General features: G+C 32.6%; 4 protein-coding genes across 8 annotated transcripts; 2 read left to right on the plus strand and 2 right to left on the minus strand.

Annotated features, from left to right (window-relative positions):
- The first annotated feature begins 6,576 nt into the window (after positions 1 to 6,576).
- On the plus strand, positions 6,577 to 7,365 carry LOC147386706 (uncharacterized). Its single transcript, XM_086424603.1, has one exon. The coding sequence runs from the start codon at positions 6,577 to 6,579 to the stop codon at positions 7,363 to 7,365; it is 789 nt and encodes a 262-aa protein (XP_086280729.1).
- Positions 7,366 to 12,044: 4,679 nt separating this feature from the next.
- On the plus strand, positions 12,045 to 16,321 carry LOC147386707 (uncharacterized). Of its 2 annotated transcripts, XM_086424132.1 has the most exons (3): positions 12,045 to 13,428; positions 14,157 to 14,346; positions 14,543 to 16,321. In XM_086424132.1, the coding sequence occupies exon 1, from the start codon at positions 12,518 to 12,520 to the stop codon at positions 13,376 to 13,378; it is 861 nt and encodes a 286-aa protein (XP_086280258.1). In that variant the 5' UTR covers positions 12,045 to 12,517; the 3' UTR covers positions 13,379 to 13,428; positions 14,157 to 14,346; positions 14,543 to 16,321. The 2 variants fall into 2 exon arrangements, with proteins under 2 accessions (XP_086280258.1, XP_086280259.1); XM_086424133.1 differs by lacking the exon at positions 14,157 to 14,346.
- Positions 16,322 to 18,800: 2,479 nt separating this feature from the next.
- LOC147386708 (Plastid-lipid associated protein PAP / fibrillin family protein) lies at positions 18,801 to 30,900 on the minus strand. The gene is made up of 11 exons (XM_086424131.1): positions 30,472 to 30,900; positions 30,214 to 30,267; positions 29,490 to 29,564; positions 27,583 to 27,702; positions 25,126 to 25,317; positions 24,773 to 24,856; positions 24,564 to 24,656; positions 23,071 to 23,124; positions 22,843 to 22,922; positions 19,195 to 19,302; positions 18,801 to 19,101 (listed from the first exon to the last, which is right to left on the minus strand). Exons 1-11 carry the CDS (start codon positions 30,742 to 30,744, stop codon positions 19,032 to 19,034), a joined length of 1,203 nt encoding a protein of 400 aa, XP_086280257.1. The 5' UTR covers positions 30,745 to 30,900; the 3' UTR covers positions 18,801 to 19,031.
- Positions 30,901 to 42,547: 11,647 nt separating this feature from the next.
- On the minus strand, positions 42,548 to 50,752 carry QPT (quinolinate phoshoribosyltransferase). Of its 4 annotated transcripts, none has more exons than XR_015172032.1 (11): positions 50,382 to 50,584; positions 50,142 to 50,287; positions 48,798 to 48,931; positions 48,641 to 48,704; positions 48,469 to 48,551; positions 47,255 to 47,338; positions 46,985 to 47,137; positions 45,636 to 45,812; positions 44,491 to 44,558; positions 43,050 to 43,237; positions 42,548 to 42,565 (listed from the first exon to the last, which is right to left on the minus strand). XR_015172032.1 is itself a non-coding variant. In XM_086423564.1 (11 exons), exons 3-11 carry the CDS (start codon positions 50,272 to 50,274, stop codon positions 43,141 to 43,143), a joined length of 993 nt encoding a protein of 330 aa, XP_086279690.1. In that variant the 5' UTR covers positions 50,275 to 50,287; positions 50,441 to 50,512; positions 50,599 to 50,752; the 3' UTR covers positions 42,824 to 43,140. The 4 variants fall into 4 exon arrangements, 3 of the variants coding, with proteins under 3 accessions (XP_086279690.1, XP_086279689.1, XP_086279691.1); XM_086423564.1 differs by lacking the exon at positions 42,548 to 42,565 and adding an exon at positions 50,599 to 50,752 and having other exon boundaries at positions 42,824 to 43,237; positions 50,441 to 50,512; XM_086423563.1 differs by lacking the exon at positions 42,548 to 42,565 and adding an exon at positions 50,599 to 50,752 and having other exon boundaries at positions 42,824 to 43,237; positions 50,382 to 50,512.
- Positions 50,753 to 72,089: the final 21,337 nt, after the last annotated feature.

Below are 72,089 nucleotides of genomic sequence, written 5' to 3' on the forward strand. Positions count from 1 at the left end.
TCCCAAATAAGTTGGGGTACGTAGGTAACTTGAGAAATCATCTAAAATCCGACCACAACAAAAATAAAATTTTCTTTTCCCTTTTTTCGTTTTTTTTTCAAAAAATTTACGAGTTGATTTGGTGGTCTTTTTTCAATTTATTTTGATTTTGACTTTGACTTTGATTTTGATCGTAGTCCTTCAGTTGACCTTAGATTTTATCTAGGTAGCCTTATTTTTTGCCTTTAGCCCCCCCAATTTGACTTTAGATAGCTTTGATTGTTAGTTTGAATTTAGTCTCCTCCCATTAATCGTAGGATAGTCTTTGACCGTAGTAGAAATCGATCTTTGGATCGGGTGGGTTCGGTGCCTAACACCTTTCGGAACCCGTAATCTGACCTCTTACCTATTATCTCTATCGTAGACCGATCTGAATTCTATTCGGAATCATTTTATGATTCTTAGACGTAAACTAGGTGGCGATTCTAAAATATCAAGATCCGCTTCGCATCACGAAATTTTCTCCCAAGGTCACTTTCACTTACTAGAACTAGAAATAAAAATCCTACTAAAATTATAAAATAGATATCCTATTGGAACTAAAAAGTTATTAAAACTCTAACAAGAATTGTAAATGTCTTACATTATTTGGCTTGTATGAATGTTCTACATCAGTCCCCTCTACTTGAAAAGAACTTGCCCTCGAGTTAACTAATGGTAATCAATGAGAATTTAATACATAATACTCAAACAAATCTTATACATTGAAAATCCTCAAGATAACCATGTCATTAGGAAGATTAATGATAAAGCATTGTTATTAATTTTTTATAAGATCTTAAATGGTCTAATTTTCTTATGATTTAGTTTGTTATACATGCCTACTGGAAATCACTCATTGCAAAGATAAACCATAACCATATCACCCTTTTTGAAAACCTTTAGTTGACGCTATTTGTTAGCAGTAGTTTTATACTTGCTAATTGATTCCTCTAACTGCTTCTTAACATTAGCATAAATTGAAGTCATCTTTTCAACCATGTGATCTGTAATAATAATAATACCAGGAAACTTTGGTGGTGGAATTAAATCCAATGCGTGTGTAGGAAATCGACCATATACAATTTTAAATGACAATTTTCTAATAGAACGATTAACCATGTTATTGTATGCAAATTCAGCTTAGGCAAGAGCAATGTCCCACTATTTAGGCTTCTTACTAGACAAATTTTGCAAAATATTTTCCAAGGGTCGGTTTACCACCTTTGTTTGACCATTTGTCTATGGATTACACATACTATTGTACTGCAATGATGTATGCAATCATTTTTTTACTTTTTACTGGTAAGGCATACATCTCTCTCGTCCCCTTGAACTCTTGTAAAATGTTATTAATGATTAGAAATGATTGTCCCTCCACTTCAGTAGTTTTGAGACGATTTTCTCCTTTCACAGGGGTAAAGATAATTTTAATATCATCCTTATAGAATATGTAAGTATTGTCCTTGCCTCTATGGGTAGAATTTATATCATACTGCCAAGGTCTACCGAGTAACATATGGTAGGCATCCATATCAATTGCATCAAAAGTAATTGTATCATTGTAAAAATTTTCAATTGAAAATGCAATTTAACATCTTTCAGTTATATTTGTTTCTCCTACCTTCTTGATCCAAACGATTATGTATGGGGAGGGATACTTCTCAATCCTCAAGTGTAGTTTATAAACGATGGCCTTAGACACAATGTTTTCACTATTGACACCATTTATGATCAAATCGCAAATCTTTTGGTTGACTGTACACCTAGTCATGAAGTTGTTATGTAGTTGTGGATCGATTTCTTGCCTTGGTGCATACATCAATCTACGAACAATGAGAAAAGCTCCTTTGTCTTCATGAGTTCAAGTATATTATTCCACTTTTCCATTTCCTCTTAAGGATCCGATTCAACATCATTTACTATTTCAGCATGAGTTGTTAGATTGGACGTTGTGGGCACTCATTAGAATGGTGTCCTGGTTGATTGCAATGATAAAATTTATTCAATTATGGATGGACATAAGGATTTGAGGGTGAACCTCGATTAATATTGGCTTTTGCAAGTAACTTAGCTTGACTACTCCCCGAATTTCGATTTGTAACATATGGTTGGATATTTTCTTGAAATGGTGATTTACCTTGTTCAGATCTGATTCCAATATTGTCGTGGTAGTCACAATCTTCCTAGATGATTGATTTCGCCAACCTAATCTTGTTGCTAACTGAACTGCATCATTTAGAACATAGAACTGTTGTAACGAAACCCTTTTCTTGGATGGCATGCGCAATCCACCCAAAAACCAAGCTACTTGTTGTGATTCAATCTCAGCTAAATCATTACGGACTAACAAGCAAGCATGCCCTCAAAATGTTTCGAGTCTCGCTCTTACTCTATTTTGTTTTTTTAGAAGCTACCCTAATATCTTCAATTGCAACAAACACGGTAACGACATTCCTTCCTTTATGTAGCAGGTTTTCTCCATAGTTTTCTACATCATTAAAATAAGAGGTCATGACCAAGAAAGAGATCTTTTCAGATATCGAAGGATGTGTTTGCCTGCAACAAGATGAGTTGATCGGGGAGCGCTAAAAAATTGTGCTATGTGATTTAAAGCAAATGATATATCAGGCATAATGAGTGTAAGATACTGTAAAACTCCAATTACCTGTCAGAACTTAGTATGATTAGAAAATAGTTACTCTATTATCTTCCAAGTTCTAATTGGGATTTTGACTTGTCATGTTCGTGACTTCTACTATCAGCAAGCCTAAGATCCTCTTTTAAGTTTGTAAGGTACAAGCTTAACTTTCTTTTCTTTTGCAACATTCATGTAATATAAAAAGTTCCACATTCAAAAGTCAGACAAAGAAATCCTTTATATGAAGTTGACAGTTGAAAGAAGAAAGATTAACCTTAATACAAAAGTCTCGATTTTGCATTTCACCCCTTCGTTCACAATGTTGAAGTACTATATCATTGATTTCTTCATCACTAGACTTACTTTCATGAAGGGGCGGATTTACAGTGGGGGCTTTGGGGGCAATTGCCCCCGCAAGAATTTTCTAACACAATAATGAGGTACTAATAATTTTTAAAATTTGTTTACATTTGTATTGTTTTCCCCCACAGAATTCTAAAAGTTTTTTAAATAAGAATTTGCCCCCACACACATCTACTGTCAAGCTTCTTCTCTAATACAGCAACTCAACAAAATTGAAAAACTCCTTAGTTCTTAGTCTCAACTCTCACGAAGTCACGATCTACAATCTTCCGTCTTCACCACCACCAACCATGACAGCGTCACTGATTTCTCTTCTCCAATACTCAACTCCTCTCACGATCTACAAGCCCTAGATGGCTAGACGACTCCTTCTCCATCGCCACTAGTTGACAAGGCGAGAAGAACCCCACTATTTTGAACCTCGAAGTCGAAGAGCTCTTAATATGTGACATCTCCTTCGTACTCCATTGGTTTTAGGTATGTAATTTCTCTCTCTCTCTCTCTCTCTATTGTGAACATTGTGATTTGATTTCGTGAGAGGTTTGTGTATGTGTGAAGGGGGTTTTCGAACCCTGGATGAAAATTGAAGATTTTATACAAATTTTCATTGGAATTGGATTTTGGAAAGGGTGAGAATCAATGGATTAAGATTTGAGGTTTCATTTTGGAGTTTGATTTGGTTTTAGATTTAATTTTTGGATGGGGTTCATGTTAGGTTTAAAACAATGGACCAAAGATATGTTGAATGGATTAAATAAAATTTTGAATGGAGGTTGAAGAACTTGAATATGACATTTTGGGAAGAAAAATCAAATAATTTTTTTTAGGAAAATAGAAAAATATTGGAATTAAAAAATATATATCTAGGATTTTCTACATAGGGTTAAGATTAGGGTGAAATGATGAATTAAAGATATATGAGATTAAATAGATTAAAAGTTCATTTATGGAGGAATTTTTAAAACTTAGGGTTTCTACTTGGATTTGATTTTTGGATGGGGTTCAGATTATGTTTAAAACAATGGACCAAAGATATGCTAAGTGGATTAAATAAAATTTTGAATGGAGGTTGAAGAACTTGAATATGACATTTTGGGAAGAAAAATCGAATAAGAATTTTTAGGAAATAGAAAAATATTGGAATTAAAAAAAAATCTAGGATTCTCTACTTAGGGTTAAGATTAGGTTGAAAATGATGGATTAAAGATATATGAGATTGAATAGATTAAAAGTTCATTAATAGAGAAAATTTTAAAATCTAGGGTTTCAACTCAGATTTTTGAAATCAAGTTAACATGTTTGAATGAAATACAGTAGTCCTTTTTATTTTTATTTTATTATTTGATTTTTTTTTTTTTAATTTAAAATTTTGTATATTAGTATAAGTTTGGATAGTCTAGGATATATTTTTTTTTTTCTGATTTTAGTAGTTCTCTCTCTCTCTCTCTCTCTCTTTAATTCAAAGCCTTATGAGTAAAATTGCAATTGTTAGTGGTATTAGAGTTTGATTTTTGTATTGCATCAAATGTGTTTGATGATTTGTGTAAGAGAATAACATTTTTATTTTTTTTTAAATGCTGATTAACTTCAAAGATGAACGGACTTTAATGTTGGAAATTTTTATCTTGAGGTCGGTGTGTTTATAAAATCTAAATTTGAGATAAACTTTGGTAAATTGTCAATGAATATTCCCTTCAAATATATTTATATGTTACTAGTAAAAGTTGGTGTGTATATTTTGATAATTTTTCTTAATTACTTGTTATATTTTTTACTCACCCAAGTATAATTTTGCAGGAATCTTTTAATTTATCACCTAACCTAAGCCTTGATCAGTTAACGATCAAAGCTCTTCAAATTCTGTTATTTAAGCATCGAATAAACGTCAAACTTTAAAGGTATTCTCTTTAAATTCATGTCATTATTTTTTTTATAAATGTATAACGGGTAGAGCCCAATTGTTAATTTAATAATGAAAATTTTATATTTCTTTTATGAATATATAGGGGGCAGAACCCTATTATTTAATTATTGATGAAATAGTATTATTCTTTTTATGAATAAACAGAGGGATGGAACCCTATTAGTTACTTCTTGATGAAATAATATTATTCTTTTTATGAATATATAGGGGGACGAAGCCCTATTGTTAATTTATTGATTAAATATTGAATATACAAGGGGGCGGAGCCCTCTTGTTAATTTATAATGAAATATTGAATATACAGGGGGACGAAGCCCTATTGTTAATTTATTGATTAAATATTGAATATACAGGGGGGCGGAGCCCTCTTGTTAATTTATTAATGAAATATTGAATATACAGGGGGGCGAAGCCCTATTGTTAACTTATTGAAGATATATTATTATTCCTTTTATGAATATATAGGGGCAGAGCCCCATTTGTTGATTATTGATTATGCTTATAAAATTGTAATGTTATTAATTTTAATTTTTATTGTTCATTGAAATTATTGATTACGAGATTTATATTAGATTAGTTCTTATTACCTTTCTTTTACATGTAAAACCATTTTTCAATGTTGGATTACATAACTTTCTAGGATAGAATAATATGTATCTTTAATATATAGAAACATGTTAAAAATCTTGATATCTAACTAAATAAATTAAATTTGTGAATCAGATATGGATAAATTTCTTATAAGAAAGTCCAATTTGGAGCAACCATCCATTACTCGAGCAAGGAATGATCCTAGTGATGATGACATACGGTGATGTTCAAAGCATAGTCGTGTTGAAATCAATCTGGAAGATCTTCCTTCGGATCATGGGTTGCGAATCAAAATTTTAGATTATAATTCTAATGATCGAGATGAAATTCGAAGAGCGTACTTACAAAAAGGTCCATGTCAACCTCGTGAACATAATTTCCCTCAAAGAAAGTTTGGGAAGGTGTCACGTCGTTTCAATTCAACTTGGTTTGATAATTTTAGAAATTGGTTAGAGTATAGTATTACGAAAGACGCTGCATTTTGCTTGTGTTGCTATCTGATGAGAGTTGATTTTGAGGAGCAACTCGGTTGCGATTCTTTTATTACCGTGGGATTCACAAATTGAAAAAAAATGAAAGATTTCAAATCCATGTTGGAGGTCCAAATAGCGCTCATAACAAAGCTTAGAGGAAATGTCAGGATTTAATGAATCAAAGTCGACACATTGAAGTTGCTTTTTCTCGACAATTTGATCAGGCTAGAAATGAGTATCGAATTCATTTGACTGCAACAATCGATTGTATTCGATTTCTTTTATGTCAAGGGTTAGCCTTTCGAGGTCACGATGAATCCGAATCTTCTAGAAATCGTGGAAATTTTATTGAACTTCTACAATTTCTTTCAAATCATAATGAAATGCTCAAAAATGTCGTATTAAATAATGCTCCCAAGAATCTGAAGATTGTATCTCATGATACACAAAAGGATATCGTGCGTTGTATGGCAAGTGAAACTATCAATACAATAATTAATGATATTGGAGATGATCTATTTTCTATTTTGGCTGACGAATCTCGTGACGTATCAATCAAAGAACAAATGGCAGTTTTGATTCGTTATGTAGATAAAAAGGGATGTGTTATTGAGCGATTTCTTAGCATTGTCTATGTTAATGACACAACTACTTTATCATTGAAAGCAACGATTGAAGCATTATTCTCAAGACATGGATTAAGTATGTCAAGATTACGTGGACAGGATTACGACGGGACTAGTAATATGAGAGGAGAATTTAATGGTTTCAAAAGTTTCATCATAAAAGAAAATCAATCTACTTTTTATGTTCACTGTTTTGCTCATCAACTTCAACTGGTACTTGTAGCTGTTGCAAAAAATCACAGTCAAGTTACTAATCTTTTCAATATTCTTACTAATTTGTTGAATGTTGTGGGAGCTTCGTGCAAACATCGAGATATTCTAAGAGAAAAATATGCTAGCAATATTATTCAAGCATTGGAAAATGGTGAAATTTCAAGTGGACATGGTTTGAATCAAGAAACTAGTCTCCAACGAGCTGGTGTTACACGTTGGGGTTCACATTATGGTACTTTGATGAGTTTGATTTCTATGTTTTCTTCTGTTGTTGATGTGCTTGTGACTGTTGAAGAGGATGGCACAAATTCTGAGCAAAGAGGTGAAACAAGTGCTTTATTAGATTCGATTCAATCTTTTGACTTTATATTCATCATGCACTTAATGAAAATTGTTTTGGGAATTTCAAATGAATTGTCACAAGCACTGCAGAGGAAAGATCAAGATATTGTAAATGTTTTGGCCTTGGTTAAAGTATCTAAGCAACGGTTACAAACGATGATAGATATTGGATGAGAATCTTTGCTCAATGAAGTTTCTTCTTTTTGTGAAAGACATGAAATTATTATACCGAATATGGATGACATGTATGTAGTTCGAGGGTGGCCAAGACGTAATGTTGAACAAGTCACCAATCTACATAATTATCGTGTTAAATTATTTTGTACGGTGTTAGATTTGCAGCTTCAAGAGCTTAATGATCGTTTTACAGAAGGAAACACCGAGCTACTTCTTTGTGTGGCATGCTTGAATCCATATGATTCATTCTCTACTTTTATTAAGGATAAGTTGATTCATCTTGCTCAATTTTACCCATCATAATTTTCTAACGTGGAACTTATGGCACTTGATAATCAACTTGAGACTTATATACTTGATGTGCGCTCTGACAATAAATTTTTGCAACTTAAAGGATTCAGTGGCCTTGCAGAGAAGTTAATTGAGACAAAAAAGAATGTTGTATATCAATTTGTGTATTTGATAGTGAAACTAGCCTTGATATTACCAGTGGCAACTACAACCGTTGAAAGAGCTTTTTCAGCAATGAACATAGTAAAGAATCGATTGCGTAACCGAATGGGAGATCAATGAATAAATGATTGATTGGTTACGTATATCGAGAAAGATGTGTTTGATATCATTGATAATGAGATGATCATTCAACACTTTCAGAATATGAAAACTCGACGGGAACGATTGTGAAGATTTATTTATATATATCAGTGATTGGATCTTTTTGGAAACGATGTGAAAATTTTGTGTATATATTACTAGTTTATACCTTTTGTAAGTGTCAAATTATTGAAAATACATGTAGTAAAAGTTACTTTTTGTATATTTTAAAAGTCAAAATTTAATATTATTAATGAATTCATAGTTGCCCCCACGAAAACAAAATCTTGGCTCCGCCCCTGCTTTCATGGGCTCATTTACAAATGTTCAAAACCCTATGTCCTTGAATTGACCTCTATCATTAGGTATGATTCATTCATTACCTTGGATATAATTTTTATGCAAAGTCTAAGTCAACTGCTCAATTGCGATATGCATAGTTTGCAATAATCGTTGAATTTCCTATTGGAAGATTTGAAGGTTGCTATGGTTACAACTTGATGATCTGAAATATCATTTAGGAGATTTGTTGAACTTGATTCATCTTTAGTTGCTATAAGAATGGGGAACTCTCGCACTGATACCAATTGACGTAACGGAGTGTAAAATAGATCATAATTAGAACAAGGAAGAAGATCACCATCTTCAACTAGTAGGATTATTAGAAATCATAAAAGAAAAATGTTTGAAACCTTTAAAAAAATCAAAATTTATTTATTGATCATCAATTTTTGGATTTGGAGCTCCTTGTATGGATAACTCCATCATAACAACTTAGAATCCTACTAATATACTAAAAATTAACATTCTTAATTTATCTATAACATAATAGCAACTTTTTAATCCTATTGTAACTCAATTTGAATACTTCCAAACACTTCTAATTATAGTTTAAATAATAAAAGCAAATTAAAAACTAATAAGGAATTCTACTCCTAACATAACTATGAAATAAAAATCTTACTAAAACAAGAAATAGAAATCCTACTAGAACTAGAAATAAAAATAAAAATCCTACTAGAATTAAAAAATTACTAAGACTAATTAAAATTATAGATGTCCTATATCATTTGGCTTGCATGAATACTTTATACCAAACAACCTTATGATCCTTTTGAAGAACTACAAGTTCTCATACATGATTTTTTTCCATGGATTGCAATTCGTCTCTCATAACCTCATGTCAGTGTAGAGATTCATTGCTTTCCATGGTTTTTACAAATGTTGAAAGATCATTTACATCCAGATTTTTCAATTCATCTTCTTGTATTTATATTTCATAATTAGCTATAATTGCAGACTTGTACTCTCTAGAAGATCAATGCAAATGGTCAATATGAGTCACATTGACACATACAAGATGGCTCTTTAAAAATTTCGGATGAGATCGATTGAGTCTAGGGTTTTGTGATTTTTGATATAAAATAATTATTTTTTCAATAATGTTTATATTTGTTATCTATTCAAAAAATGAGGTTTTGTGATTTAACCATCTACTAATCTACTTATAATTAGAAACAATTATAATGATTAAAATACAAACATACATTAATAGATAACTAGTGGAATGCCCATGCGACGCAAGTGAGTAAAATTAAAAAAAAAAGGATTAGGTGATTATGAACTAAATTTATGATTTATCAAGGACAATCAAATCTCAATTAAACAATTTTAAATGAAAAAACATTAAAGATCCTAATGAATGATCCCTAAACCATAAGATATATTTAAAATCAGATTTTCTTAACTATTAAACACAAATATAAGAGGACCTTAAACCAATAACAAAATAATAAAATTAAAATTTTATTATTTTTGTAATTTGAGAATACTAATTTGACTAAAGGAGTTGTCTAATTTAAAGTTTTTTTTAATTATTATTTATAATTTAATATATTAAAATGGCACAATAGAAGGTAAGGGGTATCATGGCTACAAAACTCTAAATTTAGAATTAAACGTGAATCTAAGAGTACCCTAAACAAAGAAAAAATAATAAAATCATATTTTTTTTTCTTTTAACCATTTCAACACAAATAATGAGTAAATAAATAAAAAAATTTAGATTGTTTATCATTTAAAATATATGTAAAAACATACCTTAGTTCTAATTTCTTTTAAAGTCAATTGAGAGACCATAGTAAAATCCTAAAAAATTAAAACTATTATTCTAAAATAAGACTAGTGGAGAAATATATTAAAGTCCTCCTTAAATCCATACTTTATTTTATCAATGTCTATTGAGAGACCACAGTCGATCCCTTTCAACTTCTCACGAATCCTAAAAAATTGTAAATATTATTTTAAGATATTTTTAAATAAAAACAACAGAGAAATATATTAATGTCTTCCTTAAATCCAAAGCTTAATTTGATTATTTCAAAGAACACAATGCCTGCAAAATTCACCTAAAAATAGTTAGAAATTAAATTTATCAGAGGATGAAAAATGAAAAACATAAATTAATCATTATTTTTTAGGGTCTCTAATTTATACAAGTGAGAGCAATGGAGAAATTAAAATTTATTAGCAAGAAGAAGAAGATGTAAATTGAAGCTTAGAAGTTTTAACCTCGTTAGAGAAGAAGAAGAAGAAGATGTTAGAAAATAAAATTGGATTCCCTTAGGATTTCAAAAAACAAGAAGAGTTGGGTAGTTGAAAGGATTTTTATTTGAATCGTGATAATTTGACTACCCCACGTGGCACACTCAATCAACTCTCCTTATGTGACAAGTTCAAGAATCATAGATATGTACGCATAAAGATACAAAATTGTACTTCCTCATAAAAATGTATATCCCAAGGCGTACAGATCTACATTCCTGAACTTGTCACATCAACATAGTCGATTGAGTGTGCCACATGGGATAGTCAGATTATCACGATTCTTTTTATTTATTTATTTATTTATTCATGAAAGCTAGATATTAATAATATTTTAAGATTGCCTATAAGAAAAATCAATGTGATTTGGGAGACGTGTGAAGTGTGTTACGATTTGTTTTGTAATAATTGTTATTCAAGTCAGTGTTGATTGTATGCATGACACCTTTTGTTTGGAGTTAAAATGCATGAGGCTTCATGCACGGTTTGTTTAGGAGTCCTATGTGTTTTAAACACTAATGAAATCTTACCATGTAGACATGTTTGTATTCTACAGATATCCGACACGCTTTAGATCTTATCAATCTCATAAAATGTGCAACGTGATTTAAGGGATTTTTCAATCAACATTATTTATTTTTATTAAAATGACCTTAAATATATAAACAACTTTGTATGTTAAAGAGGGGGTATTTTTGGAATCTAAATTTTAAAATTATTCACTTTTCAACTCAGCCTTTATTCAACCAAATAAGATGACTCAAGCGAGTCAAATCAGTTCAGACCGTTTTGGATACCTTTTATTGGAGTTAATTAGAAGCAAATATCTTGGAATCGAATCAATTCAGAATCAAAATCATTTAAAGAGAATTTTTTATTTTATTTTAAATTTCATGTTGTATTGTGGTGCTATTTATTTGGGAATAGAAATCAGGGCCGATAGAAATTGGAACAAAGAAAAATTAACGGTTCTGATTTTGGTTCATATAGGAACAATTGACCGTAATTTTGTGATTGGTTGAACAGTATCGCAGTACAACAGCAAAAACTTACTCCAGTGATATTGTGGGTAAGAGCCACGTGGATTCATTGAACTCAGATCTTCTCTGCCACGTGTAAGTAGATTAGGTTTCTTTAAGTAAAAATTGCTGATCCACTTCTTTCGGTCCACGATCTCAAAAACGGTTGAATCAGAACTTAAAGGACCCACCTACCAAAAGCAATCTTAGTTAGTGATTGATTCGTACAAATATCTGATCAAAGGTTTCTGGTTCCAGTAAGGGTTTTGTCCGTAATTAAATGCAAAACAAAGGGTATTTATTCTCCCACAATCTTAGAAACGAATCCGAACCTCGAACAAAGTAGTACTCGGACGTCAACTAAAAGTATGAACTTTCAATCTCGTCCGTTAAATCCTCAAACGAAAATCAACCGTCCGTTTCATTCTTATCGTCTATTTAATACTCCATCGGTTCATTCCAAATCCCCAAAACTGTTTTCGTCTCTCTCTATCTCTCTCTCTGTCTCTTGAGATTTGTTTCTTCTGGTTTTACCCAGAGTTTTCTAGGGTTTGTGAGTTTGATAATCTGTCTTCGCCGTTGGAAGAATTGGAGATTTGTTGATCTTAAACGCTTGGAATCTAAAGCAGATACTCGGATAATCAGGATCAGACCGAAATCTGAGAATAAGAATCACTAATTGGGGCTTTTAGGGTTTCATTTGGTTCAGATCTCCCTCTTTTTTTTAGGGTTTTTTCTATTCGGAATCTCTCTTTGCCGTTGGAAGAATTAGAGATTTATTGATTTTAAACGCTTGGATTTAGGTACTTGGATAATTGCGATCAGGAAGAATCTGTGACTGAGAGTCGCTATTGGGGCTTTTAGGGTTTAATTGGTTCAAATCTCTCACTTTTAGGTTGGAATTTAAATTTCTTTGATTTAAATCTGTTGATATGATGAACGATCAGTCTCAAGTGATGAATCGAAAATATGGAGTTTGGCCTCCAGTGCCTCTCCCTCCTCCGCCTGAAAATCCTTTGAAATTTCATAATTCGCTGCCGCCACGTGTAGGTTTTTCGGCTAAAAATGTAGGGCGGAGCAATTGGAAGGGAAAGAAGGGAAAGAATGGTGGATTTGGGGGTAATGGAGGTTACAAACCTCCAACTTTACATGAATTACAGTCTCAGAATCGATTAAAGGCTCGAAGATTCTATCCAAAGAAGAAATTCAATCGATTTGCCCCTTTTGCACCAAGAAACACCACATCTTTTATAATCCGAGCGAAGAAATCTGGAGGAATAGCTTCGCTCGTGTCACCTTGCCCTGTGACACCCGCCATCCTCCCCACTCCAATTTTCTCACCTTCTAGGGAGGTTTTGGTTGATATGGCGAAGGAAGAATGGGGACTTGATGGATACGGATCGATGAATGGTTTTATCCGTCTTCGATCGCCGGGGCATGAGGTTCATGATGATGATGAGGAAGAAGATAATGGGTCGAGTGAGAGTGATGTGGAAGAGCATGTTGAGGTGGAAAGGAGATTAGATCAAGATTTGAGTCGGTTTGAGATGATTTATCCTAATTGTTTGGATGAACATGGGAATGTATTAGAGAATCGAGTAGACGATCAGGACACCCACATTGCACAGCTGGAGGAGGAGAATCTTACATTGAAGGAGAAACTCTTTTTGATGGAACGAGAGTTGGGGGATATGAGGACAAGGTTGCAATGTTTGGAGACTGAGATTCAGACAAAAGACGAGAGCAATGACGAGGCATCAGGGAACGAAGGTGGTGGGGATGTTGTCTGCTGAGAGAAGAAACGTCGGCGATGGTGACTAGTGCGATCCTGTCCATCGTCGATGTAAGTCTCTTCTCTTTTACAAATCTTTTCCTTGAGATTTGTGTCTATCTCCTGATGTTGACTATGCAAATTTATGTATATATATCATTTCTAGATTAGTAGGATTTGTTCTATTTTGCTTTCCCTTAGGGGCTTTCGTAGCTTGAAGCTTTGAACTCCAAAACAGAAGTAAAAAAAAAGGACACCATTTCTAGACATAATTTGCCTCTTTTTGTTTACAGATTCGTTTGGGCAAGTCGGGTTTTAACTCACTTCAAATTCTGGGCTCAGCAAGAGCAGAAGTTTAGTTAAAAATTAAGAATTTAATGAAATGTGATGTTTAGTGCTCATTTACTCAATCATCTCGTGCACCACTGTCTAGTATATATGACCTGTTTTTATGAATAAATAAATTACTTATTTGCTTAATAATACCATGGACTTTCTAGTATATCTGGCATTTGTGTTTTTTGTTACCAGCCAAAGAGAAATAGGTGGATTTGAAAGGTCTTTTGGGAGAGATGTTATTGAATAGTTCTCTATCGTGTCACATTCCGAGAGTGTGATGGCCAATTTTCTAGCTCTCCCTGTGTGTTCATCTCGTGTGTTAGTTACACAGTTTCTTTCTCTGTGCTGAAAATCAGGAGCTCAATCTATATTTTTCTAGATTATTTTTTTTTCTAATCCCTCTTCTTGTTTTCTTGCTGTTTGGACTTATATTATCTATTTAAAAATTTCATGCATGTGAGGCTTATGCCTTATGCCTTGAGGCACTAGCCAGCTGAGCATCTCGCCTCACGCCTCAATGTCTGACAACATTGGTTTGGAGTACACGAAACCATATATTTAAAGGCTTCTTGGAAGACATTGTTGGTAAGAACAGTATCGTTGAATCTTGGGAGAAACACACGTGGGCTGTTCGGCATCAATCTCATTGAGGTAGTGTGCATGCTAAGAATAACATCAACTGGGAACTAAAAACTCAATTTTTTAAAGCGTTCCAGTGCAGTGTCTCTCTAGATTGTTATTTTCTTGTTCCACTTGAACTTATCAAAAGACATTATAATTCTACTCATTGTTTTCTTCTTGTTTGGAGTACACAAAACCATATCTTTGAAGGCTTCTTGTTTGGCAGTGTTGTTGATACACTGAGAACAAGATTACTGACTTTTGGAAGAGACACACATGGGCTGGTCATCATCACCAATCTCATCTAGAGGCAACGGTTGAACTTCTTTAGGACATTGTTACAGGCATGAGCTTCGATCTAAAAACTTACTATCCAAATTTGAGTTTTTAGAATATTGATTATCGAATGTCCATTGGGATGCCCTCTTGGTCTGATTTACCAGTAGATTGTTAAATATGTATCTCGAAAGCCTCCTCGTGACTGTTTCACACTTGCTAAAATTGTTGTTTATATCCTAGAGAGCATGAGTCACTATTGTTTACTCCAAATTTTCTACATTTTTCATTCAAACAACATGAATTACTTATGTCTGATCTGTATCTTGTAGATGATCTTTTACTTCAAGTTTTCTCCAATAATGTGATATCTTACCGGGATAAGTTATTAACCCTTGTTCTTGCTAAGATTAAGGCATGTTCTTATTAATTTCAAATCAAGAATTAAACCATACTCAATGGTTCCTTGTTCTTCTCTTTGGAAACCTTTGCACCCTTGTTCCACATTCATTATCTTCTTTTGTTATCTTACTACAAGGTTTCTCATAGATTATGAGTTTTACCCTTTCTAGTTGAAATTTGTAATAAATATCCCGTTAAATATATTTATACCAATGTCTTATTTATAGGTGTTGGATATCCCATTACAGATAGCCTTTATTATCCTTTTATAAAAAATAAATACTTTTTAAGTAATTAAAAATTAAAAATTAAAAAAATTGAATAATTCATTTCAAATTATTTAAAACATAGAACATAATTTATTTCAACTTTTTAAGGTTTGACGAGTCCAACACCCTATATCTGTTAACAATCAGTTATATTTTGATTGAACTGGATGGTATTATTATTTGGGGGATCTGGAAATAGATTGCCCCTTTAAAATATTAGTCAATTAGTATTGTTGAAACCTTTCATAATAGCCTATAAAATATTTTGGGTCTAAAACCCTTTCTGTAAAAAAAAAATTTCTGTCACCACCTAATTAGTATTGTTTCCATTCTTTTTAAAGTAGAATAGACCTAGAATCAATAAAACCTAGGTTGTCCTACATCAGGTTTGGGGGATCTGGAAATAGATTGCCCCCTTTTTGTTTTTCAATTCACTGTCGATTATGTTTTTTTTTCCCAATTATTGCCATAAACTGATGTACTTTCAATTATTTGAGAAATCTGCAACCAATATGGAGTCTGTAGAGAGCTCCAGCATGGACAGCAATGGTGAGCTATATACTCCTATCTACAGCTTAACACTTCTCTTTACCTTGAAATCAAAGGTGGTAAGGGAGAATTGACTGAATGAGGATGAAGAAGGTAATGTATCATTCTTTAAATTTTCAGTAGAACTCAGAATACAATTTGCAGGCTTTCATAGAAATCTCATGTATTATATAGTATAGACTTGACATTGAGGACGAAGACGTGGAACCCTGTGGAGGGATTTGGATTGCAAGGGGAATATGGGAGATCGTCAATTAGGTAACAAACAAGTCTCTCTGATATGCTGAAAATTTTTCTTATTAGGGATTGGAAGAGAAGTCAGCTTCTGTGAGAGAGATGGGCATATTGTGGAATCTCTAATAATATTTTTTTTTGGTATTAATGTGGTTGTCATTTATTATTAGTTGAAGGAGGTGGGACATTGGCCCCATTTACTTGTTTCTCAAATAATGTGATTGCTTAAGTTGTTTTTACAAGTTAAATAAAGATTTTAAGCAATGGATTTGTCACCCAAGAATGTTAAAAATACCTACTTGCAATTTTCAGTATAGTAACATGTACTGTTGCTTTATTTACATTTGAATTTTAGTCAAATATGAATGATATTTTTTTGGTAACTTATTTTAGATTTTATTCAGAATTAAGGGACCCCAAGTAATTGAAATCCATTTAGTTAGCAATCAGGGTGTATTTTTTATTTTATTTTATGTGAAATATATTTTTTTAATAACATTTTCATTTCAATCTTATAGACCTTGATGTACCTTTTATGGACGAATTTCTGCTGAACTAGTATATTTTGGAGCGTTGTCTGCTCAAATGGAGCCACAGAAATTGTTTTCTTCTACCATTTAAAAATGAAAATATATTAGGGAAAATAAATCAAGTCTTTTTAATTAAATATATAAATATTTTAAAAAAAGAAACATGTGCTCCATTTTAAGTTATAGAATAGATTGGTTATATTTTCATTCAGCCCATTTTCACGTGGTTGGTTGTGTTTATTTTGTAATCAAGATTCAAGAGCTTCTATAAACATGCCAACGTTACTGATGTCTCACCAATGTATTTCTTTTTTGGGAATTAGATTACATGGCTGTTTTGATAGTTAGATGGTGAGTTATAAGTAATAGTTGGTGTGCCAATAGAATATCTCTCAATTAATATCATTACTATTTATTTTCCCTTGATCTCACAACTTTTAACAAACTACAGCCAAATAATTCTTGATAGATATCATTAGTCATCACTGCCAAATGCACTGATCGTGCTGGCCAATGCAGCATTGCGCTCAATGTGACATTTCTCTTCAACATATCTCCATAATGAATTTTGAGTAGTAGAAGATGACGATGGAACATTTCAATAGTTGTCTCCAAATAGGGGTGCAACTTAGTTCGGTTTGAGGTCAAATTGGAAGCCAACAGACATGGGTGGTTACACTAAATCAGAACCAGAACCAGAACTGGATCAAATTCCATTGGAACCAAATCTGCCTAAACCAAACTAAAGTTGGTTTGGCTCGGTTCAGTTCTGTGGATTGCCAATATTTTTTTAATGAAAAAATAAACATAGAATTTCAAATGTTAAATCACAAAAAATAAACATAAAAACTCATTAGTTTATTCATAAAAAATCACTAATCCATGCCCTAACTCCTAAAATAATTCATATGTAAAAACAATGGTTTTTCAAAATATGGGTTAGAGGTTTTGGATTGAGTTGATTTTTTGCGAGGATGGTCATTATGATGAGAAGATCATCCCCACAAAAAATCAGCTCAATCTGAAACTTCTAAATCCATCAAAAGTGATTTACAAATTATTGATAAAAATTGACAAAAAATCGACGGTCCACATTCTAAATCATCTTAGAGATCATCCTCACAAAAAATCAGTTCAATCCCAAACTTCTAACCCATATTTTGAAAATCTATTAATGTTACAATGTCTTACATATGTTTTTTTCATATGTCCCTTATTCATATATATATATATGGGGGCGGTTCAAGGGCCATATGAGAAAACATATGAAAAAACTTTCGTTTTTCAAAATAAGAGTTAGAGGTTTTGGATTGAGCTGATTTTTTGCAAGGATGGTTACTATGATGAAAAGATCATCCTCACGAAAAATCAGCTCAATCAGAAACTTCTAAATCCATCAAAAGTGATTTACAAATTAGTGATAAAAATTGGTAAAAAATCGACGGTCCACATTCTAAATCACTTTTAATGGGGTTAGAAGTTTCAGATAGGGCTGATTTTTTTTTTTTTTTTTTTGATGATCTTCCCATCATAGAGATCATCCTCACAAAAAATCAGCTCAATCCAAAATTTCTAACCCATATTTTAAAATTTTATTAAAAACGAAAGTTTTTACATATGTTTTCTCATATGGCCTTGAACCTGACCCATATATATATATATTTATTACGTAAGGGTTCAATTTGGTTTGATCCGAGAACTAAATCAAATTGATTGGTTCTCTATTTTCGTAATCCGGAATCGAATTGCAACTTATTCCAAATCGAATCAAACCGCCCTAAAGATCTCGGTTTGAACCAGACCCCACCCCCAGTCTCCAAGAGAGAAGTTGAAGGACGAGAGGTGGTTGGGCAAGTTAAAAATAAGTAACCAGAAGTTCAAGAGTTCAAAGATCACAGCTTTTTGGGAGACAATAGATGATTTACAAGTTAAAACTAGAGGTTGAAGGTGCCAACTTAGATGAGTTGGTTCAGCTCAAATCCTATTGGGCCCGTACACGTAAGAAAAAAAAAAAAACTAAGAAGTTGATGAAGAGGGGCTTTTAGGTCATCTCCTGTTAGTCTTCTAGAGTAGATTGTAAGGAAAGGGTGTATAACTCCAGTCCAAAAACACAGAGGTATATCAAATATTCAGCAAAACATGTGGGGGTGTGCTCCATCTACCATATCTATACAAAATTACTAAAAGACTAATTGTTATTGGATGGTATTTGCCCATTCATAACTGATAAACCAACAGAAAAAATCTGACTTCGGGAAACAACTTTTCAATGATACAGGCTATACAGGAAACCCTTACCCAGCGTGATAACAGTTCTTACATTTACAAAGTCCCACAGTTAGATAATTAACTTAAATGAAATTACATATCTTAAACCATCCAAAGAACATTAATTGCCAATAACCTGTCCAAGTTTTCACTGATTTTCCAAGAAAATTATATCTTTTTAGATCTGTCAAACTCGTAAATGGACAAAGAGTATCTTGTTATAACCTCGGGTTATTCTGATCTTGTCGTCGACATACCTGCAAAAGATAATGAAATCATAAGTCTTGACAAGTAAGTCAAGATGGCCGATGCATCTCCTTATCAATATAAGAATTTTAATTAGATCTTACAGCAACTCAATCTTGAACTTGCTCTTCATCTCCATAGGAAGTCCAAATTGACCAGCCAGGATGGCTGCATCGTCCATTGTAACATCATACATTCTCTTGTCAGATTTTCTGCAATAAGGGAAATATAACACATCAATTTCCAGGTCTATTTGCCATTTCAAGGAAGAAAAACTTGCTTGTCTCTAGCTTCTTTTGGGCAGAAATTATGACAAATCTGGTTGGGATCTTGGCTTTGATAGGACTTTTAACGATTGGGAGATAACTGAGGTGGCAAAGTTGATGGCATCCATTGATGGTGTCTCTCATAGTGTGGATAGTGAAGATGTTAGATATTGGTTGGGTTTACTCAGCTGACAGGTTCTCAATAAATGCATTTTATCTCAGCATGGTGAGTGGGGACCACTTTTCGTTTCCGGATGTTGCAGTGTGGGGACCAAAAGTCCCTTTGAAGGTATCATTATACGTTTGGGTAGCAGTGTGGGGAAGGATTCTAACCATGGATCAACTGTTAAAAAGAGGCTGTTGCAGAGCTAATTTTTTTGTACTTTGTGCAAAGCAGCAGGAGAATTTGGCAACCATCTCATCATTCATTTTGTGGTGGCCATGGAGATTTGGGTGCATTTCTTTATGTACTATGGCATAGGGTATTGTGCACACTATTAGTTTGATCATTCTTTGAGTCCTGGTTACACCTAGGTTCATCCTTCTGGAAGTCTAAGAGGCTATTATGGAGTGCTATCCCATTCACTAGTTCTTGGGGGATTTGGAAGGAATGGAATGGAAGGATCTTTGAGGGAAAAGAGCAATCAATCCACAAGATCATTTCAATTATGGGTTTTCTGTTTTATTGGTGTAAAATCTTCAAAGAATTCAAAGGGGGTCTTCTTTGAGGACCTACTATTCCACTAGGATCAGGTCTGTAGCATCTTTGGGGTGTAATGGGGTTCTTGGCTTAGGTTGCTTTGGGGTTCTATTGTATTTTCTTCTATCTTGGCTGGTCACCTCAACTAGCTCTTTGATTAATAAAATTTTACTTGTGAGAGAGAGAGAGAGAGAAATGACAATGCCAAGAGAAAAAATAAACCGAGAAAAAAAAATAGGACTAGCTCTTATTGGTTGAGAACTGGTCATTGAGATGGGTTGGTGATATGCAAAGAATTCCATTGACAGACCCAGTAAGGAGTGTATCCATGTATATGTAGACCATAATACCCTTGATATAAAAATCCATGAAATCATTTAATCAATAATACTCCTGAAAACCTCTTTGATGGTGATAGATTATGATTAATATCTTTTGTTTTGACATAATGATAGTTTCATAATCAACATTTCGATAATTTATTATGTTAGACAATTAATTGTCAAAATTTGAAGTCAACGTAATTATGGAAAAAAAATATTGATTAATTTCATGTTTCCATTCATTGTTAAAATTTTATTAATTTTATGAGATAAGAAGTGGGATACTATTATATAATTTTTGGTTTTATATGATTGAGTCATTAATTAAAATGTATGGACCAAATAAATAAATCTGGTAGATAAATTAGTAACTCAAATTATAAAAATCCATGTGATGTGAATAGTATTTGTTAAAAAATGATAAATGAGTCACTATGAAAATGATTAGTTGACGATGGTGTTATAATGTAATTTATAATGCATAGGGAGGGTTTTTATTTAATTTAAAATTGAGAGCTTTTATGAAAAGTTGGTGCTATCTTAGGTTTTTTTTTTAAATATTCAAAAGACTTCCTCAATTAAATCAAAATTGCTGGAATTATTTTTTTGAATACACTGAGTCTCATGTTGGTATCATTCAATCTCTAAATAGGATACAAATAAAATTTATAGAAAGCTTACATATTGTGGAGGTCCTTAATAAGTGTTTTATTTCCTTTATAACTGAATGGTAATATAGCACAAAAAAAAAACAACAAGTATAACTTTAATTTCAACCCTTAGATCATCTAAGATTATGATGATATGAGAATTGATTAGGAAATTATTTTAAAATTTAAAATCATTTCTTAAATAGACCTAGTTCATGTAAGAAATTCTTTTTAAAATTCAAGTTGATGTTTTTATATTCATGTTAAAGTAAGGAAAGAATTTTAAGATAGTCAAAGATTTCCTTAATTTGTGAGTGACCTAGATTAGTAGGAGAATTAATATTTATGGTAAAGAAATGAGATAACATCTTGTGACATTATTCCCGAAAATTTTAAGAGCACTCATTTATTTTATTTTAAAGCTTAATCTCATCCTTAGGAGAGAGAGAGAGAGATCTTCATCTTTGAAAAAAAAATATTTTTGATCTCAATCAAGCCTTGATCATTTGCTATTATTAAAGACAAAAGAATTATTCGTAGAATCTAATGAATCAATGTAGTCAAATCATAGACTCATGGTAAAAAAAAGGTAGGTTCATATTTTCATTTCTATCTTTATTAAAATAAGATATTTATGATAGAATGTGAGAGTTCCATTTTTGAAATTGTGATGTAATTAGATTTATTACGGAATTCTATGTTGGGAATACGATGACAATGGTGACAATATTTTATGATATTTTTTACATTATTATTGTTATTGAAGTTTTACTAATGTTATTGATAATGAATATATTTCTCTTGTAAAATTTTCATGTTTTATTTATTTATCTTATATTAATTCTTAGAAAAAGGTAGAAATGAGTTCCTACCCGAGCTTTGTGGCTTAAGTTTTTTATTATTATATAAAATTTCAAATTTTGATTGAAAGAAGTAATGACGAAGCATGGGATCGAGAGGAAACAATTTAATGATTATTTCTCACTTATAGTGATTTCTATTAATTGATGTTAATGGGTGAACAAGGCTATGGTTTTAATTTGACTTATGATAATATGTTCAAGTGTTTCTTTTCCTTTTTGTTTTGGATTTATGAATGTAAGGAATGAATAATTAATTAAGTTCTTTTATCAAAAAAACTTGATGATTATTATTGATCCAATAATTAAATTAATTAATTTTTTTATATCACCCCTATGTCTTGGATCACAAGTTTAATCATGGATCATGAGCAACATTGTGAACCCAGAATTCGGGGCATGACAAACTCTAGATAGTGGGGGAGATCGGCATAGTGAGAAGAATCTTAAGGCATTTAAAAATTCCAATTATGAATGAAGGATAGGGCCCTGAATTAACTGGAATGATGGATTAGGATTCATGCGGCCAACTCGAATAGTTGATCCACGAGTCTTGTGAGCAAGTACAGTTGAAGTTGAATGAGCATCCCATTAGCATATTGGCACTAAGTACCATCAATTTAGACATGAAGCTCCTGTATATTCCATTAAAGTTGTCATTTCCATTTCAATAATCTTTCATTTTTCAAATGAATGGTGTGCCAAACTATTTCGCATATTTCAACATTTGACTTGAAAAAGAAAGTGAACAAAAACATTAATGATTATATTATTTTTATAATAATGAAAACCATTTTTTTTTAATTCCCTAATATCATAATATTTTTTGCTACTAGAATTCTGTCCACATCCGATTTATGCAAAGCTTAGTAACGTGATTAACTAATATATTTGATTATAAGCAAAGATCACAAATATTAAGCTTAAAGGGAAGCCAAGTTTAGAGAACTCACATAAAAGTTCCATCCATGGAAAATCTGAACCCAAGAAAGATGTCTACTAAAAACTTCAGTTGTCCATTTTCCTTGACAATCTGAAGGAGTAATATATAATTGAATAAGAAACAATAAAAATGTTATATCCAGGAGACAGAAAATAATTTATTTATTAAAAAAATTTTGGAGACATATGTACTCCAAAAGAATATGAGAACAATACTAAGTTTCATTTCTGCAACTTACTTGCTTGCCCATAAGACCATTAGCAGCATTTTCTAGCCAACTGTCAGTTTCTATCTGCAATGCAAAGAGACTAGATTCAGCTTAACTCCGACACAAATGATGGATACGTAAACAACTACAATGAAAATTCAGTAGTTTCTAGGAGACATGAATGTTTTTGTTGAGTGTATATTTTACTCCACTCTTATATTCATAGTTCTCCCCCTCTCCAACAGATCAGTCTTTTGGAGTAGTTGGTTGGTTAACATGGTATCAGAGCTCTAGGTTCGTTTAGGTCACGGTTTCGATTCTTTCCACCATTATGACTGGGGGTGTTGAGTGTATATTTTCCTCCACTCTCAGGTGTCATACCCCAGTTTAGGCCCATGAACCTCTTATATTCATAGTTCTTCCCCTCTCCAACAGATAGGTCTTTTGGAGTAGTTGGTTGGTTAACAGTTTTCAGAGGAATAAACTAGAAAAACAAGAAGAATATGTGTTTTTAGTTATAGGACAAACAATAACATATTTTCTGCTCTTACCACTATATCATTAGCCAAGGACTTAATTTAGAATAATAGAGAAAATAAATACAATGAAGGTATTTTAGTGTCTCCAGTGAAAAAATGAAGGACCAAAAGTTCCTTAATCTAATTAGAGATCTGTTGATCTCATTTGTTTCTCAGAAGATATGGAAATCATGTAACAGCAGAGAATCCAGAACTGATCTAGCAACAAAGCGAAAATAAAAAAAGGGAAGTTTAAAATTGGAACTGCTAACAACATTTAGGAATTCAGCAACAAAGCAGACGCGATCACCAATATTGGAACAAAGGTTCTAAAACTAAAAGAGAGATTCTATTGCCACACCAACTTTTGCTAATGCCACCCCAATTCATATGTAAATTGCCAAAGAATTAGCAAACCTCTTGGGGTGGCGTTAGCAAAAGTTGGTGTGGCAATAGATGCTCTCAACTAAAAATACAAGCCTCCTGCGAATTCCATGTCTAATGAAAGAATGAAAACTCAGTCAAAGATGAAGCTAGAGCAAGACAAAAAAGTAGTCAACAATTTGAGAAAATAAATGATTTGACTTAAACACGTGCATGATACCAATCAATCTATATTTTTCAAAATGAATTGATGAAATTATAGAATTTACCCCAGTAAAATACATAACTAGTTGAATGCCATTATCAGGTTAAAATAAGAGAATAAGTAAAAGTTGGGGTGCAAATAGCAGCTCTCTTGGTTTTTTTTTTTTTTTTTGTGTGCTAGATTTCTATTTTTTGGGTTTAGGATTTTATATGAGCCAAATCATAATTGTAAATAACTACTGAAATTGTTTGAACCAAGTGTTATAATGTTTTGTCATAATGATAATAATTTGAGCCAAACATTTATAATGTTTGAACAGTGCGTTTTAATCTTTAATTGAGGTGTGATAAATAATATAAGAAATAGGGGTGTAATAAATATAAGTTGGGGTGCCAATGGCAGCTCTCTAAAATAACCTGCGAACTCCATATTAATTGCCATTCGCCCGCTAGAAGTTCTAGCTCTCCTTTGCCACCACTCTGATTCGAGGCGACAAGTTCATCAATGGCCTGCAAATGTTATCCCAAACGAAAAATCAGAAAAGTGGGGGAATATTATCAAATCACAAGAAAAAGATGCATAATGGTGTGTGTGTGCGAAAATGTTCTAATTTGAGGTATCTAACCTCTGTTACTCCTGCTTCAGTAGAAATGGCTTCTAGTAATTTTTGCCTGGGTTCAGTTTTCTTTTGCAGCACAAATGTGGTTCCCTGCACTATATAGAAGTTTTTGGGTGTCCTTAGCAAGTGAGAAACTAAAATTTAAGCTATTCTTTGCAGCTATTTTGACATTGTTAATAAGAGAGCTTCTATTGCCACACCAACTTTTACTAATGCCATCCCAAGATGTGTGCTAATTCTTTGGTGATTTACATGTGAATTAGGGTGGCAATACATAGAATCTCTCTTAATAATTTCAGAAATACTGAAATAGGGAACGTCAATTTAAATAATTACCAAACTACTGAGCAGTTAAATACCTTGTTTCCTCTAGAGATACGGATGTTTCCAGAATGGGATAAGTATGTGGTGTCCAACCAACCCTTGGCTTCATCTCCAAGAAGCCTAAAAGGCACCGGATATGGGACCTTAAATGGCAAAAATCTTAAAGAGAAGGCTGCCTTATCGAACTGGAAAATGATACGTTTTCCATCTTTGACTGATGCTGCTGCCTGAAACGGGGAAAAAGCTTCGGCATGTTTGGGAAAAACCATGCTCAGTTTAAACACACAATGTTTAAAATTTTGAATTAAACCATGCTTTTGTGTGTGGTCACAGTTCTTAATAAACATGGAATGCCAAAAAAATTAAATAGATATTAGGCACTTGATAACTAAACTCAGGAAATTATATCCACGTGGCATCATGATAACTATGAATCACGTGCAATAAGGAAAGAAATCTTTCATGAGGATATTTCTAGGAAAGAAAGAAATTCAAATTAGGAAGCCCAGATTTGTAGGGATTCGGAGAAAGATCCATAAGTAGAGGTTCAACCGAAGGCAAAGGTACGCAATCTCGCAGACTCTGACTTATTACTTTATTTAAATGAATTCTTACTTGACTCGTTACTTGAGCGTTGGAGGCCATTCAAGGGGAAGGGCTGGAGGATCTCAAGAAAAATAACCCCAATATATACTATGTTATGTCGGATAAATGTGGGATTTATTCTAATGTTTGAATGGAAGTGGAAGTAAAAGTAAAAGCAAAAGTAAAAGTGAAAGTGAAAGTAAGAGTTAAGTGGTTTGTTTGTAAGTTGTGGTGTAATATTTTAGTCCCACATCGGATAGAAACAACTAAAGAGTGTAACTCTTATATGGAAACTCTCACATAGTGTAGTAAGTGTGAGAGAGATATGAGAAAAGCCCACGAGCACATGAGGGCCCATGGGTTCTAAAAAGGATTTTGATCCATTGGTCCGAAAAACCCTAATGCATGTGTGCGAGCGCAGGGGGGTGCAAATCTTCGGATTTAAACCTCACATGGGTGCGTGTGAAAACCCCACTTTCGCTAAAAATTTGTTGGACCTTTTACTTTAATTAATTTATCTAGTGAGTTGAACTCAACGGATTACAACTTATGACTATTCGAAGAGACAAATGGTGTCACAACTCTATAGAATTGTGTGTCTATTCGAATAGTCACAACCCAAGCACACGTTTCACCAGTCTTGGTGATTGTCCAGGGAGACACTTCTAATTCTATAAATTCTCATTTTTTTCCTTTTTTACATGATTAAATTTTCGAGTTTTTAATTTGCATAGTGCCCTTCTGTTTTCAAGAGATTTCTTCGTGTCCTTGAGAGTACAAATCACAGTACAAGTTCAATTGTACGTATACACTAGGAGTGCTGCCTTGTGCATGTGTGGAGCATTGTATCCTGGAAGATAAACGTCCAAAGACTATTACCACATCACAGGGGCGAAATCTGTCTTAAGGCTATTGTATCCAATACAAGCCTCGCTCATTTCAATATTAAGACAGTATTTTACGGTATTTATAATTTATTTTGTTATTTTATTTCACATCATTTTTTGTTTATTTTCTCTAATCTAACATCACAGTCATAACATGTTAGGCCTTTGCTCTAGTCTTTGGCTTGCAAGGGAAGAGTTTGTTTTGCCTTAACCTGACTCGTGCACAACTCTAACTCCATTGTAAAGAGACCTAGTATCTGGTATATATTATTGCTTTCTATAATCTAATCGAAAAGCTTTTCTGGGTAGTGATCCCTGAACACCATCTCCAATGCAAAGGATGTTAGATTTGTAAATTGCAACTACAATAACATAATGCAGAGCCACACACAGTTATATATTAAGCTAGATATATCAACGAGAAACATTCATTGCATATATGCCCTCAATCAACCCTAACAATGCTTGAGTAAAGATTTGTCTCTTTGTTTTTTGTTTTTTCTCTTTTTATAGGCAAAGAAGATTTACTAAAAAAGAAAGAGAGAATGTACAAGGTGTTCGAGATGAATCACCGAGAAAGGAAAAACAGCAATAAGAAACAACTAATTAACTACCAAATTACAGATACAATCCCACCTAACAATAAAATCTTCAAAAAAGACTCCCCTAAAGACATTGAAAACCTTTCCTCAAGAGAATACAAACAATAGAATGGAGAAGATTAAATCTTGTAAGTCAAGTCCTTTGTCTTCAAAGATGAAGATTTGTCTCTTCAAATCTAAAATATTGGAATAGAAAGGCCACACGAATTTGTTATAATATACGTTTCACAGCTCATATCTAGTATAATTATATTACCGTCCAAAAAAACAAATGAAAGCATAATTATATTAATTGTTTTTTTATTTATTTTTATGAAGATAGTTATCTTTGTTGAGAGAAGCATGTGAATATTGTTATGCTTGCACAATGATCACTGAAGCATATTATAACAACAATTAAGAGATAATGATGGCATACCTCTACTTTTAGCTCACCTATTGCATCAGAGAATCGTACAATATTGGATACCCTTGGATCATCTGTCCTGAGATATACCTCTTGAAAGACGCGGAAAATGTCAACCCCTACAAATGTTCTCTGCAAAGGTATATGCAACAGTTATTAAACAAACATCGTAGCTAGGGCAATAAGAGAAAATTACCAAATAAAAGCAAGATTATTGGCAAAATCAATGACTGGAAAACAAACACATCTTATACAACATGTCAATAAGCATATATACATCATCTCAACTTCTTTTCTTGAACATTAAAAGTATCAATTACTATGAATATAATTGAATGGCCTCCCCATAAAGACGATGCAATTCAATTCTTAATCGAGGAGAAAAAGGAGGCAACATTATGCAAAAAGTTCATACAAGTATCCACCAATGGAGCGGATATGAGAGAAACAGTACATAAATCATTCTATGAAAATGAATTCAAAGATGCTTTTATCTAACCCAGCATGAATTTCAAAACATTGCAGTGTATAATGACAGAGGAAATGGATATTTGTAAGCACAAGGAAATTTTTTCCTAAACTATATATCATAGATCACATAATCAAAGCATTCAGTCTACAAAATCTTATTTAGTGACTATGACTATGAGTCATAGGCCCTATAGGAATCTGGTTTCTTGTTGGTTCTAAGAGCATCTGCAATGGACAAGTTAGTGTCAGGAGCTAAAATTTAGCCTACAAATTGCTCCAATGGACAAGTTAGTGGACTTGTTAAGGGTGTCGGACGCTAATGCATGTGTTAACTGTGGCTAGCGGTTTGGCTAGCCACATCAGCTTGCTAATGTGTTAGTTTTGAAAATAATAGTCAACAATGACTATTTTATTAGTTTAAAATTTTTAAAAGAAAACCAACAATTACAAAAAGGTGGCTTAACATGTGTGCACTAGTGCGTACGTTGAAGTTCTTGAACATGTTAAGTAAATTCACTTGTTAAAAATGGGCTAACATTTGACAAAAGTGCCTACGTGGCAACTTCAATTTGTGGATTTTAACATCTCCATTGGAGATGCTCTAAATGTCATTGTTTGTGGAGCATGATGGTAGTAGTCAGCAAGGGTATTTTCATAATTTCACTAGTGTTAGACCCTAGTTATGTTTTCCCAGGGTATACATTTTCTCTTTTTGGTGAAGGGTAAAATCTGTAACTGCAAATTTTCTCTTCATAGTGGAATCGGTGTGATCCATGGATATACCTCAATCTCAAGGGAACCATGTAAAATCTGAGTTCTTTGTGTGATTTGCGTTTGTTTCTTTTTTATTCATTTCTTGGTACGATTGCCCATGTTTTCTTAACACTAAAGTTGTCGAATGATAAAGAAACTTCCTTTCCTTGAATAATGAGATTGAAAATTTTAAACCAGACTAGTCCTAATGGTCTAGCAATGCTATACCTTAACTATTTTGGCTTGGTAACATGAATCCTATACCTTCATTCAATTCATCTATAACTATATCTTCCGTTTTTTTTAATGGGTAAGTTGGACTTGAACCCACGACCTCAAAGCTGCTTTGCAATGTGTCAAACCAAGTGAGCTATGGGTCTAAGCCCTTATTAGGCTTTGTTGTACATGCCCAAAATAACCGAATCGACTTTCCAGTATTTTACTCCTGTAGAGCTACTCCAATAACAAATTGTGCAAAATGTCACTGGCAAGAAACATATATTTTAGGAGTTATTAAAACTTAGGCTATATAGGATATAAAATTTTAAGCATCAGGGTGTCTATAAGCACATTATAAAATGATAAAGAACTATTCTAGGCCTCAGGAAACAGAATAAATAAAGAAATTGAAGTGGAAAAGCCATATATTCTCTAATTAGAATTACATTATTAATTTTTTTTAAACAAAAGGAAACCTGAATTGGAGATGCTGTTCCAGGTCTTGTCGTGAAAATTAGTTGCCAACGACCTTCGATCAAATTGGAGCTTGTCTGTAGTGTATTCATCATAGATATGGTTACTTGCAAAGGATATAAATACTCAAAATGCCAAGAAGTAATCTTCACTAGCAATCATATCGGATTGTGTAGGTCTGATGTCATTTCAATTTTATCGTAGAGAAGTGGAGAAGACAACAAATACTCGATTTTTTTTTTATGGGATGAATAAGAAAGTCCCAACACAATGCCCTATCCACACCATTAGTATTAACCTCTTGATGTGATGAACCATTGGGAATTTAATTTATTTGCAACCATTTGATCCCATTTAAAGAATACACATTACACAAAACCATCAAAGCAAAAAAAAAAATTGGCATACAATCGTCTAAAAATACTTGTTAAAGCAAGGTCCCTTTAGTGATCTCAAAGTTTTACATCTCAGATGGCCCCTTATAAGGCCACGTTTGGATAGAAAGTAGAAAGTAATTGTGGGAGAAAGTAAATTTAAAAAAAAAAAAAACTTTAAAAAAAGTACGTTTTTAAGAATTAATCCAAACAAACATATAAACCTTTCAAATTGAAAAAATAAAAAAAATTTAAGTGTATCCAAATGGGCTCTAATTTAGGATCAAAAAACCATTATTAAGAGAATCCATTACACCAAGAAAAAATAAAAATCAATTAGAAAATCACTCACAGGATTGGGCACGCCTTCCTGACCTTCTAAATTTTGCACTGCTCGTTCTACATCCTGTGTAATTTCCCAAAATCAACCCAAAAGAAAAAGAAATTTAATTACGTATATATGATCTTCTAACTAAGTTAAAATAAGAAGAAAATTAACAAGAACGACTCAAGAAAATCCAAATAGGATCGTCCGCTACAATGCAATCTGATCTGAAATCAACTTTACAAACAAAGATTAAAAAAAGAGAGATTAGAGATGAAAATAGACCTTGAGTTGCTGAGGAGAAGCAGAGCGACCTCTTCCTTGGATCCCTAAAAGAGATTCGATGAGGAGAGATTCTGATTCAGTGAAGGAGATCTGTTTTTGTTCGTCTACGAGAGATGCTGAAGGAGAACAAGAGAAGAAGAGCTTTTCTCTGCGAGTTGGAAGTCTGATCAGACGGTTTTTTCTTGAAGGAGAAAATGGTGGTGGCAGTGCAGGAAGATGAGAAGATGAGTTGAAATGAAACCCTAACCCTAATTTTGCTACCTCAACAACCATCACAGCTGCTTAGGTGAAACTTAGAGTTCGTTTGCTGTTGGCGTTGCTGCTTGAGAACTGAGCTTCCAAGCTCCAATGGTGGAAAGACCGTTAACAGAGATCATCACAGAAATCTAATGCCACGTGTATTATTTAACATCTAACACGTGGCAATAAAAATCGACTGTTATCCTTGGCAGTTGGCACCATAGTCACAAAATTCATCATTAAAAAAAAAAAAAAAATCATATAATTCTAACGTTAGTTGATTATATCATCGAAATGAAGGATTAATCAACAATCTCTAGATTAATCATAAAATATGGGGTGGCTCTCTTTTCACATGCGATATGATTAATTGTACCCACTTTTAAGTGAAAAATATTTTTAATTTTTTTTTAATTTTTCCCATTTTGCATTTACTCATTTCACCCATCATAATTTATTGAACAAATAGACGTAATTTTCTTCTTCTCTCTGTTCATACTCATCTTCTTTTAAATTTTGTGAGAAGTTGAATAAATGGAGATTAGATTTAAGATTCTTCTTTTAAATTAAATTCACTCATTTTTTTCTTTTTCTTTTTATACATTTAATCATTAATGAAGATGAAAAAATCACTATTAAAATCTTTAAAATGACGATTTTGATTTGAAAAATTCATAAAAATTTCAATAGCTTCAGCATGTAAATATCGAATATTACCAAACAAATTCAATAAGTACCTACCAAACATTACAAAACATATTCGACAAGTACCTATTGAATATACCTTTCTCATATGAATGGTTTCGACTCGATTGTAGGTGTTAGGGTAAGAAAAACAAGTAAGATCATAATTTAAAACCCTCATTAAAATTTTTCTTGATGCAAAGAAGAAGAAAAAATAGGTTCGTTAGCTTTTTATGGGTGTCGTGAGTAATAGATCTTTAAATAGATTTATTAGATGAGTGCAATTAAGTATTTTTCCTTTTTGGTGGGTGTCGCAAGAAAATGATACAATAAGATAATTGGATGTGTGCAAATAAATTCACCCTAGAATATGTTATATTTTTATAGTGTTGCTATTAGCACTCCAACCTTTCCTTATTACTTTCCAATTAAAAATAAAGAAAATAATTAAATGGTAGAGAATAAATAAAAGTTGGGGTGCCAATAGAAGCTCTTTCCTTTTTTTGTACATTTTCATTTTTTTTCTAGATTTCTCTATTTTGGGTGTAGGATTTTATATGAACCTGATCATAATTGTAAACAACAAATAAGATTGTGTGAACTAAATGTTATAATGTTTTGTAATATTGAGATTATAATTGGAGCCAAACCTTGGTAATGTTTGAAGACTGCTTTAATCTTTAGAGATATTTAAGAAATGCACGACTTTTGTTCTAATTACGATTTTGGCAAACTGTCCATTTTATTTATGAAAATATGCATGCGATACGCTATTCACTTTTACGCATCTACAAACTCGTAAGTTTAAAAGTGGCGAACTTACAAATTTGTAGATATTAAAATTGACGAACTTACAAGTTCGTAGATGCGTACAAAGTGAATAGTGTACCAAGTGCATATTTTGGAAATTAATATGAACAATGTAACGAAATCGAAATTTTAGCATATTCAGTACACGTTTTGGAGATTCACCATAATCTTTAAGTAGGTGTGATAAATAATTTAAGAAATTGGGGTGTAATAAGTAAACTCAGAATGCCATTAGAAACTCTTCATTTTTATTGTCCACATTCAAAGTTTTATTTTTTCCCCCAACTTTCAAACATAAAAAAAAAGATAGGGTTTTTAGAGAATTTGAAGAGGATGATTTTTTAAGAAATTCAAAAATATATTTTGTATAATCTCTAAGAAAAAAAATTCAATTTTTCTAAAGAAATTTTCTCAAATTTATCCGATTAAGCGAAATGAATCCCTACTGAATAATTGCCGAATCCAAAATTTTTTTTATTATGCTTGGCACCATAGCCATTGGTAGGGATATACATTCGGGTATCCAGACCCGAACCTGACCCGATTTTTTGGGTACAGGTTCGGACAAACATTAAATATATTAAATTCAATTTTTTTAAATATTATAATTTATATAAATACTTTAGAGTATTAATTTACCATTTTAAAGTTAAACTTTAAATTAAAATTTATATACATATTTTAGTTTCGAAACTATAATTTCTAAAGGATTAGGATCTCTTGACTCCCATGAATGACTCATGAAAATAACACATGATCCCAACCCTTTAAATGCAAAATCCAATGGTTGAGATTTATCATTGGGATAAGTATCTTTGAGATTTGTGTTATCGAGATACTCATAAATATCAACCATTGGATTTTGTGTTTAAAGGGTTGGGATCATGTGTTTTTTTCATGAGTCATTTTTAGGAGTCAACAGATCCCAAACTATTTCTAAATTATTGTTCCTAACCTATACTTTAGTTTTAAAATTATAATTCAAATTTATAAATATGTAAATCTTATATTAGAATTTTTTTATAAAAAAAAATTAGAGTGTGATCATCTGATAGATAAAAAATGAATCATATACTGAAACAAATCTCAAAATGCATTTGTATTAATCTTCTTCATTCAATCAAATAATCAATGTACATTATAACATTAATAACTAATGACATTATAAATTTACATATATGAATTGAGAGTACATTGAACTTTAAACTTTCGGGTGAGGAATTGCATTACTATAATATGAGTACATCCCAAGCAGGTTGACACCCACTCACTTATCTCTCATTTGCACAACTTAACCCAAAAATAAAAATATTTCTAATATAATCATATATCAATTTGTCATAATTCATTAATGAGTCGATCCACTTATCTTGTTTGATCTCCTTTCTTAGCAAGGAACCAATCCTTCAAACATATCAACGCTTCCACTGTCTCTGGAACTAGGTGACTTCTAAATGTTGAAATAAGTCTTCGACCTGCCCTAGATGTTGATTTGAAAGTAACTGCAGACATTGAAATAGTTAGTAAATCACGTGTCATTACAGATAGCACACAAAATTGAATAGAATATCATTTCCACCAATCTAACACATTGTAGAAATCATCGTCACAAACCTCCAATGGGTCAGATTCTTAATAACGTTGTAATTCAGATATCAAGCTACCTTGGGTAGAATTAGAATTCCTAATTCTAGATAATAATCAACGTAAAGTTGATGATTTAGCAACAAAAGAAAAAGAAGTTTTAACATTACTAATATAACCACTAACTACACCAATGCTATGTTCATAATAATTAAAAAGTTCTTTACGTTTAAGTTTAATTTCTTTTAAGTAGCATTCATAGTCATATGACCATAAGTTAATGTCAAAATTACTTCTAAAACTCTTGTTTTATATCGTGGATCCATTAATGATGCAAATGCTAAAGAAAGAGGAATTTCTTTCCAATATTTTTTAAATTTTAATCTCATAAAGTTAACAATGGTATTACCTGAATTATCTTCTATAAGTCCCTTTATACTAGTTATATGTAAACAAAAATCATTAGATGTAACATAACTAACCCCTGAAAAAAATTGGTAGCTTCAAGAAAAAATTGAAAAAAATTAAAAATATTTTCTGCATTTAGCCAATCTTTCTCACTAAATTATGTGAGCTTTGCTTCAATTACATAATAATTACATAATTATTTATTAGTATTTTATATCTTAATATTTGTGCTAACATATAATTAGTCACTTTCCAACGATGAGGCGCATCCAATGATAATCCAACGATTATAAAATTGCAATATACACAATTAACATTCATCAAATCTTTGTTGTTTGGCCAGTGGTAATCTTAACATTATTACATAATTATTTATTAGTACTTTATATCTTAATATTTGTGCTAACATATAATAAGTCACTTTCCAACGATGAGGCGCATCCAATGATAATCCAACGATTATGAAATTACAAGATACACAACATTCATCAAATCTTTGTTGTTTGGCCAGTGGTAGTCTTAACATTCTAATAAATCCTCTAAATCCCTCAATAACATTACCAACATATTTTATACCTCTTGAACAATAAGGTTTAATATATGTACGGCACAACGCACGTGAACTAAATTTTCAAAATTTCATTATTATTAAATAAATTTTGTTTAAGGCAAACTACTACAGGAAGATTATTTGACGCATTATTTAAGGTTATAGTCAATATATTTGATATTCTATAAGACTATTTTGTATAACCTCGGCAATTATCATTCCGCTATGGTGTGATTTTAGTTGTGAAAAATTAATTATTCTTTTATGTAATTTACAATCATAACATATATAATGTGCTATAATACACATGTGTTGAATTCCTTGAATAAATGCCTATAAGTTAGAGACGAAGAAAATCTTATCTGGTACATTATGATATATATATATATATTATTGAAATATTTTTATTACATCTTTTTTAAGGGTATTTTAGAAAAACTTTCAAAATCGGGAAAAAAAATGCATTATGAACAAATTCTTTAAAACTATCTTTCTCAACAATTAGAAATGACATTTTATCTCGTATAAAAAATTTAACTATAGCGTGTCGTACTTTTTCTTGACTATATGATCACGTCCTTACCTCACTCGTGATCGATCTACTTAACAATATTTGACTAATATCTAGTTAAAGTTATCTTGGATAAGAATTTTTACAATGTTTGAAGTTTTCTAAACATTTCTAACAATAATTACATTTGGCTTTTTGGATTACATTTCCATCTTTTTAGTATGTTGAATGCTTGTGAAATATTATCAAACATCGAACCTTTGTCTTTTATTTTTTGTGTTTGGTTGACTTGATGATTTGGACACATTGCTACCTTCATCATCACCCCTCATGCCTATAAGTGTTTCATAATCATTCATAGTGGGGGGGCATAAGCATTATCAAAATAGGTCGTGTAATCATGAATATGATTATGCATTAAATTGATTATAAACTACTAATTTGATTAAATAATTATTAAAAATCAAACTAATAGAGAAATAGAGATGGGAAATACATATGCTTATAAATTAAAAGTTAGAACAATCAAACTTAGGAGTCCCATTAATCAAAGTTATAAAAAAAAATTTGGAGATTCATGTCAGGTGGCAAAATCGGAGATTCGTCATCCAAATCGGATAATCACGTGGCAAAATCAGAGATCCGTTGTTGGTAGTCCTCATTTGGTTTAAATTTTGATAGACTTGAAACTTGGATCCCCTTGCTAAGCTTGGTAATTCGATTCTCCTTTCTTTTTGAAAATTATTCTTGAGAGTTGAGAGTATATGAATACTTGAGAATGATTGGTGATTTTGTGTGAATTATACGAATACTTGAGAGATTGAGATTGAGAGAATGTAGTGTGAGAGAGCGAGTGTGTGTGTGTATGTGAGAAGGAAAATTATTTGAAAGAGAGAGTATTTATAAAGAGTCGTGATGAATGCACACGGTCTTGGTATGTGGTTGGGTACACGACTGACGTGGCAAGGGCACAAAACCATGGATCGTTTTCATCGGGAAACACAAGAAAAAGATGTGTGATTCTATGCCCTTGCCACATCAGCCGCGTACCAAGACCGTGTGCATTCATCATTATTCATTTATAAAAGAAAGAAAATAACAAATAAATTATTTTTAATATATATATTAATTAAAATTATTAAATTTTTTTACACATGATTTTGATAATGGGTACGGGTATCAGGTAGCAACTAACGGGTAAAACTTGGGTTGGGTTTGGGCAGGTTCTAGGCACTCGAAATCGAACCCAAATGGAATCAAGTCAGGTTTGGTTCGATTCAGATAATTTTTAGGTTCGGGTACGTTTTTTGGGCAGGATTTCGTGCGGGTAATGGGTTTTTTGTACACCCCTAGCCTCTAGTATCTTAAGTTTGTTCAAATAGTGGTCAATTATATATAATTAAGGAGAATCCTATGGGTCCTTGTATATGTATCGAGTTTAGTGAAAATGGTTATGTTTCATTAATTCTAAATAAGGATGACATACTTGTCATAGGATTCAAAGTAATTTCTATGAAAAAACTTTGATAAGGATGTAAAAATGTAGAATATGACCTTGGATTCAATGTTCATGGGAATTAGAAAAGTTGATACATTAGGGTTGCCTCAAAGAGTATATATTAATAAGATGATCGAAAGTTTTGGTATGCAAAAAATTGTGCACTTCGTAAAACCATTATAGTCAATGGGAGACATCTTCAACTAGAAGCAATGTCTACAATAACAAGTAGAGAAACATTAGTTATGTTGTGGGCGAGTTTGAGGTTATTGGTATTTGGATTAATTCCAACTATATTAAGTGTCGTGTTAGTTTCAAATTCAGTTATGGATATATATTGATAATTTGCTAAGTTCATAAGTTGTTATGAGGTCACTCATCATGTGATGTTGCTAAAAAACTTCATTGGGAAGTTAGGAGTTATGATTCCATCCATAGAGGATAACTATCTCCCTCATTCATATTAGTGATTCACTAATTGTCTACCATTTCTCAAAGATGTGTAACGATTGCTCTCTCTCTCTGCTATGTTATTGCAGAATGGATGTTTAGTTTAGGAAAGGACTCTATCAGGCATGAAGACTGACTATCGTGATCAAGAGGTTATTGATCGATTTTCATCCAAAAACTAAGAAAAAAGTGAAAAACACTAATTTTGTACATACATTTTCAAAATATTTGAAAAAATCCTTTAAAATGAATTGTTGTTCCTTCTTAAATCATTTTGAATGGAATGAAGTCTCCAAAACTAGATTGAGACATAGTAAGTTGTGGTTTGAAAAAAAATCGAAAAAAAAATGAACAAATGGAGAAAAAATCGAAATAGTGTTAAGACAATATTTTTTTTTTCTACAAAGCGATGTTATCATTTATATCATCAAATCATATTTTAAACTTAAGACTAAATGGTCTTTGAAAACATAGCTTGCGATGCAACAAAAAAAAATTCACATTTTGTTTTTGTTTAAATCGTAACTTTTAAAAAATAGGTGATTTAATTGCCAGTCTTTAAAATCGCAATTGAAACACGATTTTTTGAAAAAGTTGGCGACTTTAGTGACTATAGATTGAGATGCCAAGAATTCAATTTTTTTGGATGAAAACAATTGCTTCAAACGGTTAGGGTATTCAATCGTGAGAATGTGAGAGATGAGGTTCAAAGACTATTAAAGAAAGAAAAAGTTTACTGAATGGACTATTTAGAGACCACCCAAAACTTAGGGACTATATAGAAAGAAGTCCTTCTGTCGAAATCCTTTAAGTAATTTTCCCTTTTAGAAATGGGGTTGATAAAATTATGTAATATTGGGGCAATGGAAATATAAAATCTTAGATGTTTGCATCTACAATTAAGGAAGTGATTTGTATTATGTCTCTAACTTTCATGAGGGGGTGGTTGAAAAAGAGAGTTATTATTACCACACAAACTTTTACTAATGCCACACCAATCCCTATGTAAATCACCAACTACATTCAATAGATTCATAGTGAATTGGATCATTTAAGAATTGAATCAAATGGGCCTTTTTAACTCAGCGGTAGAGTAATGCCATGGTAAGGCTTAAGTCATCGGTTCAAATTTGATAAATAGAGCTTACTGTTGGGCTTTGTGGAGCCTAGTTATGTTTGATTTGGTTGACGACCTGAATAATGTTGTGTGATTTTTTTATGAGAGATTTTCTGAGGCTTAGTCCATAGAGCGGAGGTTTGGGTTGATAGGCTCAAGCCGGAGCGCTCATGGACAAATCTCCTGAGGGGCCTTTGAAAATTTTTTTTGGCCCGTTTTGCAGTCCATTGTGAATCCTGTGCGCAGTATATAGAAACCGTTTTGGTGATTAGGGTTTTTTTTTTAAGTCTTAGGTTGTTGTTTTTGAGACCGTAACTGCACTTTGTATTTTTCTTCTTGATAATAGTGAAATCTTTGCAACTCCGTGGACGTAGGCAAATTGCCAAACCACGTAAATACTATCTTGTACGTGTGATTGTTTTCTTTTTTCAACGTGTATTTTTCTCTATTTTTGTTCTCACAGGTTGGGAATTTCGGGTTGAATCCCTACAATGTATGGTTAAAAGCCACCTTCATCCTTTGATTAATTAGCTCCACCAAAAGGCCAAACTCAACCAACTCATACCTACTTTGGTCACTTTCATATTTTCCGTGGTCTATATCATGCGAGTTATAGCAATCCTAGAGAATTTGTTTGGTATCTCGGAGTTGTAATATTCCATTATCAGAAATTCAATGCGTAATCTCAGTATTCAATGTGTATTCTTAAATAATCTGATTTTTCTATATCATGTGAGCCCTTTCTTCTGTGATGAACTATTGGCACTAGTCCTACATTTTTTCTCTATGGACCGAGGAGAAAATGGGGTTTAGCGGGAAGAGGATTGTACCATGAAAGAAGCAAGGACAAATAGGTCAACCTGTTTCAAATATACAACACGGATTTTGACAATAAATAGCTTGGTCCATCTTTATTCTATTGCATATATGTCCAAGGATCCGTATAGCCCTCCATTTATGTGTTATTTATCCATTGCTACTTTTTTATGCCAATGTTGATGACTGGAGATTACTCTCTTCAATTATTCCTGGGATGGGAGGGCATAGGTCTTGCTTCCTTTTTATCAATTTATTTATGGTTTACACGACTTCAGGCAGATAAAGTAGCTACAAAAGCTATGACTGTCAATCGAGTAGGTGATTTTGGATTAGCTTCAAGGATTTTAGGTCGTTTTACTCTCTTTCAAACAAAATACTCTGGAACCTTTTTTGCTCGTGCTAGCTCCCCTAAAAATTCTTGGATTTCTCGTAATATGAGATTGAATGCTGTCGACAATAAATTTCTACAGATCTACCTTGAGATTCGTGAAATATAATCGCAAATGATTTTATTGATTTTTTATGGAAATGAGATACAGATCTTAGCGTTTCCTCTGATTAATAGTCAAATACAAAATAAATAAAAATGATGTATGTAACTTTTCTTCTCTCCGAGCTTCGAACTTTATCGGCTGAGAAGGATGCTTTAACGGTGTCTTTGCTTTGTGATTGATCTTTTGTAGAGCTTCTGTAGATCTTCTTCTCTCCGAGTTTCGCGTTTTATCGGTTAAGAATGTTTTCTTGATTTTTGGAGAAGGGCTTTATGTTTGATCTTCTCTTTAGTCGGAGTCCGGATCCTTGAAGAACCTTGCTTTGTCTCTGGAGGAGGGCTTGAGAGCTTCTTCTTTTGAGAGAAAGTGATCTCCATCCCCTCTCAATGAGAGAGGCTCTTGTATTTATAGACTTAAAGGTAATCTAACTTTCCAATTATACCCTAACTTAAAGAGGTTTAATTGATTTGTTTAAATGGTTAAATTTGTCTAAATCCAATTTTAAGGATTTTATGGATTATTATTGGGCCGAACTCGTTTGTTTAGGTGTAGGGCTCGATATTTAATGTGTGGATCACTTGATTTTTATTTAAATCATGGGTTTTATCTCCGAAAACCTAAAATCAAACCATATATGGCCTATCCCAATCAATGTCCTAAATTTAAACTTGTGGGCCCAATTTTAATTTAAGGGACTTTCATTAATTTAGAAAACGATAGGGACCCATTTAAATTTTGATGCCTACAAATGCCATAACTATTATTTGTATTTTACTTCCTTATTGGTCCTGTTGGGAAATCTGCACAAATAAGATCGAATACTTGGTCGCCCGATGCTATGGAAGGTACAAAAAAGAGAATGGTAACCCCACCATTAACTACTTCATTTATGAATTTCATAGTAATAGAAATACATGTCCTACCGAGACAGAATTTGTAACTTGCTATCCTCTTGCCTAGCAGGCAAAGATTTACCTCCGTGGAAAGGTTGATTCATTCGGATCGACATGAGGGTCCAACTACATTGCATTGCCAGAATCCGTGTTGTATATTTGAAACAGGTTGACCTCCTTGTCCTTGCTTCTCTCATGGTACAATCCTCTTCCCGCTGAGCCCCCCTTTCTCCTCGGTCCACAGAGAAAAAATGTAGGACTGGTGCCAACAGTTCATCACGGAAGAAAGGACTCACCGAGCCGGGATCACTAACTAATACTAATATAATAAATAAAAAAACTATCATTTTTGTTTACTTTCCCTGGTTCTGTTACTATCGCGTGCCTTACGGAATCGATCGGATCATATAGATATCCCTTAAATACAACATAGGTCATCGAAAGGATCTAAGACGACCCACCAAAGCACGAAAGCCAGGATCTTTCATAAATGGATTTCTATTCGAAAAGTGTATAACCACATGGATAAGCTCACGCTAACCCATCAATTTGGAATTTTTCTTTGGAGGTATCAAAAAGGAATTGGAATGTTATAATATTGATTCACACAGAAGAAAATGTCCTATATTGAGTAAAACATTGAACTTATGGGATAGAGGAAGAGGAAAAAAATCGAAGATTTCACATAGTACTTTTGATCAAAAGATCAATCTAATTTATTTCATGCCCTTCGCTCGATGAGAAAATCGGTCAAATTCTACAGGATCAAACCTATGGGAATTAAGGAATGATGGAAGGGAATAAAAAGAAAAGAGAGGTAAAGAAAATAGAACTACAAAGTAAATAAAAATTAAGAAATTCAATATGAAATTAAGTAGGATAAAAGAACCTAAATTTCAAATAAACAAATTAAAACTCGAGAAGGATCTTTCTAATTCTCGAAGAATAATGGGCAAAGGGATTGATTGAGGAAGATCTCTTGTTCTTATTATAAGTTATAAGATTCATATCGTGATTAGATTCGTATATATTTGGTAAAAAGAAGAATCTTCTCCTTTGAGAATAATAAAAAATGGAAATTGTTCAATTGGAATATGAATACGTATAATATTCTCTTCTTTTTCTTTTTTTTTTTTCACAATTGGTGCGGCATTAGTAAAAGTTGGTGTGGCAATAGCAACTCTCTTAAAAACAAAAAGAGTATCTAATATAGTTCCCCTCCTAAACACAAGTCTATAAGCTCCCGTCATTTTTTATTGGGTTATAGTATCCAGGGTAGAGTTGTCTCCATCCTCTTAATCTTGTAGGTTATAGAAGAAAAGAAGGAATCATTATCTATGTTACATTAGATCGATACTCGTCCTAAACTGTTTGATATCTGTCTTATTCTAAATGTGCATGTGAGATCTAAACCCTAGATCATTATCGGTACTTGTGAATTGTGATCTCGCAAATGGGTCTTTTAAGATAAAGTACTTTTTGGTGACTATTATGTTGAAAGATATACGGCGAGAATTACTGCAAAAGGACAGCTCTCTTGGGTATTGAAATTCGAAAACTGCTGCTCTTTTATGCCTAAAGTCAACTGCACAATTGGATGGTTTAGGGTCTTTCTTTTTATTCAAGTCCAATTGGCCAAGAGGAAAGGAACATCAGTGAGCATAGCAGGCAGTGTTGTCACACATTCGCATATTCTACAGTCACATACCCCAAATTATGCTATCTGTCAATATGCAAAGACATTTTTTTCAAATTTTTTTTTTCTTGCAACATATGCGATGACATTTTTTTTTCAAATATTTTTTCTTGCAGCATATGCCACCGCATATGCGAACAGCATGTACTGGTCACATATGTTGTTTAACAACATTGATAGCAAGTCCAGACCAATTGACCGACTGACATAGTCCAGTTGAAGCACCTCCACGTTGCATATTGGGGTCCTGGAGTGGGCCATGCTTGGTGATTTCTTGGTGGCCTTTCTCTTCGATAGAGTCCATTCAGGTGGCTTATCTTGAAAGCTACTACTTGCAGATCACCTAGAAATGATTGAACCCCCATCACTTAAAAATTCCCCCTTACACAAAAATTGTGAACTTTTGTTCGTTCATAAAAATAAGAATTGTGATAAACTAACGCTCTTTTTTGTACGATCTTTGACCAAACAGTTCAGAGAACCATAAATCTTTGTCCTTGTGTATCCCAAAGCAAAGGATCTAAGGTTCTGTGAAGGGAGCGTAAAAAAAAAGAGCTTCAAAACACTCACACACGCACCCACACCTACACAGAGAGACCACTGGCATGCAACCGCACACAGCACACTATATATAATAAGAGAAAACAATCATCCATGCCTTATCTCAAAATTTGGAGACATTAGTATTAATCCTTACTCACAAAATCTTGAGTCACGGCTTCATTTAAAAAATAAAAATAAAAATTACATTTGTTTATTAATTTATTTAATGTTTAAGAAAGTAACAGTGTGCTTAAGGAGCCACTTATCAAAGAAGTATTTCTTACCCATTTAACTGTTTGTGATGGGTTCAGTACTGTCGATGTGATCACCACTGATTGAAAGAAGAAAAAAGGGGGGGAGTTTCCAAAAATTAGATCAAGCTCGCTTTGTTCGCCTTCCAACTTGAAGAGCAAGCTCTGTATCAATTTTGAGCGAGATATCAAGTGCCTTCACAGAATGTGTCAATGCACCACTGCATAAAAAAAACACATGGATATGGTTCATTAAACAAAGAAGATAGAATTATAAGTTAGTTATCTAATTATTAAACGAAAGTAAAATATGTTGGTGTAACCAAGAAATTTGAAAAACTGGAAAAATGAGAATAGTTTCCAAGAACCCATAATAAATGTTCTATAGGTCCACTCCGGTAATGTTGGGTTGGTCATGTAAAGTTGAACTAAATATACATAAAAGTCTCAATCGATATAGAGATAAAGTAGTAAATTTAGAAACTATGGACGTATTGTAGGAAATTGGGTCGAGGAACAACGATAACAATCCGGAAAAATATGCTAATCGTAAATAAGGAGAGAACACAACAATTTACATGGAATGGCAAGATTGCCTACGTCTACAGGCGATGATGAGATCCTCTCATGATTTCCATGAAAGACAGGGTTACAACTCATTTTCTCTCAGAAAAAAATTGAAAATCCCTCACAAAAACCCCAAAACAAGTTTCATATAATTTATAGCCTGTACAAAGGCAAATTGTTCTGACAGAATATAAGTCACCTTGATACAGGTGTATAGTCCATTTCAGTAAATATGATACCACAGACAGAATACAAGTCACAAACATAACACATATTATGTGAGTTATGGGAAAGGTGAAAACATAATAGACCCATCTCTAAATAAAATACCACCAAATTTGATTGCTGTTGATATTTAAAAAAAATGATAAACTAAGTATTAAAACATAAACCATAACTTATCATCCTATAACAATTGATCATTTGAAGTAGTAAGACCAATATTACTCAGTACATGCTAACATATAAGATTTTTGGTAGTTTATAAGTATGGTGGGGTATTGGTGATATTACCACACACAGACTTTACCACCTCACCATGATGGCATATCTTAATTGTGCATAATCATGTCATTTAATAAGTATATATAATAAAAGTGAAAAAAAATGGATCTTACCAACCGAGGAAGTTATAAATCATAAAACCACATGAATACATATTCTACGGGGTCTCCTATTTTTATTAATTTTTTAAATATGGACCAGACTTTGATCTCATATATCACGATTTACTTCAAAACCCTCTTAGTCTTGTTTTAGGTGTATTGGATCACACTAGTTCAACCCAAATTTCCTTCCATACAATACTATCAAATAACTTGAGTAAAGAAAATCGGATAATGTTTTCCTCTGATATAAATCTTTTGCATAATAATGAGATTCAATAAAATAAGGATTCGCTTTTTACCTAGAAATATAGGTTACCCCACTTTGTCCAATTTTGTGCACTGTTTCAAGAGTAACATTTCCCGATGCCTGTCATAAAATAGCAAAAGAATTAGCATCAATTCACAAGTTGAATTAAAATTAGATTTAAATACAAGAACCATAGGCTTGAAAGTAACATGATTTCAAGACATTGACACTACAGTTCTTCAATGACCACAAACCAATAACAGATCTCATCATTGAACATTATAATAAAATTGCATTCTAAGATAAGAAGCAATAGAAAATTCAGAGGCATTGCAAGAACGATCAGGAAAGCCTGCAAAAACTCAGTCTGCTTTTTTTTTTTTCCTACTGACAGATATGATCCCTTTTGTCTCAAATGTTTGTGCACTATCGACTTACAAAATAAATGGGCTCAAGTCAAACTTCCAGGCACAATTAAATTGTCTGTTCTCTTTGCAGAAAAATAAAATAAATAAATAAAGAGATCTGCTATTGCCACACCAACTTTTACTAAGAGCACCCCAAGATGTTTGTTAATTCTTTGGTGATTTCATGGGATTGGGGTGCTCTTAACAAAAGTTGGCCTGGCAATAGAATCTCCCTAAATAAAATTGACTGGAAATGAGACACCCTAAGCACAGCCAAAGTCTAAAATCTCATCTCAAGGCAATGTCTCAGTCAGGTGAAAACCCGATACGGTCTCACAGCCAAAACATTTCAAGACAATCTAAAACATTCTTGAAACATTGAATGTTTCTGGGTCAATGTTTCATTCCGGTGTTTGCCAAACCGCAATGTTCCACTAAATTCCATGTGGACAACAAGTTCCACAACTTGACGAAAAAGATTAAATTCTTTGAACGAAACTTTGAACCACGGGGACAACAAGTTTCAAAACTTGACGAAAAAGATTAGATTCGTCCGAAACAGAACAAAACTTTGAACCATGTGGACAAAAAGTTTCACAACTTGTCGAAAAAGATTAAATTCTTAAAATGACAGCCAATATAAAATGCAAGAGAGAATAAAGAAATGATACAAAGGAAATTGATTAATATGATCGATATATGATAAAAGTAGAAAACAACAATATTTCTAACAAGATCTTGCATATACCTTTATCTATAGAAAATATGAAAAATAGCGATTAAGAATTACCTCAGTCTCAAATCTTCCATTTATCAATTCAACAGCTTCTTTAAGCATGGATACATCCACATCTCCATTTGGTAGGGGGACAACCATATTGTCTAACATTATCCGCGTTAATGAAGTTTTCTTCTCAGATGTATAATTTAATACCTCCTTCACTTCCTCCAATGTCCTGGTCTCGATCTGATAAAGAATTGTTCATTAAATACGACTCACTACTGCTGTTAGAGACATGTCAGAGAGAGGAAACATATTGAAACACGAGTCCAGAGTCCAAATAAATACCAGTAATCGTATCAAGCAATTAAGAAATTGGATTTCGTAGTCAAGTTTGAATTAATTTATCTTTCCTGGACTATGATATCCAGATGCTTCAATAAGCCCAAATATCTGTATGGACACATGATAAAGATCCTAGTACTGTTGAGTATATATTTTCCTCCACTCTAGGGTGTGTCATACCCAGTTAAGCCCCAGGACCCTCTCATACCAGTAGTTCTCCCCCTCTCCAACAAATCGGCCTTTTGGAGTAGTTGGTTGGTTGAAATGGTATCAAAGCGCTAGGTTCAAATAGGTCACGGGTTTGAGTCTTTCCACCCTTATGGGTGAGGGGAAGTGTTGAGTATATATTTACCTCCACTCTCGGGTGTGTCATACCCCAATTAATCCATGTGGCCCTCTTATATTCATAGTTCTCCCCCTTTCTAACCGATTGGTCTTTTGGAGTAGTTGATTGGTTGACATGGTATCAGAGCGCTAGGTTCGTATAAGTTACGGGTTCATTTCTTTCCACCCTTAAGGATGAGGGGGAGTGTTGAGTATATATTTTCCTCCACTCTTATGTGTGTCATACCCCAATTAATGCCCGTGACCCTCTTATATTCATAGTTCTCCCTCTTTCTAACAGATCGGTCTTTTAGAGTAATTGGTTGGTTAACAAGTACCAGGTACTTCGAAATTTACATAAATAGTTATTTTCTTGGCTCCTTAAATTTCCTTTTTTTCTCAACAAAATACTAAAAAATGTAATTTATTTCTGAAAAATAGAAGTAGAAGCTAAAGCATTTTATCAACATTGGGAGGGACCCATATCGGTATCTATATCTTGTGTTTCGGGAAAGGAAGGCAAATAATCCTGTTTCACCATGAATGTCTGTATCCTAGTATCTTAGGCCCCATTTGGATAGAAAGTATAAAGTAGCTAGGAAGAAAGTAACTTAAGGAGAAAGTAACTTCTAAAATGTAGAAAATAGTTTCTGTTTGCTTTTTAAAAAGTTTGGATTTTTACATTTTTAAGTGTATCCAAATGGGCTCTTAGTCTGTCGAAACTTTACACTATAAGTCAAGCATTCTACCTCAAACCCCATTTGAAGATTCCTTTGCTCCAAAAACTGGTCCACTGATTTGATGGCATTTGTGACACCCCCTGCTATTGAGATATGATTATCTTTTACCATCACCATATCGAACAAACCCAACCTGTGGTTCTTCCCTCCACCAATCAATACCTGCCAAGAAGATTCAGAAAAAAAAAGGGGGGGGGGGGGGGGGGGGGGTGGCTGTTAAAGAAATGCAAAATGAAAGGAAATTTGAAGAACATCACAAGTAAGAGACGTGATTATCACCGCCCACTTATCCACCAAACGTAAACCTGGAGCAGTTTTCCGTGTTTCTAAAATGCATGCAGGTTTTGCAGCATCTGCCATTTCCTGCAGGAAACATGAATTTGTCAATCTCATCCAAGCATAGATGAGCATAGTTATCCCAAAACAACTTAAAAATTAGAATTAGTCAAATTTGGCGGAACCAAGAATTCTAAGGATGCTTAGCTGCAACAAAGATGCAAATAACAAGACGAGGTTAATAACGATCGAGTTTGGGCTATACTTTTCAGGCCCGATTAAAAACCAACCCATTTAAGGCTCAGCTTGCTTAATTGACACGTCTAGTGCGGCATTTCAATGGCCTAAAGCATGAAGCATAAAATAGAGACGGTGGTTAAAGTAAAAAAAACATAAAATCAAATCAAATTTTTTAAGCTATTATAACTTGCCACCACTATAAAAGGAATAGAAGAGCAAAGCATCTTTTCAAAGCCTCAATGGATGATAGTATACCTCATGAGCATACACTTTTTTAATAATACATGGAGCTTTTCACTGTAAAAGTTCCCGAAGATGTTGAGCTGGAAGAGAGCAGCAAGCCTTGAAGTGTAAGGCTCAAACGCTTTTTAAAACATTGGTTGTTTATGGTTCCCAAACTTCTTGCATCAATCATATTCATATTGCTCTAAATATACGTAAATATGTATTTATGTCATTAATGTGGGTGGATATATGGTTCAAGTTATGTAGAACATAACCACGGCCTTTAAGCATCTACAAATGTGATACATAAAAAAATAAAAAAGAGAGGAAAAGATCAAATTGGAACTTATCTAAGAGATAATGTAAGCCAAAATACACCAATGATATGGTCTCCAAATCTTGGAAAGCCTCACTTCATTGGTTTCTCATATTTCCCAACACCCCATAATAATACAATGGGATATATTGACGGTTAAGAACCACCAAGATCCTTTTTATGTAGAACTTTATGGAGAATATCTTAGAAGGGAATCACCAAATTTTGGCTCCTAACCCCCACATAAGCAACACAAGCACAACAGAAGTCACCTAAAATAATAAGGATTACTTTGGATTCTATTTCTGCAAACTTTCTTCCAATTATCCCTTAACTTGTTTGCTTCACCTTTTGTTTTCAGCCAAATGATTCACATAAGATCCATTGCACCCAATATCCAAGTCCAGAATTAAAGATGATATGAGAAGAAACACACCTTGGTTAATGTTGCTATACCACTCATCCTCTGCATAAAATTGAGCACAACCCTTTCAGCCACAACAATATTATGTGCTCGTCCTGCATATTTCAACAGAAATTACTACTTAAGAGTTCATAAAAAAAAAACAAAAATCATTTAAAACTTGAATTCCATACATGATCCGTACCGTATACTTTGCCAAACTGCATTCCTTTATAAATATAGTCTCCATCCTTCTGAGACCACTCGACCTAACATCACAAATTAGGTCAAAATTAGTCGGAAATACTACTTGGCATTAAAAACATGTAGACAATTCCAAATCCAAAAAGCTTTGTGTATACCTTCAATGAAGGATCAACCTCATTAAATATCATCTCTGCAAGAGCTATTCCTGCAATGACGCCATTCTCCTTTGCTAAGAATTGAGCTTCCACTTCCATATCAGTCGGAACAGTGGCCATACAAGTCACATCTCCTACAATCAAATCGATTGATAAATACTAAAAATTGTAGTCAAGAGCATAGTTTAAAATATTGTATTGTTTCGGAATGTATCGGCCAATACATACCATTTTATTCGAACATTCCAACATGAAAAATGCTGATAATTAAAGTTTTGATGGTTATTTTGGAATATGGAAATTTGTCTTGGAATGTTCTGATTTGTCTACGAATGTTTGAACTAAGACATTCAGATGACCGAAACATAATAAAATCAAATCAGAAATCAGAAAGAAATGACAAACTAGAAACATATGTCTAGGGTAATCATATTCATCTCCATTTTTTATGAATATTTGATGTATACTCCCAGGTTTTCAAACTGATGATATACCCTTGACCTCGGACTTCTTTAATAGATCAATCAAAATGACCTAAATGTCCTCGTTGTCAACCTCTAGCCTTACCTGCCATATGCAACTTCTAGGGGTAAAAATTGTTACATTTATCTTTAACCTTGAGATTCTTTCTCCTTCAAACTTATGAACAAGATAAGATTTTGGGAGAAAATGACAGATTTATAAGTGCGTTTCGGCATGAAAAAATATGATATATTTGACAAAAGTAGTTGTAAGTCATTTAAAAACCTAAAACATGTTTTATTCTTTCCTCTTTTTTTCTAATATTTATCCTTAGAATGCTGATTTTTATGAGGGTCCTGAAGCCTTCAAAAAATTTCCGAATGTTCTGTTTTGTTTCAGTGAATGTTACAAAATTTTAAGAGATTTTTTTTATCAACTCGTGGGGGAGATAGATCTCGAAATTACTAGGACAATACACATTCCAAAATATTTACCAAATCACATTTTTTTTTTTAATGTTGTGGCAAATGTTTAATTTTTTACAACAGTGTTTTTGCACTAAAATACCCGAAATACCCCTTATCCCTATGTACTTACAGTGGGGGCAAAATCGGTATTTCACTCTCAACTTCTTTGTAAATAGTTTGGAATGTGTGCCCGTAAACAAGATGATTGGGTTAACTTCGCCAAATTGTAACGATATGGATATATTCTTTATTTTTGTGAAAGATTACAAAAATATAAGTTTATATCAATCCAGACATAAACATAATCAAATCAAATCATAAAAAATAAAATTAAAATTAAAAAGACAGGATGGAAGAACAACTAGATTACAGAAATGAAATAAAATTAGAAACCAAAGATCGAAGAACTAATCACCTCGATCACCAGCATCTTCAGCTAGGGCTAGTTTGATAACGACGTTGAGATCATAAGTAGGGTGAGAAGGAGGTTTAACTGCCATAGTTTCCAACGCAATTCTAGGGTTTTTGGTTTCGATTGATGCTGACATTTTGATAATCCGCCTATAAAATTAACAATAAAACATAATAAATTAAACAAAAATAAATAAATAAAAGCTACAAAAAAAAATTAAAATTAAAATTAAAATGAAGAAACCTGGAGTTTGAGAACAAATGAGGAGAAAGAGAATAGAATTTAGCGAAAGAACAATTAACCCCAAACATCGGTGACTGAAGCTCTTAAAATGCTATTCGTTTCTCTTTCGTGAATCGTGATTAATTAATTAGCTACAATTGATCAAATAACACATCAGCCTTATTCATGGTTTTTGAAAACTTCTCTCTAAAAAACATGAAAATGGATGGTTGATTACCTAATATGAAAAAAAGAGATTCTATTGCCACACCAACTTTTTGCAAAAAGCTTCCCAATTTGTACAAAATCACCAAAGAATAAGCGGTAGAGGATCCTCTGTGTTGCGGTACTTTTGTCCAGACTCCAGAGTTCCCCGTACTTATATGTCTAGAAGCGAGTCCGACTAGCCTTACTAATTACTAATTTAGTGAGGATTTTAACCTTACCAAGGGTCACATTATGGGATGCATGTAGAGGATAAAATTCTATCAACTTTGAAAAAAAAAAAATAAATAAAAATAAAAAATAATTACATTTCATGGTTGAATTTTAATTTTAATTTCGGGAGTTAGTGAAAGTTGGGTAGTTCAGCCCATTTTTAAAATCTTGAGACGAACGACAAAAAAATATTTTGAATTTTTATTTTTGTATCTGAATTTTTTCATGGTTATAATATTTTTGAAATACTGAAACTACACATTTTTCTTCTTCCTTACATACTTAGGTTTTCCAACTGCGATTCTAATCATTTTCAACGATTTTTTTTTATCATGAATGATAAATGGAAATGATATACTTCTCATTTTGAACTTTTAAATAATTTTTTTTTTATTTCGACAATTTATAACAAAAAATGAAATTAAGATTTTTCAATACTTTTACTTCTTTTTTGGATCAAAATTGATCAAGGATGATTCTTTTGTTTTGAAATCATCTGCATATGTCATTATGTCAAATTTTAAGTCGATCTTTCCATGTATTTTAGTTGAAAAAACTTGAAAAATAAAATTCGGATAAATTTTACAATGCCAAGGTCGGCAATTTTTTTTTTTTTAAGTTCAATATTCCTATTGTCGAGGTTGACAATTTTTTTTTAATTATTGTCAAACTTGACAATAATTAAAACTAGTGAGGTCAACAATAAATAAAACTACTGAGGTCGACAATAATTTAAAAAAAAAATCTCATCCTCAACAATAAAAATACTTAACTTAAAAAAAATCGTCAACCTCAGCATTGTAAAATTTATTCGATTTCATTTTTTTGAGTTTTTCAACTAAAATACATAGAAAGATCAACTTAAAACTTGACATAACGACTTGTGGAGTTGATTTCAAACCAAAAGAACTATCCTTGATCGGTTTTGATATTTAAAAAAAAAAAAAAAAACTGAAGTAAATGTATGTAAAAAAACCCTTAAAATGACTTCTTCTTCCTTCTCAAATCATTTTCATCATAATGGAGTCTCCAAAACTCAATCGAGATGCCAGAAATCCAATTTTTGAGATGAAAATGGTCAGATTTAATGGTTAGGGCAATTTCGACATTTCAATCGTGAAAAATGTCTAGAGTGGAGATTCAGGGACTGATTAGGAAAGAGGGATTTATTAAATGGACTATTTAGTTCACCCCTAAAAGGCAATGACTAATTAGAAAGAAAAGTTAGTGCCATAGACCATTAAGTAATTTTCCCTAATTCATTTGAGCAAAATGGTATATAGTAAGGCTTAAAATCGTACTAAGTTAGTAAGGAAAATCTTTGTAAAATCCCGAGTTTTCAATTCGTATCTCGAAGGATATAAATAATGAAATTTTGATAAAATCCTAAAAGTGGGATTTAGGGATAAAACTTTAGGATATTTCTGGTCATTTTTAATGGAATCTGATCTCACCATTGGATTCAAAATGATCGAAAAACCTATTTTAGCCTATACGCACGCTCAAATGCGAGTTCGAATAGAAAAATTACAAAATCCTCGATTACCGAGTCGGATCAGGCTAAAATAATTACTTTTTGCTAGAGTAGGAATTTTTAAAATTTGATCATATCATTGGGTTCGTAACAAAAAAGTATTGAATATGGACTATTTATTTTTCATTTTTTGAGATTAGGAAGTCGAATTATCGTCAAAAACGAAAACGATATCAATTTTAGGGTCCCACTAGGCTAAAAATGTAAATTTTTGTTAGAGATAAAATTTATAGAAATTGATCACACCATTAGATCCGAAATGAAAAATTAGACAAAATAAAGTATTCATTCGTCACTTTTAGAGTCCGGATGGTCAAGTTATTGTCGATCGAAATAATAAACAAAATACCAATTTCATCCCAAGATTTATATAAATAAATTTTTTTAATTTTTTTCACTATTCATCGTTTTAAACCAACCAAAACTAGCTAACTATTTTTTTTTTCTTCAAAACTTCAAACTTAGATTCGTTGTAAACGCCTTTAATGACCGACGTAGAATGAAAAAATGTCCGCAACCTCGACATTTATAAAATCCATTCAAGATCTCTTCGTTTCATCTTCTCTTTCACCCCATATCGTAAAAAATCATCTGTATATATATACGGGGGTTTTGAAACTTCGACCTCAGATTTCATTAGTTTCAAGGCCAAATCGTCCTCCGCCACAGAAAGGAGAAAGGACGACAGCATCAAGATCTTTGAAACCACCGGATCAGATTCAAAAATCAGCCACTTCGAAGTCTTATATATCTCAATTTTTGCATCGTTCGTCTCGATTTTCATGCACGCATTTTAATCCTTTCACACAGAGATAGTAAGGAACTCTCAATTTCTATTAGTAATCGTAGATTATGAAAATTACATTTAAAATTTTATTAAAAATTTGTGATGTGTTTCCAAAAATATAGAATTCAATTGGTTATTTTAAATTCACGCCAAAACTTACATATTTGATATGTTTAATTGTATTTTATAACAAATTATATGTGACTAGGATATTTCACCGGGTTATTTTTGTTAGTTGGGTTATGTACACCACTCGGACCCCGTTTTGATATAAATTTTGTATTTTTTTAATGTTATTGATAAAAATAAATTTCATAGTTGGAAAAATGATTTAATATTCAATAAACTCATATTGAGTTGATAAATATCAGAAAGTGGATATCTTGTTTGAGAGATTGAAAACTGTAAAAATCAGAAAAATGGAAAAAGGGTATGAAATGGTAAAATGTCAGAGTCACACCCAAGGGATTATGTCTGTATTTTACATTATTGTGTTGTGTGTAGGTTAGTGAACGGATATCTAGGGATAATGTTACTGGTTGCATATTTATTTACTTTCTGTTAGCGCGAGGTGTTGTTTACGTTTCTGTTTCGTTATTTATTTTAGGCCAGGTGGTCACACTTGCATAGTAGAAAATTAGATATTCATTCTTAACCTTGTATTGTTAATTTCTCTTTTGTTTTCAAATGAAAATAATATATATATGTAGCTATTTTATGAGTTGTTAAAGAGTCTGTGAATGCCTAAAGGGATAGTGTGTTATATCATCCGGAGTGGTGTACTATCCTAGGATGTACGGTAGGGACCACCAAGCTTATATATGGTATGGGACGCATATGAGAGTGGAGTCACAACTGGAATCCGGATTTATTCCTCTCTATCTTTACCAGTGAACTTGCAATGTAAAGGTGGTCATATACGAATGGTTTGTATATTTGGGAATCACATGCATGCCTGATAGGCATAGACAAGTGATCACTAACAATCTATAATAGTCGAACGTTCTGACACATCGAAAAATAAAATCACATTAAGCTTATAAAATGTAATGACTAATTTCTAATATAAAATAAATAAAGATTATTTTTATCAGGTGGAGGTATTGAAAATCTATTTGCAAGGTCAGAAATGGTCTCCATTAAGATCCGTGAATCATGTGCCACTCCTTCCCAACCAGCTTGGACGTACGTGAAAATCATATCAAAATTACAAATAGTCATAACATTTTAGATAGCATTCGAATTTTCTTCTTCCTCTTTAAGGTATTTGTTTATCTGCTGGAAATACGCGTGGATGAGTGTTCCATCAAACGTATCAATTGCCCCATTCACAATTTAATAACACCAATGTTAGTTATTTAATGGTATATATATAATTATTATGTAATCTCTTATATAAAATATACCTTGAATATTTTTCTAAGACGTCTGTGACTTCTAATTTCCTCCATGGATCCGTCAAGAAATGAAACAATAATCATTTCTTTTGAAAAGAGTAACATTGCAATTAACACTTTATGAAAGTATTTGTGGATGGTTTGCAATGAATGCTGAAATCGAGTTTTAACTAATCAATACCTACAATTATGACCTATTACAATAAGAAATATTGTAATCATCTTTGATATTCTAACATGTCGACTATCTTGAAACCATCATCGATCTTCAAATAAATGACAAAGACTAATGAATGCACTCTTCTCCATCCTTAATAATTCATAACAATTTGAAGAAGGTTTATCTAGAAGTTCATTCATAAATTATGCACTAGATAGTGAGGATACATTCACAGGTTCACGTGTGATAGATAATCGCTTCAGACTTTCCAATAATAACATCATTATTACTAATAATATTTTCCTTCCTTGTGGTGTCATAAGCATTGGATGCACAGCTGTTTCCAAATAAGAATACAAAATATAATACGAACACAATCCACCAACAAAATTTTATAATAAAAATATATTCATCCACCAACAAAATATTTCCATCAATCAACAAAATATTATATAAGTAAAAAACATCTATCACAAAATTTAATACATAACTCATACTCATAAAAAACATTGTACCAGATAATAATGTTCATATAAAGTTCATTCATAAAAGTAACATAGTTCATTTAAACAAAACTATTTAACCAAGACAACCGTTCATCTTCTTTATCCAATACCATCCATGTTTCACGATACTCTTTCGATTTGACAAACGTGTTGAGCGCAAGATTATAAAGATGACTCCCCTTCTCCAAATTAGTCATTTGTTTCAATATCTTAATACAATCCGGAACAGACGGACCATTGTCAGGTTCTTTTTCAAGTACAGTGATAAGGGACTGTACAGTACTTTGTAACTCAACAAAATCATTATTTTTTCGACGTTTACTGGTTGAAGAACTACGAGCAAATTCTTGATGATCTTGACTTGCATCTTGGGTATTTGGAGCAATGGGTATGGTCATTTCCTCTTCATCGTTAAATGCATTCAAATTTTGTGCACTATCATCTTTTAAATTTGTAGATGCAACGGAATCTACAGGCAATCCTGTTCGATGTGGACCCCATCCACTGTTTCTCTCTGTCAAGGTATACTCAAACAAAATAGCTAACTTCTTTACATCCTTCAATGAATTTGTACGAAATTATTTTGTAATAGGGTATTTTTATGACATGAAATGTATTTAGCCTAATTAGAATGTTTCATCCACATTTTGAAAGAAAAATAGAAAAAAAATAATTTTGAAATTTGCCTTAATGAAGTCGTCCCATTTATCATCCGGCCAATCGAAGGTATCCGTTTCAGCATTGTATCCATGACCAGTGGTGATCGTAAGTTTCACCCAAACACCGTAGAGCCTTTTTAGATAATCTCATTCATTCTTTAGTTGTCGTTGAGTCAATTCTTCTTTTGTAATATTCTTTATCTCAGTAATTATCCTTATCCAGCAATGGGATTTCAAGCTCCCTCCTGACATCCCACCTTGATTGACTTCTTCAATGCAAAGATTGATAAACAAATTCTTAAGTTCTGTTGTCCAATTTGCTCTTTTTTCTTTATGAGGCATATCTAGTCAATAACAAACATTTCAAATGTTTGATTAAACAAAAAAAAATATCACTCTAGTAACTAAGACACAAATAAAACATAAGAGATGAAAGAAATAGATTATGATATAATAAGAGATGAAAGAAATAGAGTATGATATAACAGTAAACCATATTGACCAATGACATGACTATAAAAGGGCGTTTGTTTAGACTATATTTGTTGAGTCAGCTCAAACTAGAAATGAACTTATGCTAATAAATGGAAAAACCTTATTCCTTAAACCTATAAAATAATTTAGGGTAATACATCAAACAAGTTGATTGCTAATGAAACAAATAAGAAACATAAGAGTTTTAGCAAGTTTTTTTATTTAACCAACCTTTAACAAATCACAAATCTTATTGCTTTAACACCCACAATGGTTTCTCATATGTAACAACCCATTCCCTATTATGGTTTCCCATATGTAACAGCCCTTTAGTATTTTAAATTAAATTTTTTATTAAAAAAATAAATTATCCTTCCTATTATTGGAACCACTAAACCTTATTAATATGACGTGATACTTCGATGCATGTTGCATACATCACAAGAGCATCCAAGATCTTCTAATGACAACCTTTACCCTTCTGAAAATGTTTTACTTTTGCATGATATGTAAGCATCCACATTACATATTCATGTACTTTAAATTAGATGTAACATTTATAAAGTCATGGTTGCTTATCAGAAAACACACAGAACATTAACTTGAAGTCATACTCAAAATCCATTTGAACTGATGGCAAACTAGCACAAACAAAAGCAACCTAACCACTTTTGTTGATATATATACATACTGCACCTAAATTTTTGTCTTGTCAAGTTTTTAAAGGATTTTAGGCACTTAAAAATACATGTCTGTGATTGCTAGTTTCTTACGGGTATATCACACCAAGTAAAATACGACATATAGGTTGAATAACAGTTGTTGGATTAGTTTGTATTCTATTTGACATATTAAACAAGTTTTCCATCATTTTGTTTGTCAAAAATCAAAAGTTTCCAAAAGTTAATTATTAGTTGCAATGATGGTTTTAGGATCTCATCTTGCACCAATCTCCTTAACATTTATTTTATCGTGGTTTATTCAAATTTCAGGGATTCCTTCAACATTTGAAACATTTAATTTCATTGAGAAGGATATCTTATCTGTAAAAGATTTAGAAGTGAAAGTAGATGTTAGAAATTAGTACACCCATCACATTTGATCTGGAACTCTCATTCTTGAATAAATTTGTTTTATTATTTGTTTAAATGGGTTGCACTAATACCTCCTTTACCTTGTATTTGAAGAAATATGATTTATTAGAATGACCTATAGTGTACTATTGCTTGTTTAATTATAATTTTTTATTCAAACTGTTTGATTTTGATTTCCTATCAAATTTGGAATTTGCATACAAACTGAAGGTCAAAAGCTATAAAGACATTACTTTCATTGGTGGGATTTTACTTTAGATGTAGAAACATACTTCATCCTAACACACACACAAACAGATATATATCTATATGACATTTGTATAAAAAAAAATAGGACAAAGGATTGCTCATTAGTTAATATGGAATTTCTTACATGATTATAATTCAAATCTCTTATGTAATCTCTAAAGATTTCTGTAAATTTCTTTGTTAGCTCTCATAATAAGTTTAAGAGATAAATTTGGGACAAGTGAAGAAAGATTAGAGTAACTTCAAAATGTCCAGCACCATTAGTTCCAGTAAAATAGCAAATAGAGGTATAGATATTGGTCACTCAATCCAATCCAATCCAATCCAACTCTTTATTTACTCCACAAAACCCTTCTCACTCATGAACTTGAGTTGCAGATGTTGTATCAAAATATTTCCTTCTTATAAGGAGGCAAGTAATCTTGGGTGGATGATCATGTGTATTATCAAGTGCACCCAACACAAAGTCAGGTCAATAGAGCGCAAAGCTCAGCCCATCGTCTTCCCCAACAACCAAAAACAAAAATAAAAACAAAAATAAACTTTCCTTGCTACATAATACATCAGAAAAGTCACAGTAGTCTCACATCTTGTGGGCATGGGCTAAGTGGTGTGCTTGGCTATTGTTGGTTCTTAATTTTTTGTTTTTGTTTTTGTTTTTTTGGTGTGTATATGTGCTCAAACAGGAAATTGAAACAACAAATAATACAGAATCATGTTGATTCATCTCAGATCGATGACTCTAGCAAGAAATTTTAGAAAATTAACAACCTAAAATTAGAAAATAAAATTCTCAGATTTTGCCAAACATAGAAAATAAACGAGATCGGACCCTAAATCTAACCAAAATGGTTAAAATATAATGGAGAAGACAGATCTGTATATTTAACAAACATCACAACAGATCAGTTTCCGAAGAACCAGATAGGAAATATTAGGGTTTTTGTTGAACGTACCTAACGATTTAGAGAGCTTCTGTATGAGAGCTTATTTTCGACGATGAACCTTTAACAACGATAAATCTCATTCGACGACGACGATAAACTTCGTTCGGCGACAGTGATGGGCTGTTGTTCAACGATGGATATCTCTTATTCGTAGATATTAGGGATTTGTTAAAAGATATTGGTTGTAATTTTTTTAAATCTAGAAGGACATACTTGTTCGCCCGGATATGTAACGGTGCTGAGCGCAAATAGTATTAAGCATTAAGTGAAAAAATTTCGCTTAAAATTTTGATATACTTTTCAGCATTTTTCACTGATTTTTTGATTATAAACAAACGCACTGATTTCAGAATATTACTGATGCTAAATTGTGTTCAGCATTAAGCGCTTATTTCAGCGTTAAACAAATGCCCCCTTAGTAACAAGTAAAATAAATGATATAATAAAATTTTAAGCGAAATAATATCTTTTAATGAGATATGAGATACTAACAATAAAAAAACAAGGTACTAACAAGCAAAAAATATGATATGAGCTAGAATAAATGTATGAAGTCTTACACCAACATATTAGTGTATGTGTAGCTTACACATTCCAAAATAAAGAGTATGATATGGCTGTAGAAAGTAATTCTTACTTATGTTGAAATAGTTCAAAAAATCCCAAAAATTACTGATGTTACTTAGTAGTTAAAACAAAGTAGTTTATTAAAGACATTAAAAGAAAGAGTAATTCTTAAAAGTTACGGTCAATCAATCGTCCGGAGACTGGGTAGAAGAGTCAGGTGGAATCGAGTACGAGTTTTTAAATTAAAAAAAAAAAACATATTATGAATTATATTGTATTACTTTATTATAAAACTTAAATAATAAGAATAAATACTTACTATTCATTCCATTCCCATAAAAAAAATGTCTGAGCTCCTCATGCGCCTTCCTATGAGATTTTCTTTGTCGCGTTGCCTCGACCTTATTAGCTTCTCTTTATTTCTCTATTTTAATTAGTTGATTTTCTAAAATTTTCACTTTATCCTTCAAAGTGATAAACTCATCGGTATCTATGGATGATGAGGCGCCTTAGTAAGAAGATGATCTAAACCATGATGTTGGAGTCAGACTCAAGCCATACCCACGAACACGGTCATATTTCTCAGGCTCCATAACCCTCGCAAATATGTTATTCGGTTCGATGATGTCTTAGGAATTCGGTAGTAAATTTTTCACGAGTTCTTTCATCTCATCCTACAAAAATATTTATGAGTTTAATTAATTTAATCAATAATTATTGATAATTATTAATTACAGTACATAATTGACATTTTTTAATAACGTAAGTGCACCTATAATTTTCTTAGTAGCAATATCATCTACTAGCACGTTATCATCATAGGTGTGGGTCTTGATAAATAATTATGCCAGGCTAAATGGACCCTTTGTTGGATTTTGCTTTTCCTATTCACATATTAGAAAATAATAGAATAATGATTAGTATAGTTACATATGTAATTGATATATTAAACAGAATAGTAACTATATTTATAATCAATGGAATATTAATAGGATTGATATACCTATTCATGAAGTACACATGAGAAACTCTTTGAACCAGATGTATGAAGCATCGTTTGGTGGGAACAGTTTTTCCAATTAGTAGTACTCCGACGCTACATTACGATCAATTAATTAATTAACAATTTAACATGTAATGTAACAAATTAAGTTGTTTTACATAAAACATACTCGACCCAATTCAGAATTCCAAAAATCAATTAGCTTGATCCACTGCTCAAAAGGAATATCGTCTAGACATTTTTGAACTTAAGTTATATCATCATTAAATACATCATAAATACAAACCTTTAGTCTGTACTTATAGTCCTTCCATAACTTTTTTTTATTACGTGCTTACAATGCTGCAAACCGATGACAAATTTATCCCAGAAATTAAAAAAATATGTAAAACTATTATAAAAAATTCATAAAAGTATATCGATAAAAAAAACCTACATAATTCTGTTAAAGATATCTAACATACCAAATTGTTCCACCACACCCGTTCTTTGGCATCCTTATCAATTTCTTTTCATGATGGAACATCTAATCTAAGTAGATGTGGGTCTCTAGCCAAGACTAGGGGTGTAACTTGGTCTAGTTCAAATCGAGAATCGAACCAAATTGATAGCCTTGGGGTTTGGAACAAGTTGCGGTTCGATTCCGAATTACGAAAACGACGAACTAATCAATTCTCGGATCAAGTTTGTATAGAATCAAACCAAATCGAGAATTGAACTCCTATATATATATATATATATTATGTATGTCTATTGAGCTACCGTTGTCAATCAGAACTCTCTTTAGAGTAAAAGTTTCGACCTAGAGTGTGATGACCAATGCATCATAGTGTGGATAACCTTCTGAGTCATTCTCTGTGAAGACTACTGTCTGCTCGTCATGTGACCCATTCTGCTCAGTAGGACCACTTCTGGCAGTGTAGACATGCATCATGTGCTCTACTTGCCGCCTCTTTACTCTTCTCTCAATCTGACTCTCCCCTATTTTCCTTTCATCTTACCTCAAGATTATGTGTATTACTGCAGCTCTTTCATCTTACTCTTCAACAAAATGTGGTTATTGCCTCTGTCTACTTCTATACGGTCTTTCTAGCCTTTTTCTAGCTACTCTTCCTTTCTTGATGATTTCTCCGAGCTGACCTTGTTCTAACATTCTTTGCAAAAGGCTTCTCAAAACCTGACACCTATTGGTCTCATGAGCTCGAACGTTGTAGTAAGCACAATACTTTTCGTCATGCTTTATCTAGGTTTGGAGAAGCGATCTTGGCCACTCAAAGTAAGGCTCATTGATTATGAAGGGCAAGATCCCACTTGGTGGCATGGGAAAATACATTCCTTATTTTCTATGCCCCCTACCCTGCTTTGGTTGTTTCTTTTTTCTCTTTTGTTGCTGTTGTTTTTGTTGTTGCTGCTGTTCTTGGTGTTCGCCAGGTTTGGCTACTATATGAATTGTTTTGCTCCAATTAGCTGTGCTAATAGGGTCATATTCTAACCTAAAATACTTTTCAATTCTCTCAGCTAACTCTGCCAATGTTTCTGGCCTTTTTTTCCCCATAGATTTGTACATACCTAAATCAAGAGGCAAAGTATTTCTTAATGCCGCTACAGTTGTTCTCTAGTCGTAGTTCTCCAAGGCCATTGCTTCCTTCCTGAATCTTCTCGTAAAATCTATAAGGCTCTCTCCCCTTGGTTCATCTTCATGTTAAGCAGGGTATTCACATCTCTTCCTGAGTTTCCTGTTGCCTATGTGAAGGTTGTGCAAAGCTCCTTAAAAGAAGCTATGAATCTGTTTGGTAGTTTATCGAACCAGGTAAGACCGTTCCCTTGCATGCTTGAAGGGAACAGTTTGCACATCCCTCGTTTCCATCCCACAAAGTTAACATATGTTTGAAGTGATATATATGTTCAATCGGGTCATTTGTGCTGGAATAGGGAGTGAAACGTGGAGCAACAAACTTCTTTGGTATTTTTTCAGTCAAGATTTCAGCCACAAAGGACGATTTTTGTATCCCTATGATAGTTTGAATTGCTTCCAAACCTATTTATGTACTCTTCATTGTCTTCTTCTCTTTTTGAACAATGTCCCTAATCTCTTATCGTGTTAACGTCGCTGGAGGTTCAACTTGCGTTGTTGCAATAATATTCGCAAGTTTTGTATCTCCTTTCCCCTTTGAGTTCCTCAACCCTGAACTACATTCTGTGTTTCGATTTCATTTGTCGTCTTCTAGGGATGGTGTGTCTTGCCTTTTCCTATTTTGATCCTTTATGCACCAGTTTAACATTCAATTATGTTCAACTAACTCGTCCATCTTCCGTTGCTTCTCCTCTTGTTGTTTTCTTATCTCATTTATTTGATTCATTAACATGTTCTCCATGGTAGGGGTTGCAAGAGAAGGAGCATTGAATTTAGCATATTGAGTAGGTCTCACCATTGTTTCAACTGAAATCAATTTTTTGGTTTCCCACCCACAACGCCAATTTGTAGAGGCTAATTTGGGCTTACCTCGATCTACTCTACTGCTGCTTCTTCATAGATGCTCCTCATTCTTGCCAACATCAATGTGGTACCTGCTAATGATTCATCGATGATCAAGTTAGTTGAAAAGATGTTGCTTTTCTCTCTCTCTTCTAATTTTCAAAGATTAAGAAAGAATCAATTTTTCCTCTATCCACCTCTATTATATATTCCACCCCCAAGATTAGGATTTCCCTTTTATTCAGAATTTGATCACATAAGATCCCATGAGGATTCTTCTTAGAATTTTGGATTTTGGTGGTGAGGTAAAAAATTGCACAAAAACTCAGATTTAGTCTATCTATTCTGTCTTACTAGTCAGGGCAGACTTCGATCTATACCTTACTTTTTTGATGGGTTGAGTTGGGTTATTGACTCGTCCTATGTACCACTTATCCTTCAAGATCTCATCTATCTTCCAATTCATATTCTCTTTGTAACACGTGTAAGATCTATATGAGTTACTGATTTTACCCTATACAATTATTACTATTTCTGACTCAATCTTCGGAAGATCTTTGGCAAACACCACACCAAGGCCTCAACCTTCATGCTTTCTTCCATTGTATCGTCCAATATCAAAGGAGCATTGAAAAAAAGACTCAAAGTCAAAGCCAAAGTCATCATCAAGATACAAGAAGCATCTCGAGGAGTGGAAGCCCGAAAATCTCTCTACAAGGTTGATCTAGGTCCAGTCCGATTAACTATAATACTCTTTTCTATTATAATGAGAAAATGCGGAATAGAAGTATGACGCCCCAAAATTTGGGTCTATGACTCGACCCATAAGCCGTGAGTTAGGATGTAGATCCAAATATTGAAGGTCAGAAAATTATAAATCATTTATGATATAAAATATATGTGTGGTTTTTAGTAAAAAATATTTCATGGTTAACGCTTAAAAACTTTTTAAAATAATCAATACTAGTAGTAAACATCGATAATCTAAAATGTATGATTTTATTCAATTACTGAGGCACATCGAATTGGTGCAGTTACTAAACTGTTAGATTCTCAACTTTATGTATTTTTCATAAAAAAAATATAATAGTCACACATTACAGAAGAAAATATGAGATAAAATTCAAAAAAAAGTTAGCAAATGTGTATTGTCTCATTGTGGACAGAATAAACATAACTTCAAATAATCGCTGCGGATTACACTCTCAATATTTTCATGAACGGTTGGTGGGATTGGAAAGCTAACCTAAAAAGTTCATGTCTTGACTATTTCCAAAAAAAGAATATTTCTAAGGGAAAAATGGGTTGAAACAAAGGCCATTTGCAAAAATAAACAAAATTCAGATTCCCATGATTTATTAAAAAAAAAAAAAACATATAAAATTTAACATTTATCCGATTTTGATGATTTTGCTCATTTTAAAAAGATATTTTTGACCTCTATCAAATCACAATGGTGGAATATTATAAAATTAATAATTTATTGAATGAAATTCAATTCATATTTAATCACTCTTAGCTAAAAAATAAATAGCAATTAAACATAACTTCAATCCATTATTTAAAGAAGTTAATAAGATCAACCTAACATTACTCTTGGATGACCCATCACGTAGAGCTCAAAAATAAAATAAAAATAAATAAATAAATAAATCATTACGTGTTTATCAATGTTTCCACAATTTATTTCGATATAAATCAAAATTGAAATAAGATAAATATAAAAATGAATTTTTGTAAAATCCGATTAATGCACCTCCTTGGGATGAGCATCTAAAAATTTTGAATAAACAACATGAGAAAAATCTTCATAGGTACTAGTATACTCACTCATGATTTAATTGAAATAATAACCATATCGACTAAATGAAGAATATTGTAAATCTTCTATTGTGTAACTAATATATAAAATATGTAATACAATGATAATTTATGTAAAAGTCTCCCCCACATAATACGAGGCATGCCAATAATTTTTAGAGTTATCTTAGAGTAACTCCTGTAGACATTGCGTTAGACACTAAATTGACATGGAAAACTATCAATGCTTTTACTTGAATCACGAGTGAGAAGCATCTACGGTTCTACGAACACGTCCATCTCAGCTCAGTGTCTTACGTAGTGTCTAGAGCAATCACTTTATCATTTTCCTAATTTTTCATATATAAGTTGATTTATGAAAATATATTCTCGAACGAACTAAGATGACTCAAATAATGAACAAGTAATTTTGATAATTATCACACATGAAATGTCTTATTGGAATGCCTTTGGGATCAAGATTTCTCTTTTGTGTCATCTCAATCTCCTAAAGTCTAGTGATACCTTTCCATTTTAATTATAAAATAATAAGGAATATTTAGACATACCCCTCCATGTTTTGGTGAATGCTTATAATACCTTTACATTTTCGAACTAATGATATTTGACATAGGTCTTCTATGAGAAGGGGAAAAAAAATTCCTTCAAATTTTCTCCTTAAGACATGGCTTATTCAAAACTTATGATAGATTCTCTTACCATTATTTTCTTTATTTTCACTTTCAAATTCAAGAACAAGATCAAGATTTTTTTCCTTTGGGAAGTAAAAAACAATCAATTTTTTGAAAGAAAAATCAATTGTTTCCATAAGAGATTAAATACGATGTTTAGCTGATTAAAATAATTTATCATAAAGGTTGAAAAACTTGAATATGACTAATTTTTTAGAGAAAATCATGGATTTCATGTGGAGGTTGAAAATGATGTCATTTAAGTCATATTATCAGTCTTTCATAGTGATTAGTGACCTTGGTCAAGGGGCTTGTTATCAATGTCAAAATTTAGGGGATTTCAAGTATTCACTAATAAGTGAAGGGGCATGCCTAAATCACTCAAATTATAAAGAGTTATGATAAAAGCTCCCCATGAATGAATTAAGGTAACCCACACGTAGTCAAATTATTTTGTCTTATATGAATTAAAAGTTTCGAAATGGACTGATTTTTGATGAGCATGATCTCCATGATGAGGAAATCATTCACACAAAAAAATCAACTCATTTCGTAATTTCTAACCCCATTAAAATCAAGTTTAAAAGTCGTAAATTGTCCATTTTTTGTGTAAACCAGATTTTATGGGGTTAAAAAGTTTCAGAATTGGCTGATTTTTGGTGAGGAGGAGACAAACAAATTGGTTATGGTGTGGGTTGCCGGGTTGCCCTTATTAATTCGTTGGGTGTTTTTATAATTACCCAATTATAAATTACAGTGTTCACTTCTTTATTTGGTGGTACTTGTTTTGACTTCAAAACGTAGATTTCAGTGTGTTTGCGCTGAAAATCTGCGTTTCAATTTGAAATCAGCGTTTGTTACAAAATTGCATTCCAAATTTGTGTTTTTAAACGCAGATATAAAAAACTTCAAAATACTACTTTTCTAATCGTGTTTGTGGGAGACGCGAACTACCAAAAAAAGGTTAATGTCAAAAGACAATATTGCCCATTATTTTTAACTTCTTCTCTTCTATCGACAGAACCGCACATAATGTCATCATTCTCGATAATGTCACACACAGCGTCGTTGTAGTTCTTCTTTTCTTCTCATAAAAGCCTCTCTCTCACTCTTTATTATCGACAACACGCAGTTGTGCTTGTAGATCTTTATCAGCAGCTGAAAGCGCCATAGATTCGCGGGGTGTGTGGATCCGCTTTTGAATTTTATTTGTAGGGGAATCTATATATATATTTTTTATTTTGATGTGGTCGGGCCTGAAGTAATTTCTCAGGTTGCCTACGTACCCAAGAATTTTGGGATCAGACCAAAACGTAGTTCGAATTTTTTCCTCTCCTGGGTTAGGTGATCGGACTAAGAAAGAAAAATGTATTTTTTTTAAAAAAATTGCAAAGGGCTGAGAAAGAAGATATTGAACTGGGTAGTAGGAAAATTGATTCGACTAAAGATAACCTCTTTAAATGTAGTACTGTTTGATCTGGTCAAGGTTGGTTGGTTCTAGTAGTTCAATTATATCATGATCTTGAAGTCTGACAGGTTTTCTCGGTAATATTTCTTTAATGAATGAATCTCTCCAATTGAGTTCAGACTTCCTCCTAAGGTCGAGGAGGGGTGCTTAATTTTCTTTGAAGTCTGATGGTTAAATCATTGACTTGTAAGTGACAAACTTTAACCTTTTTGTAAATGTGTGAGCAACTTTTCTTTGATAAGCTTGCACGTGGTACAAAACTCTAGGTTATTTTTCTTCAATCAAGTTTAGTTCTACATACCGTTGACGAACCCAATTTGCTTCTGACAACTGATTTTCCAACAAGACCCTGGGAGACGGGATTTCCATTTCAACTGGCAAGACTACTTCCATACCATACACTGAGGAATAGGGAATAGTTCCAAGGGAAGACTATATTTGAAGTACGACACCCCCATAGTGTGAATGGTAGCTTTTCTGATCAATCTTGGTGCAATTGACACATTTTCATATGATTATCTTGAGACTCTTACTAATTTTTTTAACCGCTCCATTAATCTGATGACAGTAGGGGGATGATTTGTGATGCCGGATCTTGAACTTTGAACATAGAGTAATAACTTAAGCTTTAAAGTATGACCCATTATTAGAGATCAATTCAAAAGGTACTTTCATATTGATTGATAATATGTGATTTGCAACTCAAGATGCAATAAGGATAGCATTGATACATTTTATAACATCTTTATCGATATTTTCGTCTCATCGGACGAGTATCTATTCCGTGTTGAACAACACCCAAATTTGCACCTAACATATCCTTATCAGACCATGCAAACAAGTCTTTTGAAATTTCTGAGTAAATTCATTATCCCCTCGTGTTCCTCCAGGGATAGGAGGGTTTCTATTTGAATCTCTTTAGGAATTATTTTATGTTCTGAGGTCAATGACCTTTGCTTCCTCGATTAAAAGTTGAGCCCAACCCTTATCTTCTTGTTTAGGAGAGAAATCTATCCTTAAAGTTAATCTGTTAATGCGCTCGAGGTATTCAAAAATTTTCATTTATCCAATCAAATTCAAATGGGGTGATAGACACCTCTATAGACTCGATAAATTAACTCGACTCAACAAGGAAGGAGTAGATTCGATCTAAAGAAAACATGACATTGATGAATTGATATAAAAAAATTGGATTCAGACTAACCCACATGACTCATGAAAACTCAAAGCAAGTACCCATAACGGGCTTGATTACGGACTGCGAACTCGAGATATTGCTTACAACCAGTAGGACTGAGGCACTATGATATTTAGGGAACAATTGGGCGATGTTGAGAAATTCTGAGGCCATTTCTGACTGTTGACTTGATATTGACATTTGTTTTAACTGACCGGATTTACAACCCTAGTTAGACGATGGACGATTGAGCTTAGGAACAATGATAACCTTGTAACCCCATCAAATGTGGATTATCAATTTCAATGTTACCCCCTTAATAACATTTTAAATGAACCCTGAGATTTTATTGAATTTGTGCACCAATCCATTAAACAATTCATTCATGCAATTCTATTGCACTCTCAAATAATGTTTTCATTTAATAAAAAACTTTCACAAATCTGATTTTTTTTTTTTTTTTTTGCAGTCATTTTCTTTTTAGGAAAATATATTTGAGTAATTTTTCAAGGTCCATGCAAAAAATAGATTTTTTGTAAAAATCCTTTTTTCTTTAGAAAAATAATATTTTAGAAAATTCCCAAGGTCCATGCAAAAATAGATTTTTTGTAAATAATTTTTCCTTGAAAAAATGGATCTTTTGTAAGTCATTTTTCCTTCATTTTCTTTTCTTTTGGAAAACATTTTCTTCTGAAAAATATTTTTCTTTGGAAAATATTTTTCATTTGGAAAACATTTTTTCTTTAGAAAATATTTTTCTTTTGGAGAACTTTTTTTTTAAATGGATTAAAATCCGAATTCAGCAAATAGTTTGAATACCATTTTGATTTGAATGGTCCGACCCATCATGATTGTTGGATCGACATTATGAAAATGGATTCTTTATTGGGTTGGTGCACTCAGCAATATGATAGCCTTAAGCTAAATTAAACAAAAGTTTGGTCTTTTGAGGACAAAACTGTAACTTCCTGATCTCAATATTTTTAAGGTCATTTTTCGAAAAACAACCCGGGAACACCCACGATAAGTTCGAGTCGTGACCTATAGGGAGGTTTCTAGACTCTAGGTTTACTACGTGCAATACAATTTATCTGGCCACCCTTGCCCAAGTGCACCTATATACCTCTCAAGCGTACTCAATCGGATGTTACGTGGTGACTTGGCTTGATATATCGTATAGGTGATAATCTAAAACTCCAACCCACTTCTCTGAAGTCAAAAACAATCCCAATTGAGAGGTGGTGCACGATACTGAGCAAGGGCCTTCTTAAATAACTCTCGTCTAGAATAGACGTCGTCTATCCCCCTCGTATAGTAAGGTACAACGGGACAGGATCTTACTTAGGCACTGATTTTGACCAAGAAGTGCAATTGGTGAACTTGGATTATCTTTGATATACCGTATAGGGATGAGTCTAGGGTTGTAGCTTTCATAAATGGTTTAGCATTCCACAAGGGGACCGACCATGTACTAGTACTACGTTGGCAATCGGGATATGTGACTGTGCAGTTTACAATAGGTCAAAGGCTCAGGTCGCTCCAGCCTAGATGCATCGATATACCTTTCAGAGTCACATGATCAAACGGTACTGATGCTCCAGTTTTATATACCCTAAGGTACGTGACTGGAGTTGTGGTTTTCATAAATGACGTCGCATCTTCGAAAAGACCGGGCCACGCACTAGTACCACGTTGTCTATGTGGGACATGCAAGAGTGCAAAGTAAGAAACGTGCCAGTAGTGTGTGCAAAACAAGATGAGGTGTGCCCGAGGCATTTTTCAGATAAATGGGCCCATGGGTCAACTCAGATCACAAGAGTATGAATTCCAATTATTGATAAAGAAATACACACAATATTCATAACATCAAGATCGAGTCAAGGCATGTACATGAAGGATATGTATATCAAGATCATAGCATGTTAGATAAACAAAATTTATAGCACAAGAATAATCAATATGATCCAACATAGAAATAAGTAAGGAGAAAAAATTTATTTTTAATCCAAACAAAAGAAAATTTTTTTTATAGTCCAATCAAGGGTCCCTTTTGGACGATTCAAAATAAACTGAGATTTTAATAAATATTGAATCGAGGATATGATGATATTTGCAGGGATAGGGAGTTATGAATTTCTTTTTTTTTTGTAAACAAATTGATATTTATTTTTTATTTTTTATCTTTTATTTTTTTTTAAGAAAGGGAAATTCTTATTTTTTTCAAGAACTTAGATTTTTTGATATTTTCTTCATTTTGATTATTATTGACAAGATTAAGATTGAAGATTAAAATCCAAATCAAAATTCTTGAAATCGCTATTGACGAGAATCAATTAAAAGAGAGAGAGAGAGAGAGAGAGAGAAAGAGATGTTTATCTCATTTTTCTATTTTTTTTGTCATCTTCTTTCTCATTGAAGAAGAAGATAAAAATAAAAATAAAAAAAACGTTTTCACTATTGGCACCCCACGTAAAAAAAAAATTGAATTTTTTTTTTCTTGGAATCCTCTCCTCATCACAAACAACATTAAAAAAGATAATTTTTTTTATTTCTTAGCACATCACTCACAAATAATTTATTTGAGAAGAAGGTGAAAAATAAAAAAAAAACATTTTCAACTAACGACACACCACAAAAAAATAATTTGTTTTTTTTATTTTTAATTTTTGTAATTTTTTATTAGAATCCTCTTCTTATCACGAACAACATTAAAAAAAGTAATTTTTTTGTTTCTTAGTGTATCACTCACAAATAATTTATTTGAGAAGAAGATGAAAAATAAAAAATTATTTTCTACTAACGGCACACCATGCATAATTTTTTTTTACGATTTTTTTTCTTGGAACTCTCTCCTCATCACAAACAACATTAAAAAAAGTAATTTTGTTTAATTTCTTAGCACATCACTCACAAATAATTTATTTTCACAACTTATCACCTATGCATAGTAACTTTTATCCAAAAATTTTCTAAAACAAAAATAAAATTCTATGACTTTCACTCCAACCACTATCATTCCATCCTCCATTCATATGTTACTTTAAATCTTTCATCGTTTAGAGTCATCCCACAATAATCCTATATTGAATTATAGAAAGTGTTACTCCAAAATAACATACCCAAAATCAATTCAAATAATGTCAAGAGAAGATAATACAACCCAAAAATAAAAACTAGATAAAAAAATGGGTTAACAATTATTATTTCATATCATTACCCTCTTGAAATCCTGCATGATTTACGTTCATTTCGAGTTACCCTAGATTGAACCATAAAGAATGTGCTAAAACAGAATATTCACCATTCAAACAAGTAATCAATAATCGAACAAAAAAGAATGATAAAAAATAAAAATAAACAAAGAAACAAACAACTAAAAATAAAATAAAAAAGTAGGTCGTTTTGGCAATGCTTCCCATACTTGGGGTTTTTCAAGTGTGATCCTCAATAATCCCCAGTGGAGTCGTTACTAAAAACGCCCTTGATCTGAGGGGTGTGCGGATCCACTTTTGATTTTCGAGGTTTGGGAGTCGCCACCTAGTTATTATGGTCTAGGAACTGAGCATTGACTCAAGATAGATAAAATACAACTAATCTACTTTAAAAAAAATACTGAGTCCGGGGATCACATTACGGGGTCGGAAGGTGTTAGGTACCAACTCCGTCCGGTAAACGCCGGTCTCTACTAATTCTCAAGAATATTACATTGCTAAAAATCTAAACTAAATAAAAGACAAAGAAATTATACATGTGACGATCGCAACGACTTGTTCTCTTAGATATGGTAGGATAATTTCTCCTCGTTTTGTTCTATCACCGGATCTACTTCGGATCTCCAAAACTAAGTATCTCCTTCTTAGATTTGAGTTTTTCCTAATTTTGTGATGGGTTTCTATGTGATTTTTGGAGAGTTTTGAGACTCTTTTTTATAAAAGTTAGGGTTTGGATGATAGATAAGGGATTATGACTTCAAAATCAGGGTTTTAGGAAGGATAAGATAGCTTTTTGACCTATTTTTTCTATGATTTTCTTTGACCTACGAAATTGGGTTGTGGAGACTCTATATTTATAGAGTTTTTTTAGGTAGAGTTAATGTTTGATTAAGTTTCTTTTACAGTTTTGACTTTAGTCTTATGAGATTGACTTAGCCTTTTTAGATTAGGGTTTTAATTGCGATTTTGGCTTTAGTCTTATGAGATTGTGTAGACACCCCATTTTTGCATCCGCCTGATTAATCAAGTCGTCAACCCGATCGCAAAGGTTCCCAATGATGGATGTCTATTCCAATGCTTTATTTTGTT

Source organism: Akebia trifoliata, chromosome 14, assembly GCF_017979445.1.
Source record: "Akebia trifoliata isolate Shusen 1 chromosome 14, ASM1797944v1, whole genome shotgun sequence".
NCBI lineage: Eukaryota > Viridiplantae > Streptophyta > Magnoliopsida > Ranunculales > Lardizabalaceae > Akebia > Akebia trifoliata.

Coding starts and splice junctions, on each gene's coding strand:
- LOC147386706 (XM_086424603.1), top strand. CDS start 6,577: ATGGCAGTTTTGATTCGTTATGTAGATAAAAAGGGATGTGTTATTGAG.
- LOC147386708 (XM_086424131.1), bottom strand. CDS start 30,744: ATGGTTGTTGAGGTAGCAAAATTAGGGTTAGGGTTTCATTTCAACTCA. Junction 24,857..25,125: donor GTATCTCTAGAGGAAACAAG/GTATTTAACTGC, acceptor TATATAGTGCAG/GGAACCACATTTGTGCTGCA. Junction 22,923..23,070: donor ATGGTCTTATGGGCAAGCAA/GTAAGTTGCAGA, acceptor TTACTCCTTCAG/ATTGTCAAGGAAAATGGACA.
- LOC147386707 (XM_086424132.1), top strand. CDS start 12,518: ATGATGAACGATCAGTCTCAAGTGATGAATCGAAAATATGGAGTTTGG.
- QPT (XM_086423563.1), bottom strand. CDS start 50,449: ATGTTTGGGGTTAATTGTTCTTTCGCTAAATTCTATTCTCTTTCTCCT. Junction 48,932..50,141: donor TGAAGATGCTGGTGATCGAG/GTGATTAGTTCT, acceptor ATTTGATTGTAG/GAGATGTGACTTGTATGGCC. Junction 44,559..45,635: donor ATGGAAGATTTGAGACTGAG/GTAATTCTTAAT, acceptor ATTTTATGACAG/GCATCGGGAAATGTTACTCT.